The sequence below is a fragment of the Culex pipiens genome, chromosome 3 (assembly GCF_016801865.2).
Source record: "Culex pipiens pallens isolate TS chromosome 3, TS_CPP_V2, whole genome shotgun sequence".
NCBI lineage: Eukaryota > Metazoa > Arthropoda > Insecta > Diptera > Culicidae > Culex > Culex pipiens.
In genome coordinates this window covers 47,100,237-47,172,325 of record NC_068939.1, presented here as the reverse complement: position 1 = coordinate 47,172,325, position 72,089 = coordinate 47,100,237, and the positions used below count along the sequence as shown (strand labels likewise).

Sequence of the window (72,089 nt, the reverse complement as noted above, 5' to 3'; positions counted from 1 at the left end):
TCTATATATCAAAATTTTTGTAATTGTCTGCTCTACAACTTTGTAGAACATTGTTACACTCTAAAAAATAACCCTGCAAAGTTAGAAAAAACACGAAATTTTAAAATGAAAAATTTTGTTCTAAATGAAAAAATTACCCTTCTGGGTCAATGTAGATTCGAAAAGTACATTAAATTTCAAATAAAATGAAATGTTCCAAAAATTTTTACAGTCGAGTAACGGAAAATGGGAGAATTTTTAAAACTTTTTTAGTGTTTTTTTTCGATGAAAAATACGTTTTTTCGGAATTCTGAGTACGCCATCAAATCGGGCGTCTAATTTTACATAAAAGTCTCTTTGACACCAAATTTCTATGTCATCACCGTTTCAGGCTGCAAATTATTGAAAAACACCTCTTTTTTCGCATGTTCAAAAATGGAAGGGGTCGTACCGCCCCTCCGTCACGAGATATCAAAAAACGGACGTCGGATTCGTGATCAGGGACAAAAGTTACCCCTTAAGACAAAGTTTCACGCAAATCGAAGAGGGGTCGGGGCAACTGCTGTGTGAGTTGGTGGAGAATTACCCATCAACTAAATTTACTGAAAAAAAACCGTATCGTTATTTTGAGAAAAACATCATGAATTATTAAATTATAACCATGATTCATTTTCCCCTAATTGACCACCCCTTCCGTTCCCATCTGAAAAGCTTCGGTATGCAAAAAAGCAGTTGTTTTCAAATTACCCAATTTACGCTGAATGGTTGCTAGCCACGCGCACCCGTCATCCCCTCAAACGCGGCACGAAAATTTACTAGGACCTATTAACGTCCTGACCGGCACACACACATTATAGCCGATTCCCATCAGGAACAGCAGAGGTCATCACACAAAAGCGATTCGCGCGCACGCCGGCACACGATTCGTCTCATAATGTGGTGGAACCTGACTTGCTGGTAATAATCACCATTCTCTAGTGGTTGGCTGATTTGTGTGTAAGTGTGTGGAAACTCTCTCTGGCTATCGCACACTGACGAAAATTCGTTGACGTGATTTGTGCACGAAAAGAGTGATGCCCATTGAGTTTTTCAATTGTTCCTGTAGTTGCCGAAATTTCTGGTTAAATATTATTAAAAAAAAAAATTCTAAAACTTTTTGCTGTTTTGCTCGGTTTTCAAATCGGTTTGTTATTATTTTATTTGCTTTCAAGTTCTATTCAATGGCAGCGTTAAAGCATAGAAAGTTTCCTTATGAATCAGTTAACAAAAAAATATTTAAAATTAATTTTATCGGTGAAAATCGCATTTTTCAGATTTTTTATATTTTTGATTTTTAAGTACGGATTTTTAACTAACCTTTAGGTTTTAGAGGTGGATCGATAAAAATATTTTAAACGTTGTAAATCCGTTTAGATTGTCAATAGGTATTACACTTTAATGATAACCTTATTTAGGCTGATTTTTGAGTGTCAAACATGATCCCAGAGGTTCAAGGTCAAACGAAGTTTGTAAAAAAAGGATGTCTCAAAAATGGGCTATCTTTTGACAGTGAAAACAGATTTAAAAAGTTTTAAAGGGTTTTAAACATAAGAGATTACTCTATAAATCTGTTATAACAAATATTTTCAAAGATCGATTCACCTATAAAATCAGGTCAGTAAAAAATCCGTTAAGTTTTTAAAGATTCTATTTTCACCGATAGAATATTTTTATTTGTACAGATTCTGATTCAGGCCGATACAACCCAGATTAAACATTCTCGTTTTAAAATTAATTTCAACAAACTTAACCCCTTATTTAGTTTCATTGATATAAAAAAATCAACTTTCGTGATAAAAAGTATAATTTCAACTTATATTCGTTTGTGTTTTTGTCCAACCTCTTAACATTTCCTCAAAACACCTGCAGTCAATTGGGTCCTAAAATGAAGCTTAGATTGCTGATATTATTGTTTACGGCGATAAAGCTTATTTTTCTGAGTACAATGACCCTTTGTAGGACCACAAAGAGTTTAAAATGGATTTTTAAATCAATTTTGAAAAATTAACCTCGCGGTCCTTCTTGACAGAAAAGCTCTTACTTGACAGCTCGTTCCAAGGGGACTATAGTTGATTAATCGAAAAAATGTTGTCTTGTCAAAAAAAAATTGCATTAAAAGTAAAAAAAAGTGATCAGAAATGGTTTTTAATCGTGTTTTTTACCGTTGTAAATAAAAATTGACATAGGGCTTTAGTACCCAATTGTAATAAATAAATGGTCCTCAATAATTATTCATAAAATTTCAATAACTTGTGTGCTCTTTTTGGCTTAAGGAAACAAAGACCAGCTATCCATTACAGCCATTAGTATTTCCGAAAAAAGTATTTTTCATCGAAAAAAAAAAAAACACTAAACATGTTTTAAAAACTCTGCCATTTTTCGTTACTCAACTGCAGGGCTGAGCTGTAGGTTAGTCGAGGTTAGTCGTCGACTAACAAGTTCTTTAACAAAAATGTCGCCCTCCTTAAACCATTTGGCGCCCTTAGCAGGGCCCAAGAGAAACTTTGCGTTTTGCAAATTTGCTAAGTTGCCAAGTTGCGCCGCGAAACGCTGCCGCGTTTGTTTGGAATCAACTAGCAGTGCTCTTCAACTTGTTCCGTTTTGATGATTCTTTCCTTTTTCTAGATGCTGCTACGTTGCTTGGGTCGCTGTTCGTTTTATGCATCGCTAGCATACAATGACCGGTGTTATGGTATATCTGGGTCTGGCCTGTGTTTGAAATATACTTTTTTGTTCGCTGCGATGATTAAATTTATTGCGGCTGGAGTGGCTATTGATGCCAAATCATTCAAAATCTTACCTTTAGTAGGGGTGAAATTGGGTCAAAATGTTTTCTTTTTATGGAATTTGCAATTCCCCAGGAGACATCTTAAAGACGTTTGCTGAAATTCTTACATTCCAAGAACAAAACCTGTGTTTGTAGCAGCTATATATGTTTGAGGTACGTTTTTCACCAACAAAGATTTTTCAAAAATTCAAACTTTGTATACTCTTTGAAAAGGGTCGATTCCTTTGTAAGAGTAACACTGCTGAGTGACTTGTTTTGATCATTTCTTAGTATTTGAGCATTATTTCAGTTTCAATCAGCGTTGCCACATGTACAGATTTATCTGTCATGGTACAGATTTTCAGCAAAGATTTGAGTACAGAATCTGTACGTACAGATGACAGATATTTGGGTCACCGTACTGATTTGTACCGATTTTCAGATAAAACAGATTCATAATCAAAATGATATTATTGAATAGTTAAGTTATTGCAATTATCTCAACATTTAAAAACTTTTCATTGATTAAATCTAGTTTAACTTTTGAAACATTTAGAAATGGATCAAGCTTATATTTTTTAACGATCTTGGATCCATTTATGCTAGAATATTTTCTCTTAATACTAACCCCCAGTACGCCGCGGGTAATTGGCTCCCTCCCACTAACATTTACACACAAGATCCTCTGTAGTTTTAGGTTTTTCTTAGGTTTAAGAAAACTGCATTTACAAAAGCAGACTCATTGCTAACCAGGTTTCAGTACCGACAAGGACCTAACAAAAATAATGTATAGCATTTCGTTCTAATAAAGTTATAACATAATTTCCAGCATTTCCCATTCTTCTCAAAAATGATTTTAAAATGAAGGAGAACACAGGTAAAATAAAATCTAAAATACTTTAAAAATTTAATAAAAGTTGAACTGAATCATACAGAAAATAATGAGTCATAAAGTTTATTGTATTTTTTTAAATTAATTTGAGTATATTTTTAAATTACATGAAAACAACATGATTTTTTTATATTCATAATCTTGCTATTGCATTTAAAGCATTTTTTGCAAAAAAAAGTTTAATAATAAAAATTATCTTTTTAGCATTCCATACTTTACATGCACTAAATTTGAAACATATTTACAACCGCCTTGTAGTTGCCTGAATATTAAAAAAATTAATCCTCGTTTTTCAAAACATTATTATTTGTTTCTTGAAAGGTAACGCCATTATGTCACATTAAACTATTTAATAAATGGAATCTGGTCAAAGTAAATTTTATTGAAAGTTTTCGAAAAATCATGTTTTGCACCATCAACTGGGTCAATCGGGACTGCAGTCTGTATGAATATGGATTACAGTCTAACTTAGATTATTTAATTCTTAAATTCCTGAATTCTTAAATTCTGAAATTCTGAAATTCTTAAATTCTGAAATTCTGAAATTCTGAAATTCTGAAATTCTGAAATTCTAAAATTCGGAAATTCTGAAATTCTGAAATTCTAAAATTCTAAAATTCTAAAATTCTAAAATTCTAAAATTCTAAAATTCTAAAATTCTAAAATTCTAAAATTCTAAAATTCTAAAATTCTAAAATTCTAAAATTCTAAAATTCTAAAATTCTAAAATTCTAAAATTCTAAAATTCTAAAATTCTAAAATTCTTAAATTCTTAAATTCTTAAATTCTTAAATTCTTAAATTCTTAAATTCTTAAATTCTTAAATTCTTAAATTCTTAAATTCTTAAAGTCTTAAATTCTTAAATTCTTAAATTCTTAAATTCTTAAATTCTTAAATTCTTAAATTCTTAAATTCTTAAATTCTTAAATTCTTAAATTCTTAAATTCTTAAATTCTTAAATTCTTAAATTCTTAAATTCTTAAATTCTTAAATTCTTAAATTCTTAAATTCTTAAATTCTTAAATTCTTAAGTTCTTAAATTCTTAAATTCTTAAATTCTTAAATTCTTAAATTCTTAAATTCTTAAATTCTTAAATTCTTAAATTCTTAAATTCTTAAATTCTTAAATTCTTAAATTCTTAAATTCTTAAATTCTTAAATTCTTAAATTCTTAAATTCTTAAATTCTTAAATTCTTAAATTCTTAAATTCTTAAATTCTTAAATTCTTAAATTCTTAAATTCTTAAATTCTTAAATTCTTAAATTCTCAAATTCTTAAATTCTTAAATTCTTAAATTCTTAAATTCTTAAATTCTTAAATTCTTAAATTCTTAAATTCTTAAATTCTTAAATTCTTAAATTCTTAAATTCTTAAATTCTTAAATTCTTAAATTCTTAAATTCTTAAATTCCTAAATTCTTCAATTCTTGAATTCTTGAATTCTTAAATTTTTAAATTCCTAAATTCTTAAATTCTTAAATTCTCTTAAATTCTCTTAAATTTTTAAATTCATAAATGCTTTAATTCTTGAATTCTTAAATTCTTTGATATTTTTTAAATTTTAAATCTGGGTATGATTTGAAATTCTAGATTTTAATTTAGAATTTTAATTTTTTTGGATTATAATTTTGAATTTGAAGGATTTTGAATATATGAATTATTGAATTATATTATTTTAATTTTATTAATTTTTAACTATTAGAATTTTAAAGCTTTGAATTTGTTATTTTAAATTTTGTTTTGTATATATATTTCTTTTTATTTTTTTAATCTTAGATTTTTTTAGTTTTAATATTTGTATTTTTGAATCTGTGTGTTTATGGATTTTCTCTTTGGTTTACTTCTTTTCAAGCAAAATACAAAATCCTTCCTTTTAATTTCAAGATTTTGCTTTGTGAGATTCGGCATCAAAAGGCAATTCGGAATTTTCAATATTATAATATCGATTACAAAATTATTGATACATTTATGACTCTCAGTTGCAATAAAATAAACAAATTCTGAATATTTAAGTTTTTTCACTAGAACTTTTGCAAACAAACATCGCGCGAAGTAACGTCACGCGAAGAAACGTCTTTCCTTGGCCGTTTCTTGGGTGTTTTTTATATGGAGTTTTGCGTTCCTTCCGAGCTGCATATCAGCGTTTAGTGTTGTCATAAGATTGTTCAAAATGCATGTTAAAAAAAGTTTTTTACAAAAAATATACCGTACAGATAATGGTACAGATAATCGCCATGCTTGGTGCAGATAAGACAGATTTTTGGACCCTCTGATACAGACGAGCATGTGGTGACACTGGTTTCAATTTTAAAACGATAAATTTTTTTTTTCGTTTAAATAGTTTTTGTGCGGTAGAAGTATTTTTGTGTTATCCAAAAAGCGAATAACATAATCCAACCCCCCCCCCCCCGCTCATCACTTGGTGCCCCTTGTACAAATATAGGCGCCCTCGCCAGGAACATTGGCGCCCTGAACCCGCCAACAGCGACTAACTAATTCAAAATCGTACAGCTCAGCCCTGCTCAACTGTAAAAAATGTTTGAACATGACATTAAGGGAAATTTAGTGTAACCCAGAAGAGTCATCTTTTCATTTAGAACAAATTGTTTCACATTCACGAACGACGAAACAAAGAAAAACGCAAAAAGTTAGAAAAAAGCACGACAATTTAAAATATTTTTTTTTCTAAATGAAAAGATTACCCTTCTGGGTTAAGGGGTTAAATACATGTAGAAAATAAAAAAAATCTTATTACAGAAAATTCATTAAATTCACTATAAAGTCGATTTTCAATCGCACTTAAAAGTTTCATGAAGATATTTCATAATTAAACTGACTAAAAGACGATTTAAGTTTGAAATTTTGCCATTCCCAAAGCGGACTGTCAAAAGTTGTGGATGTTTTTCTCTAAATACAGAGTTGCTTTACGGGTGCCACGATAACTCGAGACGAGATAGATCAAATTAGCTGCAATTTGCTCAAGACATATCCCGTGTGCATGACGAAGTCCGATTTTTAAATTTAGCTTTTTTTAAAAATACAAAAATCTAAAAATTGCGATTTTTTTTAATATGAAAAACAAAAATATAAATATCTTTTTTTAAATAAAGTTTCTGAAAATTGGCCTTCGTCATGCACACGGAATCAGTTTAACGAGTCTTCATCCAAGTTTTGAGCCAGTTTTGCCGAAGCAGTGTTGAGATATCGTGGCACCCGTTTTTTAGAAACTGCTGACTTAAAATAGCTATATCTCGGTACAACCAAATGTCTTCAAATTTATTTTGTTTGTAGTTGAAAATGTGTATTTTAATGCCATGAAGGACTCAACTGTTTGCTCATACCAACATACCGTATACCGGGGTGACTTTGATAGGATTTCAATTTATTTTTGGAATATTTCCCAACTGGAAAGGTTTTTCTCAAGTATATTATTTTTAAAACATGTACTGGGGTAGGCCACACAAAGTTCATGCACTATTTCTGAAAAAAGTTATTTTTCTATAATGCTCAGAAAAATAGTTACGTTAAAAATTCTCATTTTAAATTCCGGGGTGACTTTGATAGTCATAGTTTTTCTTGTTAAAATCAGATTATAGGTGTTCAAACTTCATTTTTACGTTAAATGAACCATCACTAAGGTTGATGATATAGTTTTCAAGAAAAAAAAATCAATTTTTATATTAAGTTAACTAAGTTTTAAGGCTTTTTAACAAAATACATATAAATTTTAGGTAAAGTTGTTAAAAAGTCGGAATTTTGCCTGAAATTCGTTAAATCTAGTATTGTTCATAAAATTATCGATTTATATTACATTTTAAACTGAATTCGAAGCACGAATCACAAGTTTTCACATTTCATATGAAATTTGTTCAACTGAAATTGCCTATAAATTTGGAGATTTTTTTGAATTATGTTTCAAAAACACATATTATTTAATATTTACAAAATCAGTTTACCTTCTCCTAGTGGAAAATTGTCCAAAGAATCCGAAAATGTATTCCATTTTCCGATTCAAAATCATGTTCATTGAGAAAATCATGACACTTTGAAAGGTTTGAAATAATGCCTTTCATCAACATTTTCTTAATAAAAGTTAACTAACTTTTTAAACCTTTCAAAATGTCATGAAAAGTTCTTCTTGAGGTACTTTGAGTACTTCTCTCCCATGGTCAGTATGGTTCCAAACCATTCCGTACGTATTTAATTTGTTCTCTTCATTTTGCGGAAAAATCTCAAACCTATCAAAGTCACCCCGGCTATCAAAGTCACCCCGTTTTAAGGTACCAACTTTTATATTTTTGCTGATTTACATGTATGTTACCCCTTAATATAGATTCGAAACGTACATTAAATTTCCTTTAAAATGACATGCTCAAAAAATTTAAAGTTGAGAAACGGAAACTGGCAGAGTTTTTAAAACTTTGTAGTGTTTTTGTCGATGAAAATTATTCGGAATTTTGAGTACGCCATCAAATCGGGCGTCCAATTTTACATAAAAGTCCCTATGACACCAAATTTCAATCTCACTACCATTTCAGACTGCAAAATATTGAAAACATGACTTTTTTCGCATGTTTGAAAATGGAAGTTTAAATTTAATAATACATTTCAGTGACGATATTTTTTTATTTCTTGAAACTAAGTGCTTTGCAATATTCAATATTCCTATAATTGGTCGCAGTGGTATTAAGGCTCTACAAACAAAAAAAAAATTGCTTTGCAAAGGGAAAGAATATCTCGCTAATTCAACTTAAAATTTTAAACAGCTGAACAAAGTTCCACTTGCTCTCAAACCGTTGAAAAAAGCCACTTCAACTCTGTCAAGTGGTTCGCGCCCATTCTTTAAAAACTTTCCCCTAACTTTCCACAACACATTCACAGTACGCCACACATATGCGATTGTGCTCGACCTTCCTTAAACAAAATGTTGAGGAAAGAAAAAACTCGCCGAGAAGGAAACCGGTTATAAAATAATTGTTGAACATTTCGGCGAACAAAAGAAAATTCTTACCCGGGTGAGGGGGTGGGAAAACGGAAGGAAAGCATTCTTTTTTCGTTGACTTATTTTTAGGAGCCAGTTTTCCATCTTTTTTTCCCGCTTTGCAGCTCTTTGCCACTCGAGTTCAGTAGTATGTGTCTACAATTTGAACATAATATTTTCTCACGTTGTCGGTGGAATGTTTGCATACCTGGCTTGTTTTTTCGTATTGTATCATACGACATCATTTGGCTACCACCAGGTGTGGGCGGGGATGACTCAGGTGAATCTTGACACTTGAGATATGGAAATGAGAGCGCTAGAGATGGTTTTTGAAAGTCGTTTTTTTATGATATTAAACTATAAAAAAAAGATTTCATTTCTTTGGCAAAACTGTTGAAAAGTTTGATAAATTGTTTTTCTTTTATGATTTTGCCATTTATTTTTAATGTTCATGGAGCATCCCCAAAATCTACCAAAATATATTCCCTCCAAAAGAATGACTATTTTCTGTCTGGTCTCTAGACGCTCTGCTATGTTATGTTTATAAGCAGTTGACACTTTCGCTGAATGACAGTCAAAAGAAGTGTTGACAGACTTGCAATTGTGTTCATTTTTTTTGCTCGTTCTGGCGATCCGGCTAATCACTAACGAAGACGACGATAACGACCAAGTAGTATTTTTTGTTCGCTCCAAAGTCGCAACGAATAGTAAATTATGTGGTCGTTTATTTTGGGGCCCCCGGTTTGGCCACGCGTGCCGCCCCAGACGAAATATATGCTTTTCAGTGTTTGGCTTTCTTGCTTGAATTAGTTCTGACAAGAAGCGATGATGGGATGTCAATTTAGTGCGGCCAATTTGCGTATGATCGTGGTAGGGGAGGGAAATATGCGGCTGCCAGGTTTTTCAAGACTACTCGAAATGATATCGATTTTTTTTAAATCGCCAAAGGAGCTTTGTAAAATTATTTACACACGAACGGACAGTTCTTCTTTAGTTTATAATCAGTTTTGAAAATCTTATGGCGAAAAATAAAATATAATAAATCAGAACTTGCAGAACTAACCTTCAGTGTCTAACCTTGAAACAAAAAATCATCGAGATATTTTGTATTTAAAATTGCAGTTGAAAAAAAAAAGATGGGAAGTTTATGAATCATAATTTTAAATGGCGCCATCTACAAATGACGTAACATTTTTTTCAGAATGCTACGTCATTTGTAGATGACGCCTAAGCTAAGCTTTGAAATTTTTTAAATAATTATGACCTTTTGCATTCAAAATAAAAATAAATAATGTCTTATGTTTTTCTCAAATTTCTTGCAAGTTACTTTACTATACACAAATTACGTAGCTTTTTTTGTTTTAGTAATTTTTAGATGAAGGCATAGCTAAAGAAGAAATAAATAAGCATAAGCATAAGCATAGGTGCCCACCCGCAGTTGCTACTCCGTTATTGACCAGGACCTCCAGAAGTTACATCCACGAGCCGTGGAAGATGAGTGGGTGCTATCTTTCCTCGCTTCGCAACTTCTCAAAGGCCCCTATCATGCTGATCAATACCGGCGCCGGCCACGACCAGTGGTAGGGTCACGGGGAAGTGGATGGGAATGTTAGTCCGATACTTGAGTGATAGAGACCGCCCAATCGACTGCTTCTCCGACAAAGTATCACATGAGTTTTGAGGGGGTTAGTAGATGGGTATGAGGTCAGGATTCACGAGTGGCAGTGATGTGACCATGAGCATTTTGTTTATCGGTTGAAATTTTTTAAATCTTAGGCAGCCGGCTGCGGAAAGATAGATAATTGATTATTTAAAATGGTTTATTTTTATCGTACTCGTGCCAGCCGAGCAGTAATGCTATGGGCTGGACTTATCAGTATATTTTTACTGTTTTTACAATTTAGATAACGCGAGCAAATTTCAAAAATAGAAAATGAATGACGCTTTACTCTTCATAAAATCGATAGTTTGATGAGTTAATACTAAAACTGAAAGTTAGAATAACTTTTTACGATCATTTACGACGAAAATTATCGCGAAAAAACCGGACTGTGCGTCCCAAGAAGCACTGCACTTATCATGAAGGCATAGCTAAAGAAGAAATATGAAATAAACCCTGGCCAATAAATTTTGTTATGTAACGTCTATAAATCGATGACTCTGTGCTCTCTTGTACTAAGCTTGCTGGTTTTCCTATCTAATTAGGGCTAGTGATTTTTCACGGCAAAAAAATCGTAATCACGCGGCATGCCAATTACAAAACATTGAAATTTCACGGCAATTTCACGGTACTCTAAAAACTGCTAAAAAAATGTATTCTTTTAGCAAAATTATTAACAGAAAAGTGTCTTAAAAGTTAGCTGTAGTTCTAGATACAAAATAAAACCCTGTGACACAAATTATTTATTTGAAAAAAAGGAGTATTGGATTAATCTTGGGAAATTTTGAAGAATTTCCGTCAGTTGAATTCTAGTTTTGTTTTATTAGGTCTTACAAACAAATGTAAACATTGGGTGTATTCCGCTTACTACAATGAACATTGAATTTTTTTTTAGATGGAGGCGGTAAAATTAATAAAACGAAATAGATGTGGAAGGGATACACTCAATATTAACAATTGTTTATAGGATCTAATAAAAAAAAGTTAAAAATGTATGATTCAGCTGTTTTAATTTTGTTGAGGTTTTATAAAATTTATTTGCTTAAAAACCTCCAAAACGAAGCACGTCCTGAACTTCTAATTCATAAAAACTAGAGTCATTATAATAAGTGTAATAAAGTTTTTTTGCTTTCCTTAATTTCAGCCATAGGAAAATTTTAAGTAAATCTTTCCCAGTTCCTGAGGGGAACACCCTTGAAGAGTATCGGGGCCGGCATTTACAAAGCGGATTCAGTGGCAATTTCATTCTCAACTTAATGTTAACATGTTAAGGTTAATGTTAACATTCCATAGGTCGCCTCCCTAAGGTGTCGTGATAAGGTCCAGTTTGTGACGATACACTACCTTCCCTTTACTAAGCAATCGATTCCAGAAGAGAAACGATCACGGAAACGGAAAATTTTAGTATTTTAATAAAGTTTAGGCAAAACTTTCATTTACACAGTTTGTATATTTATTGATATAATTCAAGAAAAATATAACACATTGCAAAATGGTTAACAAATATGATTTCAATATGTATTATTTTACTAATCAATTGTATTAAAACACAAAATTTATATACAAAATATTTAAATGCAATTGATTCATCGTTGTTTAATATCGTTGACTGATTTAAATAAATTTTACAAAAAATTAAAAAAACAGAAAAGTTATTTTTTGCGTTTTCTTTCAAAGAAGTGTTCATTAAAGTTCTTTTAAAATCTTTTTGGAATTTTGTGGTATAAAGATACTATCTGCATTTTATTGAATATTCTAATGAACAATATCTTCAAAAAATAGTTGTAGATCTGATATGAAATACTTTTTTTATTTGTAAACTACTATAAAATGCTTGTTTAAATCTTTTAAAATGATTGAATTGAAAAATATAGCTTGAATGCACTGAGTAGCGATTTATAAATTGAATATTTCAAAATTCGTGGCATTTCACGGCCAGGGGCAAATTTCACGGATTACACGGCTTCCGTGAAATCGCGAAAAATCACTAGCCCTACTATTTAGCATAAGAGACCACAAAAGCATCGAGATAGGAAAAAGTTCAAAAACGATATTTATGAGAAAACTTTCATAACGAGTTTCAAGATTTAGTTAATTTAAATATTCATTTAAAATGCAGTCCATACTCGATTATCCGAAGCCTTGATTATCCAATGTTTCGATTATCCGACGGTTTGTGTGGGACTTCGGATAATCGAATCACGACTAAAAAAAAATTGTTTGTATATTATTTAATTTTCTAACTTTTAACGTTCAAATTTTAATATTAGATTGCCTTTAAATACAAAAATGCATTTTCAATGTTTAATCACCGCCATCTTGGAATTAAAATTTCTAAATCAGTTAATTTATGGGTCATACTCAAGCTCGACCATTAAAAATAAGACAAAGAAAAAAATAAAAAAAATATAAAAATTGAAATAACAAGCCATAGTTTCAACAATTGAATGGAAAAAGTGTTTCAAAATTTATTTCACACTAGTTCAGATTTTTTGCAATCATTAATTTACAAAATATGTTAAGTTTTTTTGAATAGGTCCTATAAACATATGAATCTTAATAGCTTAAAGGTTTAAAAAAAAATAGAATTGAAGAAAACAAAAATTTTAGCCCAAAAAATACAATTTGCGGTAGGGTAATTCTCTACCAACTCACACGAAATCGGGAAAAGTTGCCCCAACCCCTCTTCGATTTGCGTGAAACTTTGTCCTAAGGTGTAACTTTTGTCCCTGATCACGAATCCAAGGTCCGTTTTTTGATATCTCATGATAGAGGGGCGGTACGACCCCTTTCGTTTTTGAGCATGCGAAAAAAGAGGTGTTTTTCAATAATTTGCAGCCTGAAACGGTGATGAGATAGAAATTTGGTGTTAAAGGGACTATTATGTAAAATTAGACGCTCGATTTGATGGCTTATTCAGAATTCCGAAAAAACGTATTTTTCATCGAAAAAAACACTAAAAAAGTTTTAAAAATTCTCCCATTTTCTGTTACTCGACTGTAAAAAATGTTGGAACATGTCATTTTATGGGAAATTTAATGTAATTTTCGAATCTACATTGAACCAGAAGGGTCATTTTTTCATTTAGAACAAAATTTTTCATTTTAAAATTTCGTGTTTTTTCTAACTTTGCAGGGTTATTTTTTAGAGTGTAACAATGTTCTTCAAAGTTGTAGAGCAGAAAATTATAAAAATTTTGATAAATAGACATAAGGGGTTTGCTTATAAACATCACGAGTTATCGCGATTTTACGAAAAAAAGTTTTGAAAAAGTTGGTCTTCATCGATCATGGCCGTTCATGGTCACCCGCCACAGACACGGACGACGAAACAAAGAGAAACACAAAAAGTAACTTTTTCAAAACTTTTTTTTCGTAAAATCGCGATAACTCGTGATGTTTATAAAAGTTTTTTTTGATTAGGTCCTATAAACATATGAATCATAATAGCTTATAGGTTCATCGAAAATTAAAAAAAAATCATAATATTTTTGAACAAACCCAAACATGCTTAAAATGATTACAAATGCAGGTGAATTTCTATTGGTGAATCTATTGATTTCAGCTAATTGCCCTTAAATCTTCATTGACATTCTTGAACATTGAAGAAAAATTATTATAGACGGAAAGTATTATACTAAATTTCATCATTCAGGATTCTAAGCAAGACAAAATAAAAATAAACAGAAATCTGCTAAGATGTCAGGAAGATTATTTTGTTTCTTTTTATATTTTTTCATAAATCTTTGTTTTGCACGTTTTAGTAATCAAAGGTATTCTCTAATAAAGCATTTTATTTATAGTGAGTTCATTCAAATTTGATAACAAGCTGAAGTCAATTGTAAAATAAAACCTGCTTACTTTTGCACTTTTTTGTGAAGAACTATAGCAAATTTAAGCAAAATTAGAAATACTTCTTTAAACTCGAGATATCTCAATTTGAAAATGTCTAATTTTCAAGAGAAAAGTTAACCACTCTAACGAAATTTGATAATTACACAACTATGTTTTTCCATGTAATTTTGCCCGTTGAATTTGAATCAGCCCTCAGAATTGTTGTCAATTAATTCTTTTTGAAATGACTTGTAATAGAGATGTTTCACTACAATTTTAAATTTGGCTTCATTGTTCAAAGAATCATCAAGTAATTCAACTCATTCGCTGTCAGTGTCTTGCGAACCTTCGTGGTGAACGGACACTAGAGCTGCGGTATTTTTTACTACCTAAGCTCAGAGTTATTTCAAAACAAAATTCACAGTCTTTTTAAAGACTACCTGAGTTATTTTCCAAAATTCTAAACAGTCTTTTCAAGACTAACCCCGCCTGAAATTTTGTTGTATTTTACAAACGAAGCCATCTTTTTAAGAGAACTTTGCTTGCAAAATGCGTCAAAACAAAGGTAAACGCAAATCTTCTGAAGATTTGGTCGTTACGTCGGTGAAGCGTTTGAACGCTAAACCGGCTAACGGAAACAGAAAAAGAAAACAGCCTCTTCTGAGGTCTGATTCTGATTCTGAATGTGAGGTCAATCCTCCAATTCCATTGACAAACAGTTTCGGTGTTTTATCCGAAACTGATGACAAGGAACCTTCTCCTCGTACTGAGCCTTCTGCCGTCGAGAAACGAGTAAAGGCTCCGCCAATTGTTGTGACTTCCGTCTCCGATTTGGCCAGCTTTCGAACGCAACTGAAGAATTGCAAGGAAACTTGCAATTTAAAGGTTTCGTTCCAGCTTGGTCGAAGAGGAGAATGTCGCTTGTTGACGGAATCTTTACAAGATCACCAAACTTTTGTTGGTTATTTGAAAAACCACAAACACAATTTCTACACGTATGAGACCAAGAATGCTCGGCCATTCAAGGCGGTCTTGAAAGGTCTCTCCAACGACTTGTCGGTGGATGAGATCAAAAACGAACTTAAGGTGTTGCTTGGCTTTGCCCCATCCCAAGTAATACCAATGAAGAAAAAATCAAACGGGAATATTTCTCGCTTTGGTTTGACTTCACAATTTTATCTGATTCATTTCAACAGAAATGAAATCAACAATTTGAAACTTTTGGACAAAGTTCAGTTTTTGTTCCATGTACGGGTAAAGTGGGAGCATTTTAAGAAACATGGCGGTAATGGCCAGAATCTGACCCAGTGCCGGCGTTGCCAGGCATTCGGTCACGGTACTGATCATTGCGCCATGGTTCCAAAATGCATGGTTTGCGGGGATTCTTCTCACGACAAGGACAATTGTCCCGTGAAAGAAGTCACCCAATTTAAATGTGCAAATTGTGGTGGAAATCACAAATCAAATTTTTGGGATTGCCCCATCAGAAAAAAGGTTTTGGATTCTCGTGCTAAGCATCAGCCGAAATCCAAACCGAAATTTTCTCAAAGTCAGGTTGTACCTGCATCTTTAAATCAAACGTTCGTGCTGTCTCACTCGAACAATGCTAGAAATACCCCTACCGTGGGAAAGTTAGGTAACAACAATGGCATTTCTTATGCTAACGTCGTTTCGGGTTCATCCACGAATTTTAAATCCTCTACCAATCTTTCTGAAATTGGGCAGGTACCTCAAATCTCATTTGAAAATTTTTCTGCTGGCAACGCTTTGGGATCTTCTGATCTCGGCGATGTTACGTTTGAAAAAATGACTTTTTTGCAAAACTCACTGTTTGGTTTGATTCAAACAATGAGTAATGCTACATCCATGATGGAAGCAATCCAGATTGGATTAAAATTTGCGAATGATGTTGTTCTTACCCTGAAGTTTAATCATGGATCTAAGTAATTCCATCAATATTATGAATTTTAATGCTCGCTCTTTAAAAGCGAAAGAAAATGAATTTTTCAACTTTTTACGAGTTCATAACGTGCATGTTGCTGTTATAACCGAAACATTTTTAAAAACTGGCACTTATTTGAAAAGTGATCCAGATTATAAAGTTATAACTAATAACCGAATGAATCGAAATGGCGGTGGAGTTGCAATAGTTATCCACCGTAGTATGACTTGTAGCACGTTACGTGACTTTAAGTTAAAAGTTATTGAAAGTTTGGGCATTGAACTTGAAACTTCTTTTGGGAAAATTATGATTGCAGCTGCATATTTGCCATTCCAATGCACTGGGGAAAATAAAAATTATTTCAAAGGGGATTTGAATAAACTTACTCGGCATAGATCTCGATTTTTGATCATCGGTGATTTTAATGCCAAACACCAATCTTGGAATAATTCAAAAGTAAATTCCAATGGTAAAATTCTGTTCAGAGATTGCACTTCTGGTCTTTATTCGGTTTTATTTCCGAATGGGCCAACTTGCTTTTCTTCTGTTAGAAATCCATCAACAATTGATTTGGTGTTGACAAATCAAAGTCAGTATTGTGGTCCTTTAGTGACTCATGCTGATTTTGATTCTGATCATCTTCCAGTAACTTTTTCACTTTCTCATGAAGCAGTTACCAGACCCAATAGTTCTGTGTTTAATTACCACAAAGCTAATTGGGACAGGTATCAGCATCATATTGAGAATAATTTAAATCATGATTTTGTTTTAGAAACCAAAGCTGATATTGATTCAGCCTTGGAATCTTTAACTAATGCAATTTTGGATGCTAGGAATATTGCTATTCCAAAAGTCCAAGTCAAATTTGATTCTCCCATTATTGATGACGATCTTCAGCTTTTGATTCGTCTGAAAAATGTTCGCCGAAGACAGTATCAACGTTCTCGTGATCCTGCAATGAAGCGAATTCAAAAAGATTTGCAAAAGGTTATTGACCACAGATTCACTCTCCTGCGAAATGAAAAGTTCGCAAGAGATGTCGAACAAATTAAACCTTATTCCAAACCTTTTTGGAAACTTTCAAAGGTTCTTAAGAAACCTCAAAAACCCATCCCTTCTTTAAAAGATGGTGATAATATTCTATTAACTAATGGGGAAAAAGCTCAAAAACTTGCTCAGCAGTTTGAGAGTGCTCATAATTTCAACTTGAATGTTTTGAGTCCTATTGAAAATCAAATTTCAATAGAATTTCAGAATATTGTTGAACAAGAATTTTCATCAGATGAAGTTTTTAATACGGATCTGAATGAAATTAAATCTATTATCAAAAAATTTAAAAATATGAAAGCCCCTGGTGAGGATGGCATTTTTTACATTTTAATTAAAAAATTACCAGAAGCAACTTTAAGTTGCTTGGTCAAAATTTTCAACAAATGTTTTGATTTGGCATATTTTCCCAGTAGTTGGAAAAATGCCAAAGTAATTCCGATTTTGAAACCGGATAAAAATCCTGCTGAAGCCTCAAGCTATCGGCCCATTAGTTTGCTTTCATCTATTAGTAAATTATTCGAAAGAATAATTCTTAATAGAATGATGACGCACATTAATGAAAATTCAATTTTCGCTGATGAGCAGTTTGGATTTCGCCTTGGGCATTCAACTACTCATCAGTTGTTGAGAGTTTCAAATTTAATTCGAAGCAACAAATCTGAGGGCTATTCTACTGGCGCTGCTCTTCTAGACATAGAAAAAGCATTTGACAGTGTTTGGCATAAAGGTTTGATTGCGAAATTGAAAAGGTTTAATTTTCCGATTTATATCGTGAAAATTATTCAAAATTATTTGACGGATCGTACTCTGCAGGTATGTTATCAGAATAGCAAATCTGATCAACTACCTGTACGTGCTGGCGTCCCTCAAGGAAGCATTTTGGGTCCAATTTTATACAATATTTTTACTTCTGACTTGCCTGATTTGCCCCCAGGATGTCAGAAATCACTTTTTGCTGATGACACAAGCATCTCCGCCAAAGGTAGAAGCCTTCGTGTCATCACAAGAAGATTGCAAAAAAGCTTGGATATTTTCAATTCTTATTTGAAAGAATGGAAAATTACTCCAAATGCTGCAAAAACTCAACTTATTATTTTCCCTCACAAACCAAGGGCTGATTTTCTTAAACCAAAAAGTCATCACATTATAAAGATGAATGAGGTAAATTTAAAGTGGGAGGATCAAGTGAAATATCTTGGACTTGGTTTTGACAAAAACCTTACTTACAAGGATCACATTGAAAGTATCCAGGTTAAATGTAACAAATATATAAAATGTTTGTATCCACTTATAAACAGGAATTCTAGACTTTGTCTCAAGAATAAACTGTTAATTTATAAACAAATTTTCAGACCTGCCATGCTTTATGCTGTGCCGATCTGGACAAGCTGTTGCTTAACCAGGAAGAAAAAACTTCAGAGGATTCAGAACAAAATTCTGAAAATGATTCTGAAACTTCCTCCCTGGTTCAGCACCAGTGAACTTCATCAATTAGCCGAAGTTGACACTTTGGATGTTATGTCCAATAAGATAATTGATGCATTTCGACAAAAATCATTGCAGTCTTCAGCTGCATTGATCCGCTCTTTATATAGTTTATAAGTTAGTTTTAAGGTATCCCTTTTCCCTTTTGTACATGTAGGACCTCCTACATTTGAAATCACTGAATAGCGAAAGCTACAATATTTCATGAATAAATGAAAGTTGCTAGTATTTAAAATTGAGGTGAAAAGTCATCGTTTGTGATTGGACACTCAATAATATTTTAACTGAATGAATGTACATGGAAAAGAAATTTGAATAAATATAAATTAAAAAAAAAAAAAAAAAAAAAAAAAAAAAAAAAAAAAAAAAAAAAAAAAAAAACTCATTCGCTGTTATACGTACTCAAGAGTTCATTACCCACCATTAAACTGAAGCTCTCTTTGCAGTGCAAACTATCTGCAAATAATTAACGTAGGTACCTACAAGTGGCCGCAAATTATCTCCAACCAAACAAGGACCGAACCTGAGAAGCAGCCTCCCTTTTGGCGACACGGGGGCTCGTTGAAACAAAATATCCACCTCTATGCCTGGTTGTGTATGTCAAGTTGAGAGTGACAAGCGGTGTGACAATTATTCTTCAGGTTACCATCCGAGACCAACGGTAACTGGCTAATTTTGCAGGGTTATGCAATCTCAGTTGCTACCTCAGGAACGTGTCGAAGACCCGCGATGGACCAGAAAGTAAGGCGCTTAGTGTGTCAAGTGTAACTTGAAACCGTTATTGGTGTGGCGATTTGTGCGAACTTGCCGATTTGATTAGTTCTGCTACTTACGAAAGTTTGGAAAATAAAGCATTTCTATGTTGTCCAAAATTATTCGTTGAATTTCCTAAACCAGTTTTTATCGCAAATATTAAATAACATTGACCTGAATTTTGAAATAAACCAAAAAGGCCACCCAGTTATTGTGTGCCAATCCAAACCTACCCCAACCTCTGCTGGTCAGAGAACAAAAAAATGTCTCTGTTTATCAACAGGCGGGCCAAAAATCGCCAACAATCCATCACTCCAAACCGGGTGGACAATATTTTGCTTCAGCTCTCACCTGTTGTTGGACCTGTCGGTCACCTTTCAACTGTGTTTTGTTGGTTTTGCGTATAACTTTCACGTCAAAATAATCTGCAAATAATACTCACGTATCAAACGATGAATGAATAGGAATTGCGGTTTTTGCTGAATCATGGAAAAAGTTAGCTGTGGAAAAAATGATCCTTTCAAGTCAAACATGTTGCTTTAGTTGGATGGTACAATTATGATAAGCGATATTGTATTAAATATCTCAAAACAATGACAATCTAACACAGACGTTGATGACAATCTCAAAATCCATGTTACTCGTATGAACCTCTGTTGTGGTGCGGTAAATGCGGTTATGCCTCTGGCATCATTCGTTGTAAGCAATTATAATGTCTGCTTGAAAAGAAGAATCTGTTGTGGTACGTACCAAAATGACGCCAGAGCGTCGGTTCCCAAGGAACATGAAAATTTCGCCAAAAAGGTAAGCCAATGTCAATGCTATTTTTAAAGGTTAAAACCAATGTTCGCAAAAAGAAAGACCAACTCATCCTCGGGGGTACATCAGGCAGATCTCATTGCGGTATGGCTGGTTAATCTTCAACTTGAGAGGAAACATACGCCCGCCAAAGCTGACGGCGAAATCAGCAGGAAAAATCAGTTCGCTTTCTATAGCTGGTTTTGGCCCCGAGAGAGTGTAATGCGAATGGTCCCGCAGGGAGTGGCCGGTCGGAATTCTGAAGTCGTGCGATATGTGCGTGGATCTTTTTTTGCTTTTGCAACAGACGTTACGTTTACACACATATAAACTCATACACAAAGCAAATAACAAAAGAAAAGCCGGGAAAACTCCGGCTGGCCCTTGGCCTCGTCTCAACGCGTTGATGATGCTCGAAAGAGTCGAGACGCGGGACTACTCATGAGTTCGATGATGTGGAACGGTTTGTTGGAAGGACAATTTGAATGGAATATTTTTAATTTAGAAATCTAGTCTTCTGCAAACTTTTAATGCATGAGATTTCACTTTAGTACTCTTAAATTGAAAAGACAAAACTAACTTAATCCACCTATGTGGTTGATGCCTTCCTCACTTTTTACCAACAATGAGTAATATGAGTGGTTTGGACACATATTTCAGCTATTTTTTTTAGATCCAGAAAAATAAGTACACAGATATAGCTTAAGTGGTCATAACTCTTGACAGGGTTGCCAGATTTTCAATGATGCGGACTCGTTGGAAAGGTCTTTTAATAACCTAACCAACGATGGGTCGGATGATGAATCCGGACATCGTTTACATGCATTTAAGTGAGATCCGGCTTCAAAAAAGTACATAAATATCACTTAAGTGGTCATAACTCGAGACAGGGTTGCCAGATCTTCAATGTTGTGGACTCGTTGGAAAGGTTTTTCGAATACCTAACCAACGATGGGTTGGATGATGGATCCGAACATCGTTTACATGCATATAAATGAGATCCGGATATATGTGAAAACACATTTTTATACATAACTTTTGAACTATTTATCGAAACTTCAAACAATACAATAGCGATGTATGGGACCATAAACCAAGTCGAATGCAACTGGTTCGATCAAAATCGGTTCAGCCAGTGCTGAGAAAACTCAGTGAGAATTTTGGTCACATACATACATACACACACACATACATACACACATACACACACAGACATTTGTTCAGTTTTCGATTCTGAGTCGATATGTATACATGAAGGTGGGTCTTTGAGCTTTTAATAAAAAGTTCATTTTTCGAGCAGGATTATAGCCTTACCTCAGTGAGGAAGGCAAAACAAATATTTGGCCCAAAATAATGAAAAAAATCGATAACTTTTTTTATATTTTTTTCCCATATTTTTGATAAGCCCGTCTTAAGTTCGGCGTGTATTTTTATTTCAGTGTATTTTTTTCAGAAAGCCTGTTCAATTTCCTACAAGTATGTCATTGACCACTTTTTGATAGGATGCAACGGCTTTGAGATACAGGAATTTTTAAATAAAAAAAATCTAAAATATTTAAATAACTTACGCCTTTATCAAATGTTATTTCCTAGTACAATTGGCAACATAGACACATAAATGGCTTATATAGGCCTAGGATGAAATGTACCCGAAAAATTCCCGATTTGAGCTGAAATTGCTCAGAGGGATTTGGTCTGAGTAGGGTTACACTTGTTTTACATCAGGGGCACCCAACCTCTGATGTGATGAAGTTAGAAAAAATAATAATTCAAAAGATTTTTAAAAGTCCTATAAGCTACGGGTCCTATAAGCTATCGGGATTCGGGAACCTTTTAAAATAAAACAAATTTTTAAAGTAGTGTTGCCAATATGATTCATATAATTGTTATTTTAAGAAAGAATGATAGAGATAGAGATTTTATAAAATTGCTTTGGTCAGTTCCAATAAAAAAATCCTGATATAATAACTTAACTTAACTTAACTTCTTATTAATTTAACCTTCTTTGGTCTTTTGACATAATTTTGCTCCCTGATTTTAATTTTTTTTTTTGAAGTTTGAAAACAAAATATTGCAGCGATATTTATTTTTCAAAATGAAGAAATTTGTTATATTTTCGACACTTTTTAAAAGCTAAATTGTATTTTGTAAAGTTAGTCATTCTTTCCTTATTTCGTTAAAAAAAATCACCTGTTTACATCAATTTCAGGCATTTTTGAATAATTATGACCAAACATTAATGTTGATACATTGATTTTAATACTAGGTGAAAACTGGTTCCAGGGGTTGTCGAAAATTTAATTCAGAGGAGCCACTTCAAAGCATATTCTCAAAACACAACATTTAATTCAAAATCATTTTATTTGGGCCAATGCTAACTTTAAGCCAGTTTTTTTTTCTCCTTTCATAAATTTTAAATCGGGGTACAAAAAAGTTATTAATGAATAAAGCTGGGACAAATATTTTTAAAAGTTGTCGTTACCCCCCCGCAAAAAAAAAATTAATGGAATTGCAAGTGCAATAAGCTGAAATCAATTTAAAATTTATTCCACTGCGTTTAGTTTCATTATTAGCATGTTTGGGTTTATTCAAAAATCTTTTAAATTTTCAGAAAATTTTCGATATACAGTACCGCAAAAAGTTTGTTTCTTTTGCTAAAATTTTTGTATTCGTTAAATTTTCCATTTTTGAAAACTTTTGATTGCAAAACATTTTTTTGATTTTGATTTTTGATTGCAAAACAACTGAACTAGTGTAATAGTAGTTTATGCAACAAGTTTGCAAAAAGAGGATTTTTTCAGCACGAGTCGTACATTTATCCAACGAGGTTCACCGAGTTGGATAAATACGAAAAGTGCTGAAAAAATCAAGTTTTGCAACGAGTTCCATACAACATTTTTTGCATTTCCGAAAAACACCCACTGAGTGAAATTTTAAGTCAAATTTTCATGTATTATGTCAATAAATCGTTTAAATCAGAAAATGTGGAAAAGTGTTACTTTTCGAAACAAGTGCTGAAAAGTTCAACTTTTCAGCACCCATTTCAGTGCTGAAAAGTAGAACTTTTCAGCATTTATTTTAAAAAGTGTTGCTATTCGATTCTGTTATTTTTGGTACAGAAAAGTAGGCTATTTCGTCGTTCAAGTAGTTTCACGACGGAATTGCAAAAATTAAATTATAAAACTCTTTTTCCATTAAAATTTAGACTATGGCTTGTTATTTCTTTTTTTTTGCCCTCTACTCTTGACCTCGGCCAGGACCGAGTGACAAAAACTTTTTTGAATATTTTCATCGGCCTAATAAAAAATAAAAATAAGTCTTGATAAAAAATGTAATTTTCATAGAAAAAGTTGTTCAATCCATTAATTATATATTGCAGAAATATTGGTTTTATATACAATACCCCTACAATATGTTATTTATAGATTGGACATATGACATATAAATGTATTTTTAAACAAATAAAGATCAGAATAAAGATGTAAAAGTACAGAAATATTTCAATATTTTCACATTTCCATGTATTCATTGATATTTAATTAATTCATGACAGCATCATAAACGTTATGCTGTATAGAGTATATTTAGGAATAAAAATCTTAAATGAAATTTGTTCCAGAATTTTGGTTAAAACCTTTAAGAAACTGATGATCAAATAGTTTAACGACGTTCTATGAAAATTTTAACCAAATATCCTAAAATTTTCATTGAGTCTTCTTAAAAATTCCTTTATACTTGATCAATTTTTGGGCCCTTTTCCCCATCTGTCCGATTTCAATTGTCAAAATTTTAAATGTTCCTGTTTCTTTCAAATAAAAATATATATATTTTTTTTAAATAATTCATCTATTACAATACAACTTTTAGGCCAGCCTCTCAAAAGGCCTTATTGAGTTAATCAAAAAATATTTTAAATACAACATTTCTTCAGATTATTTCTAATCTAGACAAATAAGAAAAAATTCACCTCACTTATGGAACCATTCTTAAACAATTAATATTTAGCAAAACAATTATTCAAATTCAAATTCAAAATGTTTCTCATGTATTCCTGAATTATTATTTATATTTTTTTTTATTTATGCATCCTCTTTACACTCCGCTTCCCAACGGCATTTTCTTTTGTTTTCCACACTTCTGCCAGCGTTTTTCCCGCTAGAAGTTTTCTTTTCTCTCTCCATCTCTCTCTTTCCTTTTTTTCCACTCACTCGTAATTGGTCCGGCTGGTTTACTTTGACGGGGTCAAGCCAGAGGGCCCATCCATTTTCCATCTTCCTCTCATAATATGAACGACGTGTGTCTACGCGTGTGAGTGTGTGTGTTCTGGTGCGTTCGTTTGAAACGTGACTGGGTTTATGTGTGCGTGAGCTCATTTGTGTGCGCGGGGGGAAAAGTTTAAAATAAATTTTCATTAAACTCTGTATAAATTACCGAATAATTTCACTCAAACGACCTGCGACGACGACGACGACGTTGTTGCTGCTGATGTGTGGGGGAGTGATGATATGTTCTTCAAGTTGAGTTTTTTTTTTGGGCGGGAAAAAGGGGAGTTGGGGGAAGAACAATTTTCCGAGGGTTTTCTCAAACGGTTCGAGAGTTTGGGAAGGGGGGAAAAAGGTGGGTGTAGGTGGGCAGCGTCTTGAAACAAAAGCGAATCTCCTGCGCGGGGTGGAAAATTTTGAGTTGGATTTGGTGGGTTGGAGGTGGGTCGGAAAAGCCCGGCTTATATATAACTATACTCGATCGGCAGCGAAGCGCACCATTCCGTGTAAGTGTTGACCGCGTGATCCACGTCTGTTCCGGAAAATCCGTCGTTGCTCCGTTCGCGCCGCGCGTGATCTTTGCCTAATTCGCGTACTTTAGAACCTGCTTCAGAATGACCACCATTGTAAGTACCTGGCCGCCGTACCGGGGATTAACCTAGTGACTAGTTTTTGTGAATTTTCGCGCGTGATTGTTCGATGGCTGGTGGTGGCGTCTTTTTCGAAAACATTCCCAACCTCCCCCTTCTCTTTCTGTGTGCACCTGAGCAGCGGATGTTCCGACGTAGTAAAATGGCCAATTCTTGGCAAACGAAGTGATTTTCGAAACACCTGCCGCCTTCAATGAGCGCAGCGAATTTGGCGCCAGGTTTTTTTGGGGATAGCACCTAGGTGGGGGAAAGGTGCACTTGGGGGGAGGAAAAAGAGCATTTGCACATAAATTTGTGAGGCGCTGTCTGGTGACGAAAACACGTTGGACGGGGGGCCGTACGGCCAAACCGATGGGGCTGTGTCGTGACGTCGGTGATTGTGGATATGGGGACATTTTTGTGAGCAAAAGTGGTTAAAATAAGTGGAATTTGATTGACTCAAAAGTTGTGATTCAAGGTATTGGATTAGATAGGAAATTATGATAAATAAATTGTTATAATTTCAATGCTAGGAATGTTTTTTGTTAAATAAAAGTGATAAAAAAATAAATTGCGCTGGTCACAACTGCAGAATTTTCGATTTATTGCAATAGAAATTTTATTAAATTCTATGTATAAGCGTAAGGGTGCCTAGAAAAAATGACCCCCTGCTCCACAAGCGGAAAACGGTTTTTTGTGTTAATTTTGAGCGAAATTGGTTGAGATTAACCCATTGATACCCGAGCATAAAGTTGGTGAAAAAAAGCTTTTCATACAAAAATGACATTTTTAAATCGCTAATAACTTTTCAGGATCAAGTTTTACAGCTTTGGTCTGTTGTACAAAGTTGTAGAGCATTAAATTTTCAATAATAATATCACTTTTAAGAATATTTGGAAGGAAGTAGCGCACCGTGCAGACCAAACCATAAGAAAGTCAAGTTTTTCATAAATTTTTTTTTTTATTTTTTCCCATACAAACTTCACCTTTGAGTATCAATGGGTAAATGTTGACCGATTTTGCTCATATTTAGCCCAGAGTTCTAAAATAGCTCAAAGAACAATATTCAGCTTGTGGAGTGAGGTTTTGAGAAAAAGTCCCATATTCTGGGCACCCTAATGAGCGTTCATCTTATGAAAATATCATCATTTCCGTTAGATGTTGAATTATGATGTGACTGCTTTATTTTTTCTGGACTTCATTTTTTTTAATTGTAAAGAAAAAATACTTTTTTTTGTAGCCTGGCATTAGCACCAGAACTTATATTTCTTCAGGTTTTTTTTTGTCATTTTCAAGATGTGTCAAAATACCAAGCTGTCTCCTTGTTTCCCTCTCTTTTGAGCCCATAAGTAACAATGAAACACATAAATTTTTGATCGTCAAACTATTTAAATTCTAAGAAAATCGCTGGAATCTGCACATATTTTGAACCTTGTTGGAGATTAATCTTGATATTCTTCTGATGCAAATGCAATAAGAATCATCCAATACGGTAAGAAATTAGCCGAAGTACAGATGGCATGGTCCCCCTGAAAGCTGCAAGTGTTAACAACATCAAAATGCAGTTTTAGATCCAATATTTTAAAATTGATTCATAGAATATATTTATCACCTGACATATTGCGGCGTTGCAACGTCGCAATTTTTTTTCGGAATTTGCCTCGTGTGCTATCCAAGCCATTCAAAAACTTCATCATCCCGGTACGAGAATCAAACTCACGACCTCTGGATTGGTAATCCAGCACGCCGCTAGTCGAAACCCATCCCCTACCGGTCAGTATTCCCAGTGAGTAGAATAACTCTTTGAAGGGATCTGACTTTGCCGAGCCAGACAGGAATCGAACCTACCACCTTCCGCTTACGAGGCGAAACCTGTAACCTCACGGCCACGGTATATTATTACAGATTTGGATGAGTAATTGATTTTTTTACAAGAAATGACTATGGAAAACTAATTTTAATTCAAACTTTTCATTTGCCACATCGATTTCTCCTTGACGTTGCAATGGAGTGAGAAGTTTATAACTCATGTTATAGTTATGATAAATACTTGTCATTGTCAACCTATGAGTCATGGGTTTCCTATGCAGATACGAGTATTTGAAAATACAATATAGAATTCAGCTGCGATTGATGATTGGACCAATAAAAAACGAATAAGTATTTTAAATGTTTAACTTATAATTTCATGATATAAAAATCATTGATTAAAAGAAAACTTTTTAATTTTTTGTTCAAAATAAAATAAAAGAATAATTTTAGAACTTATTTGATAACAATTAAGTTAAGGTCGTTGCAAATATTTTTCAAAGTTTATGTCTTCCCCCTTTCATAATAAGTATGAAAAATCAGATAGCATAGATAGATTCAAAATATTAATGAAAATAGAAGTATAATCATTTGAAAACAATCTGAAGCCTTGATTATCCAAAGTTCGATTATTCGAAGGTTTGTATGGGACTTCGGATAATAAAATATCAAAAAATAACTTTTTGCAATTCCGTCGTGAAACTACTTACTTTTCCTGTCATTCTTGAACGACGAAATAGCCTACTTTTCTGTACCAAAAATAACAGAATCGAATAGCAACACTTTTCAAAATAAATGCTGAAAAGTTCTACTTTTCAGCACTGAAATGGGTGCTGAAAAGTTGAACTTTTCAGCACTTGTTTCGAAAAGTAACACTTTTCAACATTTTTTTGATTTAAACGATTTATTGACAAAATACATGAAAATTCGACTTAAAATTTAACTCAATGGGTGTTTTTCGAAATTGCAAAAAATTTTGTATGGATAAATGTACGACTCGTGAACCTCGTTGGATAAATGTACGACTCGTGCTGAAAAAATCCTCTTTTGCAACTTGTTGCATAAACTACTATTTAAATATTTTTTTCATCTTAATGTTTTTAACATAAAATTCGTTATCTGCGACCCCATTTTAGTCGGATTTGAACAGTTGATTGCTGATTAAATAACAAAATGCAATTTTTAAATATTTTTTCTCCACCATTTTGGCAGCCATTTTGGATTTTAAAATTCTAAATAACTTCAGCATAGTTTAGGGGTCATACTTAAGCTCGACAATCATAAATAAGTCCTCGAAAATTTTTATTTTTGGTCATTCGATTATCCGAAGTGAATTTTTTCCGAGCCTTTGGATAATCAAATCTGGACTGTATTAGTAAACAAAATTTATAAGATCAACATTTTTGCCCAGGCTTATTTTTATCTGAGCATATTTTGTAATAGATATGGAATTATAAATGGAATGAAAACAAAGAAATATTTTTTTTTGTATTAATTTTTTTTCAGTGCAGCATTGACATAATTTATGATTTTGGTATTTTTAAAAAATATTTTTTATTTATTGCAATCATTATTGAAACTGATATATTGAATTATCAAAAATAATAAGCTTTGCTAATGTATCAAGTTTGAAAAAGTCCTTTAACATAGTTGCTCCACAACATATTGTATGACTAAAAAAATATTTTTAGAAATAGCGATAGGGAATACATAATAATGTCACAAAAAGTTGAAATTATTTTTCATATAATATTGGTTACGCAATAACTTCGGGCAATATGATTTTCAACATGAGCTATTGTAGATTTTGTTGTTATATTATTTGATTAATTATCTGATCTCTTTCAAGTATCCTTGAATCCGCAATATGCTGATCATGTGTAATTTTTCTGATTAGGTTTTGCCTTCAGTCTGAGTTTTTGAATTGGTTGAGAAACGAATATTTTCCTTGGCATTTATTTTTCTTAGTCAGGTCAACATAAAATTGATTTTAATTTCTAAGCCTCTCCCTCTTTTTATTTTTTTCCAAAGATAGGAAATGAAAAAAAGTTTTTTCAGAAAATATACATTTCTCGTGAGAATCATGTACAATCGATAATATTCTTTAGCACCTAAACTCCCAAGCTCGAGAAAAAGGGGGAATTTGTTTGGTATTAAGAATACATTTTAAAACGTTTCTTTTTTGCATTTCTTAACAATTTCTATTTTTTTAGGCTATTATTATTAGAAAATTGTAACCGCAGATAACTTGAGGCTTCAAAACATAGAAAAATATTCTTGATCTTTTTTTGCATCTTTTTTCACATTTTTTTTTATTTTCAAAATGCCTAACTACAAATTATCCGAAAAACATTTAAGGGGAAGGTGCTGATAACTCAGTTACCCAACGGTGTTTAAAATTTGAATAATGTTTTTGAAATGTATTGCGTAATATTTGAATGAACCTTAATTGTACATTTTAACAGCCTTGTTTCTTATTGATTTAAATCGCAATTTCCATAGGAAATAAAATAACATTGCTTAATAAACTTTAACACATAAGCAGAAATATTTTCTTTTTTAAAAGTGAGTAGTATTGCAAAATGATTTCATAATTCATGAATCTTTAAAAACCTGGTTGAATTTAAGAAACCATAAGGGCCTCGGAAAAAAAGAGTTACAGTTTTGACGTCGGTATTCCTCAGATTTAATTTCTGAAGGTTTTAAAAGATCTCCAAAATATAAATTTTTGCCAATTTTCAACATCAAATTAGCGACCTAGTGACCTCATATTAGTCGACTATTGAAGCAGCTTTCCAAAATTTCATCACTCATATAGGCCACCACCTTGGATTACAAACTCTTAAATTGTAATTTTTCTAAAGGAAATATTACTAGGATTATTGAGTTCAGACTCTATCAATTTTGCAAAATCTAAATTTTTATAATAATGCATTTTATCCATTTTTTGTAAACATGTAGTGTATTGTTCTGTTCTATTGGTGGGGCAATCTTTAAAGAAAGAGCAACTTCTAAAAACATAATTTTCAAATTTACCTTTTAGTTTCTGTAATGATATTGAGGATACAATTTGAATTATCAACTTACAAATGAACTCAAACAAGAGATAGAATAAGAGGTAATAAAAGGTGAATAAATATCTACTAATAACATGAACTGCTTTTGTGTACAACACAATGATATAATCACAAATTTGCTCAAATACTAGTATTTTTCCGTTTCCACAGTCCCAACTGTGCGGTCCATCGCCCATATTTGAAACAACTATAAAATGTAGTTGCGCTGGGGGACTTGCAGTAAGAGATCCGACACACACACCCATACTCACACTTAAAATCAACTTTACACACTTCTCTCCCTCTCGGGGTGGCACCTTAAAGTGCAACCAGCGAAAAGTGCAGCGTTCTAAACATTTTCCTTCAAACATTTATATTCTGCCCCCCGCATGTGTGTGTGTGTGAGTAGTGGACACGTCGCACGTGTGCCCTCTCGCGTGTGTGTTTGTGGCGCGCGCAAATAATTTGGCGAAATTTTATAGTACTTTCTACACCTTGGCTTGAACCTGGTGGTCGCGCCGCCACTCTTAGCTGGTCGGAACGTGCACCTTAAGAATTATCACAAGTTAACAAACTACCGCAGGCCACACAACGGCCCCACAGGTCAATCCGAGTTCAGCTGTAGTCTGGGAACGTGCCGTGATCTCTAGTGTTCTTCTGTTTAGTTCACTCTAGTGTGTAGAACCTTCTTCTTGTTGCTCTTCGGAACTTGACCGCCACCACCGCCATCAGCAATGGTTAGTTAGTGTGACCTACTACTGTCTAGCTAGAACTAGTGACTAAGGCTTATCGAAGGGTAAAGGACCACGGTTTTTTTGTGGGTCCAAGTGTTTTTATTTAGTGTGCATTGAGTGTGCTTTGATATTAAGACACCTTTTTCTCTATTCTTACTGCTACTACTACTACTCCTCTTGAAGACGAATCGCATGGAAGTGCTGACCAGAGTGCTTGTAGCGTTCCTTCTACTGATTGATACTAGTGGATTGGTTGCCGGCCGAGCTCCGGTGCGTTTTGCCTTTAAACAAACCTATTTTGAGTGGTTAAACGATTGCTTCCCATTTGCCTAAATTCGCTTCAAAAGTTCAAAAGAAACCCTCGAAAAAACAGCAATCTTCCAAAAACGGGAACATGATGGAATAGTGAACGAGTGTGTTTGTGTGTGCGAGTGTGAGTCACCTAAAAAGAACTCAATCTGTACTGGGCTAGATCAAATTTTGGAACCGGGCCAACCAGCCAACGGTCTGATTCAGTTGCAGTTGCAGTTGTTTGTGGAGTGCCCGCATGCCCGGTGAAACTCTCTGGAAGATTGACTTGCAGAGGCTGACGTCACCAAAGGGTCTGGCCAAAATCAACTGTTTAAAGCAGATGAGTTGCAAAATGTCAGTGGCACTATTTTGGTCTAACCCCTTAGAGCAGGCCGCGCAAAAATGTTCATTTTCGGAAGCTAATAACTATTTAGCAAAAAAAAAAACGAAAAATATGGTGTATATTGGAAAGTTTTTCCAAATTTAATGAAGGTTCTAAAACTGAGGAATGGTAAGAATCTGATAACTATGGCACCCTCCCCACAATTGCTTTTCTCCATACATTTTGACGATTTTTCCCATACAAACTTCAAGCGATTAGAGGGAGGGGTTCCCGTGGTCAGGATGAGCTCAAATTTATGGTGTTATTATTCAATTGATTCATTGTTTACATATTTTTTTGGTTTGTTGTTTGATTATCAAACTAAATCAATTAACAATAGTTCAGACTTTTTGAAGAGTTCTACACTGCCCAGGATCGCATAAATGTCCCATATGCAAAAACAGCAAGCTGTGAAAAACGCATTTAAAGTTTGTCCCACACATAAGGCTACGTGTTAAGTTTTAACAAAAAAACTGAATTTCCTCCAGATTTCTAGAACAAAGTGCTGGATGTTGTAGGCTTTTCTGAAAGATCACACGATGTTTAACCCAACTGCGTCAATAGCTCAAAAACGATGAAAATGCATATGGGACATTTATGCGATCAGGGGCAGTACAGCAAATTTAATCGCTGAAATTGTGGTGAATTAACACCTTCTTCATGCATAAAAGATGTTCCAGTTCCCAGATGTAATATTACCAGTTTTTTTTTCTACTTTTTACCATGCTTTAATTATGTGTTTACAATCTCAAGTGAAACTGGTGTGTGAATAATGTTCAAAAACTGTAAAAGTTTCAGTGTTGAACAAGTTGGGCCAGCACAAATTTTATTAAACAGTTTTCGACCTTCTGGTTCTGGTCATGTCGAGGGATGATCAAAAAGAAACTGAATTTCTGAACTATTATAAAGTTTTTTGCTTTTTTATATAAAAATATCATTGAATTAATGAAAATATTTTTTGTCCTATGATTTTAAAACCTTTTCAATCTTTGATCCTAAATTTGAAATCATGGAATATTTACCTATAAAAATGGGTAAATTTACATATTTTTGTGTGTAATTTCACACGCTTCACGGAAATTTAGATAAAATTACATCGAAAACTATTCAACCATCTCATTTTTCAACCTTAGAAAATTAAACTATTTTTCACTGTGGTGAAAATATAAATGGGTCATTCTCCGCCAACTCACACAGCAGTTGCCCCGACCCCTCTTCGATTTGCGTGAAACTTTGTCCTAAGGGGTAACTTTTGTCCCTGATCACGAATCCGAGGTCCGTTTTTTGATATCTCGTGACGGAGGGGCGGTACGACCCCTTCCATTTTTGAACATGCGAAAAAAGAGGTGTTTTTCAATAATTTGCAGCCTGAAACGGTGATGAGATAGAAATTTGGTGTCAAAGAGACTTTTATGTAAAATTAGACGCCCGATTTGATGGCGTACTCAAAATTCCGAAAAAACGTATTTTTCATCGAAAAAAACACTAAATTTTTTTTAAAAATTCTCCCATTTTCCGTTACTCGACTGTAAAAATTTTTGGAACATGTCATTTTATGGGAAATTTAATATACTTTTCGAATCTACATTGACCCAGAAGGGTCATTTTTTATTTAGAACAAAATTTTTCATTTTAAAATTTCGTGTTTTTTCTAACTTTGCAGGGTTATTTTTTAGAGTGTAACAATGTTCTACAAAGTTGTAGAGCAGACAATTACAAAAATTTTGATATATAGGCATAAGGGGTTTGCTTATAAACATCACGAGTTATCGCGATCATACGAAAAAAAGTTTTGAAAAAGTTGGTCGTCATCGATCATGGCCGTTCATGGTCAACCGCGACAGACACGGACGACGAAACAAAGAGAAACGCAAAAAGTAACTTTTTCAAAACTATTTTTCGTAAAATCGCAATAACTCGTGATGTTTATAAGCAAACCCCTTATGTCTATATATCAAAATTTTTGTAATTGTCTGCTCTACAACTTTGTAGAACATTGTTACACTCTAAAAAATAACCCTGCAAAGTTAGAAAAAACACGAAATTTTAAAATGAAAAATTTTGTTCTAAATAAAAAATTACCCTTCTGGGTCAATGTAGATTCGAAAGGTATATTAAATTTCCCATAAAATGACATGTTCCAAAAATTTTTACAGTCGAGTAACGGAAAATGGGAGAATTTTTAAAAAAATTTTAGTGTTTTTTTCGATGAAAAATACGTTTTTTTTCGGAATTCTGAGTACGCCATCAAATCGGGCGTCTAATTTTACATAAAAGTCCCTTTGACACCAAATTTCTATCTCATCACCGTTTCAGGCTGCAAATTATTAAAAAACACCTTTTTTTTCGCATGTTCAAAAATGGAAGGGGTCGTACCGCCCCTCCGTCACAAGATAACAAAAAAACGGACCTCGGATTCGTGATCAGGGACAAAAGTTACCCCTTAGGACAAAGTTTCACGCAAATCGAAGAGGGGTCGGGGCAACTTTTCCCGATTTCGTGTGAGTTGGTGGAGAATTACCCAAATATAAACGATAATGTTTATAATTGATTGAAAAAACGTAAATTCACTCAATTTTCAAGGCAATATTACTCGTTTTGCATTATTTTTATAAGGAAATCTAGAGTAATTTTTGAATAGATACTATAAACATATGAAAACATAAGTTTATAAAACCCTTAAAAAAAACTATAAAAATATTTTCTGATGACATATGTTTGCTTTTGTGTTATTTTAATAATAATACTTTTGATTTAAACTGCTCGCTGACCAAAAATTTTAAACAAATGAATTATGAAATATTGTATACTAGGAATTGGTTTATAAATTTATTGTGTTTGATTGTGGATTAATTTTGAATGACTTCAGGTTAATTGAATTTTGTTATATTCATTATATTATAATATAACAATATTTTCAAAATTTTTAAATCAAGACTGACATTTCAAAGGGCGTAATATTGAATGTTTAACCCTTTTGAAATGTTAGTGAAAAACTGCTGCTATTTTCAAAAAAGTCACTTAAAAATGGCTTTAACTTGAAAACGGTGAAGTTTATCAAAATTTTACTTAAGTACTTTTTGATTGCAAAATTGATTTTACATCGAAAAATGAAATTGAAAAACTTTTGAGACTAATATTTCGATTTTTTGACAAAATCAGTATTGTTTCAAAAAATCATAACTCGGTCAAAGATTTTTTGCACAACCTTGAAGTTTCTGTAAAGTTGGCATTTTATGTCCCCTAAAACATATATAAAAAAAATAGTGTTTTTTGCAAATCAAGTTTTAGTGACAAATAGTTAAATTTAAAATCACCTTATTTTTTACCGTGTATCATATTTTTTTCAGTGTAGTCCATATCCATACCTACAACTTTGCCGAAGACACCAAATCGATCAAAAAATTTCTTTAAAAAATGCAGATTTTTAAATTTTCTATATCATTTTTGTATGAACAGCTGCCAAATTTGTATGTTAAATTATATGGACAAACTAATGATGCAAAATGGCTTCTTTGGGCATACCGATGGCACCAAAAAAGTTTTTGCCGGCTTAAAAAATACAAAAAAATCGAATGACCGAAATCTGAGAGCATTGCTCATATGATTTGTTTTTTTTTTTGCAGTTTTGATTATTGGTAAAATTCTGTAATGTTTTAGGTCTTTTTTCTTCCAAAGATGGACACAAGTTGGATCTTCGACTTTTCAAACAATTGAATCCTTATTAATGTTTGAGAATTTGTCAATTGCTTAAATATTTTGAAAAATATCATTTTCTAATAAGATATTATATATGTATACTTCTTGAACAAAAGTGTATAAAATTTTGTAAAGTTACAAAAGTTAGTAAACTATATTTTAATAATCACAAGGTGTCATGATTTTCTCAATGAAAATTATTTCAAATCGGAAAACGGAATGCACTATCGGATTCTTTGGATAATTTAACCATTGAAAAAACTTTTTTTTTTAAACAGTGCATGGACTTGAAGTAGACTACCCCAGTACATATTTTGAAAATAATAATCTTGAGAAAAACCTTACTAGTTGTAAAATATTCAAAAAATAAATTGAAATCCTGTCAATGTAACTAGATCATAAATCATTATTTTAGTTTCTTAATAAATGCTTGATTATTTTGATTTAGTTGGAACAGAATGTGAAGGCATATTATGGGTTGTAAACCATTCACAATTGCCCTACAATCAGTTTTTTTTTTTGCAAAATTGTACATCTAAATTTCTTATATGTTCATCATATTTAGAAAGTTAAACATGCTTAAAATTATTATATTATAGGAAAATGGAATTTTAATTGTTTTTAGGTGATTCCATTTCTAACTGATTTTTTTTGCCCTGTGATAAACTTCGTAAAAAATAATTAAATCGACTTTAGTTTCAAAATTCTAGCCGCTAAGATATATAAACGACTTTGGACTGTGAATTTTCTCGCTAGATAACCGAGAATTGTGGCAGAGTTCCTCATTAAGATTAAACCTTGAGCTGCAACTAAGCAGCTTATTACAATTGAATCAACAGTTGCGATAATACAACAATTAGGCATCCTGCTCCACCCATAAAATCTCCCGTCATCATCCAACAGCTAGAAATGCCTCTAAAGAATTCGCATTTCCCGTTTGGCTGACCTCACCCACCAGTGCCAGTGGCCAACAATTTGCGCGGAATTCCGCCAGCTGACCCGACTGCCCGCAAATCACGTCCCTCCTAAAAACCTATTTTAAAATTTACTCTATTTTCAAACATCCTCCCTCCCGCTAGCGCGAGTAATTGACCTCAACAAATAAATGCTTTTATTTTCGGTCAACTGTTCCTTCCCCCCCAAAAAAAAAAACAAACATTCTGTGAATATAGTTGCTTTTTGACGAGCCGCCCCGAAAATTGTCTCAATGTCAGAATGGTACACGTTTCTAGGAAAATTTCAACCGAGCGTTGCAAAACCGCTTGCTAAATTATTGTTCTTTTCTTGCCGCGGCCAGAGCAGACCTGCTGTTTGGGATTGGCTTTTTAGCAAACGGCTGTATAATCGCGCTCAATTATTGTGAAATATTTTGTTTGATCGCCACTCTTCACACTCACAATGGCTGGGGAGCTGCGCCACTAGGTGGGTTGGGTGGGAGGAAAAGCTGAGGCGGGGCGGTAATTTGGATGGTTTCACACAACTCAAGCGGGAAAACAAATGACCACGAGGAGGGGTTTCTTCTTTAATTCTTCGCTGTTCTCTTCTTCCGATGTTGTCGAGTGGTTTTCATCTCGTGAAAATTTCATCTGCTTGACGTCACATTAACCCTCACTGATCCACTATATTTCTTTCAATATTATGATTTTTGAATGAATTAGTCATTATTAAAAATAAATATTATTAAATTCATCAATAAAGTTTTGAAAAGTTCTAATGGCACCTCAAGGGTTAACCAAGAATACCTGAGGAAATTCTATCGCCTCCCAAAAAAACAAAAAAGCAAGCAAATAAGATAGAGTAGATCAGAGCTGGTAGCCGGACCGTGAGTGGGCGGGAAGATTAATCTTTTTTAACCGTGACATGGCTCAGTTTCTGTGACAGTGTGTGTGTTTGTGTGTGGGTTCGAGGGAGCACGTGCAATCACGTGTGTATGTGTAGATGGGCGGTGCAACACTGGTTGTTCATTGCTCTTAAATGTCACTTTAAGTGGCGTGACGAAAAAGATTAAGGGACCTCCTCAACCCCTCTTCCAACTCCAACTTGGTGATTATGGGAGACTTTTTCTGTTGTTGCTTCTTGATTTCGAGGGTTTAACGTTGACCTCATTAATATTTAAGGTGTAAAAAACAAGATTTGTTCATGTTTTACAGACTTTTGAACAAATTTGTCAATTATCTAAACTGGCTCAATCAAATTAGAGCAATATTTTTCCTTGAAAGTTTAATTGGAAATAAGTAGAATTAAAAATAATCCAAAAACCCTTTTTCTGACATTTTTTTATTCCAAGAAGGCCATTTCAAATTTTGTTTGAAGAATTTGTCCCCCATTTTACAAAATTTTCCCAAAAAATCTGGAGACAAAAAAAATGACTAAGATTGAAATTTTCATAAACAATATCTTGAAAAGGATTTTAAACTAATCATAATACATTTTATAACACTTATTTATGTACTTTTAAGCGAAGAAAGGCTTTTTCATCTCTTCAAAAAAAGTTTATGATAATTTATGATTTTTGTTGGTGGTTGTGTAAAGGAAAGTTTTACTCAAATCGTAACATTTTAGAATATTCTCATATTGACCAAAAATAATAAAAAATGCAGATTATGATTTTTTGAATGGTTTTCACTTTATTGTAATTCTAATTTCTTAAAATTTTTGTTTGAAATACTGCGTGACATTAACTTTGGAAAGGTTTTGGAACGGTCTCAGTATTTATATTTTATAAATTGATATTTTACCTTCTTCTTTTTTCTTAACTTTTTTTGTTTCTATAGTAGTTAGGAAAATTAGCACTGAAAAGTTGAATTTATTATTTTCAAAAATTTAATTTTTTTAAATAATACTTTGACCATTTTTTTAACCCAAGCCATGGCCGGGGATTTAATTTATTTTAACAAAATCAAGGAGTAGTTTGGCGTAATCTTATTTTGGAATTATTACTTTTAATATTACTTAGAAGTGAATTTTTTTATGATTTATTTATCGTTATGTAATTTATATTTAACTGTCAAATCTTTCAAGAGAGCTAAGCCATTTGTTTTTTTAAACAGATTCTGCGAAGCAATGTTCAAATAAGAAATCATACCAGAAAAATGTAATGTGAAAGATACATGTCAAGATTAGATATTTTGTTTAAAACTAGAATAAAAAAAACCGAATAGATTCTTTAGATGGCATATCTTTTGAACTTTGGTACAGAGTTAACATTTTTTTTTTTCTCTCTGGTTATGATTTTTTTATTACATTAAAAATTGTTGACTTTATATTTTGATGTAAAATCGAATTTGATATCGAAAAGCACTTAAGTAATGAAAATGTGAAAAGTTTTAAAGTTTAAATCACTTCTAGAAAAAAAAATCCTCGAAAAAAAGTAACTTTTAGAGTTTTTTCGAGGGTCGGCATTTCTCACCATTCTAGATTTTTTTTTTCGTGAAGATCAAAAAATTTCCTGCGTTTGGCATGATTTAAATTGGAATTATTGTTTGGAATATTTGGCCTCTGAAAGAAAAATGTTTGATGAAGTTCCAGATGATTGCACTGGCCCAGAAATTAATTACAAAATAAAGATTTTCATGAAATTCTTAACAGCTTAACAAAATTAAATGATAAATAAAACCTGTTAAATAACATCAAAACTAAACAATAAAATGTTAATGAAATTCAGCCATTTTTTTTAAATTGCCCTCATAGTATATGACAAAGAAAATCATAACATAAAATCTCCAGGAAGATTATAAATTTTATATTAAAATTATTTCTTTAAAATTAAATTTCTTTAAGCTAATTTGTTAATACCTCATGAGTTTTTATGTTGAAAATTCAGGAAAGAAATAGTTCTTGAAATAGTAATTATCATTGAAAAATGTATACACTATTTAGTATCAATTATTTAATGCTTTTTTTAATTTTAAATCAAATTTCACCTCCGCTGACGGTAGCAAAACCGTATTTATGTATAATATTTTATTTATGCATTGCTGCATATGTGTTTTTAAATTATGAAATTTTAAATTTAAATGTAGTTGTTAATGTTAAATAAGTTTTAAAAATCAGTATCATCAGTGCAATAAACGGATTCTTATTTCAACTCAAAATTTTCGGAAAAATCGAACTTCAATGAATCTAAGTTTATTTTGAATGGCAAACTCTAGCACGTATATCTCCTCATTCATTCCAAACTTGTACCTTCAAATCAAACACCATGAATTCGTTCCTAAACACTATTAATCCATCTTCGTTAAGGGGATATTCGAACTCCCCCCCCCTCCTCTTTTAATGCCCAAAACAAGGACTTCCCCGAAAATCGAATTGTCTGGAGAGAATAAAGCATGCGGCCAAAAAAGTTGGGGATCTCACGTGGTGTGGAATATAAATGAGGTCTCAGCGCTATTTTTTTTTGTTGACCAAATGTGTTCCAAAGTACGTTCCTTTTTCCGACAGGAAAATGGGGATTTGCTGGTTCTTCTGGAGAGTGACTTTTTCGACAGTTTTTCCTACGAGCAAAGGTGTGTGCATACAGGGATAGTGTCGAAGGGCAAATCCGTTTTTGATTAGAGAGAGATCACCGAATGATTGGGAGCTTGTGTCTGGTTTGGTTCCTTAACGAAATTGTACTGTTCTGTTGGTGTTTTTTGTTTCGTTTTTGCTAGAGTAGAGGTCTTTGGAATTCAAATTTATGCTAACTCTTTCTTTTCCTTATCTTTATGCTTACAGGATGATCTTGACAAGCAGCAGCTGGAACGTAAGTGTTGTGGGATTTGATGAGTGGGTCAAAAGGACTTTCAAGACTTAGGACATTGACGTAGGAGAATCGACTAGACTAAAAAATATTTAATTTATCCACTTAAGTAGACACCCTGCTCAAACAACTCAACCTAAAACAACGTTGACGATTCTGAATGAACTCAAGTTTACGCAAAAAGTTACGCGTCCATTGTTGTGGCTTACGCACCTCCGAAATATCAATTACACCCGAAACCGTCAATCACCTCTCTGGTGACCCACTAAACGACCATTAAATCGACTGCAAATCGTTTCGTTTTTTTCAATTCCCAGCAAAAAAATCGCAAACGCAGAGACTGCAACACACAGGATGTCCCACAATGATGGGGGTCCAATAAGTTTCGCCAAAACAAGCAATAAAACATCGTCGGAGGGGCAAAATTGTCTAGCTGGCGACGATTATAATCGCATTGGCGAATTTTTGAGGTGGAGTTGTTGTTTTTGCAGAGTTTCATCGGCGATTGTGGGCTGTGGAATGTTAGGCAGGTTCTAAAAAGTTTTTTTTTCAATTTGAATTACGGATTTGACTCAGGAAATTAAAACAAGGTTCAAGGAATAAGAAACAAGTTTTTTACTTAGCAAAAATAAAATGTTTCATACAAAATAAACAAAATGTCTCTACATTGAACCTTTCTTAAAAGCATTGAATATGTCATGATTTATTAAATCATGAGCAATCAGAACTGCACAAATTAACAAAAATGCAATTGAAATGTTCACGAGTGATCTGAAAGAAGATATTCTTTGAGTCGTAACTGTTAACCAAGTTTATTTAATTTTTTTGATTGTCTGTTAAGCAAAGCTTTCAAACGTTGAGCATAATTTTCTTAATTTTAACTACACCAGTACACATACACGTTAGTTGAAGTAAAAAAATCATCTTTAATTGTTTTAACTAAAATAAGCTGAAACATTTAATGAGAGAAAATTTTTGTTTAAATAATTATCAAATAGACCAATCAAATACATTTTTGTCGTCTTCCCCCTGATGTGGCATAAAATTAAATAAAGGGTTTTAAATTGATTTTCTTAAAATACTGAATGAAAATTGACAAAATGAATAGAAAAACAGAAGTTTGTTTCTGGAATTCGGTTGTGAAACTATTTTTTTCCTGTTTTTCTCAAATGAAGAAACGGGCAACTTTTAATCTAAAAAAACAACAGTACTGTAATATACTTTTTGCAATTCCGTCGTGAAACTACTTACTTTTCCTGTCATTCTTGAACGACGAAATAGCCTACTTTTCTGTACCAAAAATAACAGAATCGAATAGCAACACTTTTCAAAATAAATGCTGAAAAGTTCTACTTTTCAGCACTGAAATCGGTGCTGAAAAGTTGAACTTTTCAGCACTTGTTTCGAAAAGTAACACTTTTCAACATTTTTTTGATTTAAACGATTTATCGACAAAATACATGAAAATTCGACTTAAAATTTCACTCAATGGTTGTTTTTCGAAATTGCAAAAAATGTTGTATGGAACTCGTTGCAAAACTTGATTTTTTCAGCACTCGTCGTATTTATCCAACTCGGTGAACCTCGTTGGATAAATGTACGACTCGTGCTGAAAAAATCCTCTTTTTGCAACTTGTTGCATAAACTACTATTTTAGCATCCATCAGAGTACTTAAAAGTTCAAATTTTCAGAATTTGTATTGAAAGGTATTTTTTTCGATATCTTTCAAGCGGAAACACAAAAGTTTTACTGAAAAAAATCAAATTTATTTGGAGTTTTGCACGAAATTAAAAAAAAATATTCAACTTGTTGCATAACTTGTTTTTTTCAGCACTCGTTGTATTTATCATACTCGGATAAAAGTACGCCTCGTACTATTTTTATTCTTTTGCAACTTGTTTGATGAATTTCATGTTTTTTTTATTATAGATTATTGACCGGAAAATTACATGAAAAAAATCTGATTTTCAAATACACGATATCTCGTAAAATGTTGATGCTTGATTTTTTTTTCTTCGCTTTTCTCAATAGTTTTTGAAAATGCCAAATCATTTTTTTTCTCAAAATCAAATCAACTGTTTTTAAACCTTTGCATGGCAATATCTCAGCAAATAAGGGTCGTATCAACAAAGATTTTTTGCACAAGCTGGAAATTTCTGAAAAGTTGGCATTTAATGTCCTCTAAAACATATCAAAAAATAAAAAAAAAATAAAAATAGTGTTTTTTTGCAAATTAAGTTTTAGTGACAAAAAGTTAAATAAAAAATCACCAAAATTTTTTTTACCGTGTATCATTTTTTTTCCAGTGTAGTCCGTATCCATACCTACAACTTTGCCCAAGACACCAAATCGACCAAAAAAATCCTTCAAAAGATACAGATTTTTGAATTTACATACATCATTTTTGTATGGCCAGCTGCCAAATTTGTATGAAAAATTATATGGACAAACTAATGATGCAAACTGGCTTCTTTGGACATACCGAAGGCAACAAAAAAGTTTCAGTCGGATTAAAAAATACAAAAATTAAAATTTAAGAAAAAAGACCGATTTCGTAGAGAATTGCTCTAGGGCATATTGGGTGGAAAAAGGCAGAAAATTTTATTTTTTCTATTCAAATTTCAATTTGATAACAATGTATTTTTTAGTCATTTAAGATTCCTTACTTGATTTTGAATCTCAAAAAAGAAGTTTAAAATTGATTATGAACATAACCTATTTGATAATTCCAAAAATCGTCGTTTTTAAAAAAAAAAAAAATATTGCATATATCTCTGGTATCAGATTTTTCACAGTTCTTATTTCCTGCGAAAAAGATGGCCTAAAACAAAAAACAAAAATGACAAAATATTTATCAGGAACAATTACTTGTAGTCATAACAAGTAAAATAAAAAAATCTTTTTTTTTCTCTGGACCTATTTTTTTCTTAACACCTACATGTTTGCTGAAGATAAGTTTGGAAAAATTATTGACGCAAAATGGCTTCTTTTAACACTAGGAATGAAAAATTTAGTGCAATATTCTAGAGAATTAGTTTCTGCCTTTTCATTTTTTTTTTGTTTTTTTTTCTTAATAAAAAAATAGAACTCAATTTTTTATATTTTCATAACTAGTTTTGTACAAAATACATAATCACTAAATCGGGAATTTTTGAAAACAAAATATTGTAAACTTCTTATTTTGAGTGTCAAACGAAGCATAACTTATTAAAAAAATTCAAAACGATGAAAAAATTAAAAAAAAAACATTCCAAACTTTAGTAATTTGTACTCAAGCCACCCTAATTCAAGCTACGTTTGACACAATCAAATTTGACTAGCGGCGAACTTTGGTGGTGTTTTGCTTGCGTGGGACAAAGCCAAACACAATCCATAAAATAAAGCCCAAAACATGGGTTAGAGTTGCGAATTTTTCGAGTGGTTTCGTGCCAAATTTGTATGATTTTGCACACTGGCACGATGTTTGCGGTGAGCAGGAAGTTTATGCGATTCGATGGCAGTAAATTTGAATTGATTTTTTGTTTGTGCTTCGGAAATTTTGCTAACCCCATAGTTGGGTCAGATTTTAAATTTATTTATGCTTTTTTCTGGTTTATCGTTAAATGATTTGCCAATTTGCCAAAACCTAATATATTTGCCTCAGAATAGTTTATCATCAACCAGTCCTTGAGCTCGTTTCGGATGAGATTAAATATCACTAGCTTCAGCAGCACCCTCACCAAAAATGGCGAATAATTATCAGAACAGCACCCAACGCCAGCGTTGAATACAAGCAGCTTAGCGCTAGTTTATCACACCTGCAGCGGTAAAAAAGTGGACCATTAAAAGCAGCTTAAATATTTGCAATCCCCTCCGGGGAACTGTGGTGCAGGTTTTACGAGCTATTAAGAGCTTACAGAATGTTGGTCGTAAATGGTTAAAAATCTATTTAAATTCTAATTACTCTTCAGAATTTTTCTTAGCCATATTGAAATTCAGAAATTGAAAATCTTTTTCTAGCATGAACAACTTATTATGTTTTTCTTCAAAACTTCGAACTTAATAACATGTATCAAAATAAACTTCAGCTAGACCAAATGTATGATTCTGCTCCACCTGATTAGGTCATTTGCGCTGCAGTCCCCATTTCGAACAAACCCCGAGGGAATCCGACCCAAATTCAGCGTGCAAACACCTTCACGCCTGCCACAAATTGGCGGGCTCCTAAAGAGGCAGCGAATTCGCGACCTGCACAGCGAAAGCTCATTTTAATTGAGGCTTCGCGTGTGGTCCCCCCAAAACCTTCGCGGGGAATTAGGTGCACAATAAAAAATATTTTCTTGAAATTTTAGCAATTTTAAACAAATAAAACTTGTGTGAAATTCAGACAATTTTTTTTATTATCAAACAAGTGAAAAAAGGTCAAAATATTAAAAATTCAACAATTTTTCAAAGTTTAAATGTTGTAACTGTGCACTCCTAAACTTGGCTTGGGGGAAGGTTTCTCCAGCCAACAGCTGAATAAAAAAATGCGTGTAGTTTCAGCTGACGACTCTCATGGAGTGTCAATTATAATTGACTTCTTTCTTTTCTTCTGTACATTTTTTGGACCCTTGGTCCTAAGGCGGTTCGCCGACCACGAGCTTCCCTACAAGCAAAAAAAAAATGAACTTACTCGTGAAAGAGAGAGATTACATAAACGATCATTTGAACTACATTTTGCGGTCTAGACACCAATGTTGGTTTTTGCTGCTTTGCTTTTTGGACATGACAAAGTGTATCTCTTTCAAGGGGATGCCAAATCCCCTCCTCCCCCTTTCGGTTACTGGGTCACACTACCTCGCCGTTTGATGAGACGTGAAATGGTCGTGAGAGTGCTAGTTTTTGGAGTTTTTTGGGGCACGCAAAGCTTTCATTGATGATTTTTTTTGGTTGAATATGATCGATTTAAAGTGAAATCTGGAAATTTTAATTTATGGAATTTGAGTTATGTAATGAAAACTGTTGTAATTGGCAAAATTATCGTTAACCTTAAATAATTTAAACAATTTTAAAATATCTAACACGGCTTGCCGTAAGCCAAATCCTTCAAAAGTAGCTCAAATCTTTTTGAAAAAATCATCTTATCTCAAACCAAAGCCATTTGAACCTTTTTTTTTTGCTGTTCCTTAGGACCAGAGCTTCCATCCATAAAATAATATATTGAATTATGGATGATATGAAGCAAATTTTTTGTAGGACAAAAATTTGTTTATTTAATCCGGAATTAATAGGTTTTTATTACAAAAGAAAGGCTTTACAAATTTTACTAGAGCAACCACATTGAATAAAAGTTTTCTCAAATTTCCCCAAAGTACGTCATCTAATTACAAGTAGCCACTAAACCCCGTAACGTAAACAATTTCCCACGAAAACACAATTCTCGTGAAAAGAAATTAACGATCCTCGCCAGCAAACAGTCCAAATTTTGTCCAAACAAACACCAACTACCTACTTCTACCCACTACCGGAACCTCGGATCTCGGAACCCCAAACAGTGCCAAGATCTGGTAAACACATCGTTCGCCACTTGTGAAACATGTGTTTTGATTCTCACCGATTTCGACTCGTAACTCGCCCACTTTCGCGCAATTTCTCTCTCCTCTCTCTCTCTTTCGTGGAAAATGCGTGCGATGCTACAAGGTTTTCTTGCGATGTCGCGCAACATTTAGTTGAGACACGAACCATTGATCGTTGCAAGGTGGAGATCTTCTTCGAAGATCGCGGAAAAGAGTGATGATCGCGAGGGTGGTTTGAAACGGTCGTAATTTTGATATTTCTAAACAATTTTTTTAGAAATTGAGAGTTGTGATTCCTAATGATTGGTGACAAAATGAGACTCACGACATTCCGCAAAGTGAGGTTTCTCTCACGATGCAACATAAATCCCGAGTCCGGTTGAAATCAGCTATAATCGTGCTCAGCGTTCCGTCTCTTTCCCCCGCACACATAACGATTTTAAAAGTGGATCAAATTTAGGAGGATTGCGATCTCTCAGTCCTGTCCAAGAGGAGTGCACTAAAAATAACATTTTCAGGTCTTTTTCCACACGAGATAGGTGGCATGCGGGATGGACGGGGGGAAAATCTCGTTTTTCAATGGGACTTTATGTTTGCGGAGCACGTGTGAAATTTCCATGATGGTGGTGAGGTTGGGAAAAGCCGAGAAGAGAGATGTTTCGGTATAAATTTAAACCTCCCGGACAAGATTTGCTACAAAGAGCGCATTTTTGAGCAAAAAAAAAAAACGTTGCTGGTGTGGTGGATCCCGTGCAACGGATAGGAAATACCAACACACCGTTATGAATGGGCAGCCCGTCTGACTGGCGATGTGTGCGATGAATAACAATCGACCGACGCGGCACAAGTGTGTTCGTTTCAATCGGTTGTATTACTGCCAGTTGCAGGATTTGGGGAGGAACATTTGGTGGGGGACTAATTTTGATATTTTTATTACGAAGGAACCAAGTTGTTCTATACTTGTTACAAAGTGGTTTAAAGGTTTAAAGATATAACGAGATTAAAATATTTTAAAATTTAATCGACTTATTCAAAATAGGCCGTAATCTTAGATTTAAACAAGCTGTCCATCCAACTGACGTGATCTGTCTATTTACTTCATTTACATTTCCATACGCTACGCCCTTTTCAAAAGTTGTATTTGAATTTAGAGAGCAGAGAAAAGGCCAACTAAACCAAATCGGGAAAAGTGTAGCTGTCATATTGTTGACGTTATGCTTTATTGGCACATTTTTGACATTTTGGAAACTATTTTTGTTTTCATATTTATTCATTAAATTTGTCAACAAACAAGTTGAATGAAACTGTGTGATTTTTTTTTATAAATTGATATCTTCGTCACGAGAGCACACAAAAATAGCTCCTCGGCTAACAGCTGGGTCTGGGTTGCGGTTTTATTTTGATGCACCGAGTGCAACAAGTGCAACAACAGTGACAACAATTGACAAACAACCATTTTACGGTGGATCGTGCCTGCTGCCTCTGCTGCACTATGATATAAGAGTTCACACGAGAGGGGAAATCTCTGCGGTAACATTTGAAAGGGGATTATAATTTTCTTGAATTTTATTTTAGAATTTTTTGAAAGGAATTTTCAAACACGATTTGTTGATGATCGTCAACTCTTTTCAAATGTTAGTCCAGCGTTGCATTTGCCAAATGCGGTAAGAGAATCAAGTGTTGTTGGATGACTGTTGAGTTTTGTTCTTAAAAATCAGCCGATCTTGTTGATCTACATTGTTTGCAGGGAAGACATTAGTAGCATTACAGGCCAAGGTTGACCAAGGTTGATGCACAATAAGCCAAAATGGGATTTGAAAAACTTAATTTTGACCTAGCAATCTCTCTATGTTTATTTTTGTCAAATTGGTCGAATTCAAATTTAAGTCTAGTTTAAGTAAGTCTTTGCCAAAAAAATACTATTTTAAACTGATTTCAAATAAAATTTAAGTAAACTTTGGTCTATCTCAAATCAAGCTCAAGTCAACATTAAGAAAATTTAAAGTCAAGTCCAAGTCAACAATTCAATTAAGAGCCAAGTTTAAGTTTAAGTCAACTTCAAATTAACCCGAAGTCCAACTTCAAGTCAAGTTCAAGTCAAGTTCAAGTCAAGTTCAAGTCAAGTTCAAGTCAAGTTCAAGTCAAGTTCAAGTCAAGTTCAAGTCAAGTTCAAGTCAAGTTCCTGTCTAGTTCCTGTCAAGTTCAAGTCAAGTTCAAGTCAAGTTCAAGTCAAGTTCAAGTCAAGTTCAAGTCAAGTTCAAGTCAAGTTCAAGTCAAGTTCAAGTCAAGTTCAAGTCAAGTTCAAGTCAAGTTCAAGTCAAGTTCAAGTCAAGTTCAAGTCAAGCTCAAGTCAACAACTCAATTTCTAGTCAAATTTGAGTCAAATTCAAGTCTAAGTCAAGCCAAAGTCACGACAAGAATTATGAAGAAAACGTTCCTTAAGCTTCTAAACAGAAAGCCAGACTTTCCGACTTTAACTAAAGCACAAACTAGAAATCCCCCAAGCCAAACCCTCCCAAAGCCAAATCCTAGGGCATTCCTCCGGGGTATAATCACTTGTTTTTATCCCATTACGGTGCGCGCTAAAAGCTTTAACTTAACGAGCGATAAAAGGACCTCGTAAACAACGAACGTCCTGTTCCCTAGGACCAGGACCACAACTCGCCGGCGTGGTCTTTGTTCAAAGAATAGAAAAAAGTACGACCAAGCCACCAAAACCGAAACCAGCGAGCGAGCAAAAGTATCCGCTTGCATGCAACAGTGTTTTTAAATAATAAATTACATTCATAAACGTTGATCAAATTTCCGAGCGTGAAGAAGCGTAGCGGGGGGAAAAAAGGGAACAACCTCCGGACCGGACGCCCGGGTTGACGGTGGTCCCCTTTGAGGGGGAGGAAAAAGCAGGTTGAAAAATGAACTCCTCGACGCAGAACCAACAAAGTTGTTGGACCGGTACGGTTCAGTTACCTCACCGGCAGCGAGGACCCTCTGGACAGTGTGCTGATGAAGTCAACTAAAAGGCTTTTTGAGTTGCGCCACTTAACCAAAGATCAACCTTAAGTCAGCTTGAAGTCAACATTGAGTCAACTTCAAGTCAAATTCAAGTCAAATTCAAGTCAACTTCAAGTCAACTTCAAGTCAACTTCAAGTCAACTTCAAGTCAACTTCAAGTCAACTTCAAGTCAACTTTAAGTCAACTTTAAGTCAACTTCAAGTCAACTTCAAATCAACTTCAAGTCAACTTCAAGTCAACTTCAAGTCAACTTCAAGTCAACTTGAAGTCAACTTCAAGTCAAAGTCAAGTTAACTTCAAGTCAACTGCAAGTCAACTTAAAGTAAAGTTAAAGTCATCTTCAGGTAATCTTCAAGTCGACATTAAATCTGACAGACTTTTTCCCACGATTCCTCAACTTTTCTGCTTTCTTTCGCAAGAACAGTTTCGAAAAACCGAGATAAAGTTCACTTTCCGGACCAATATACAAAGTAACCTCTCTCGTTCCCTGGAAATGTACCCGAGTACAAAACCATCCAGGAAAATTGTGAATGGAAAAATCAACTCGTTTCAGCTTTCCAATGTCTCCGGAAGGACACCTGTGACAATTCTTGTGCTTTCGGTCCAGGTTTTGGAACAAGTTTCTTTGTGCAAACATTACCCTCCCCCTCCCTCCTCTTCCCTTCTTCTTTGACAGGTGAAGAGGTGAGAAAAATCGATTGTGTCGGCACAGTTTCCAACCCCGGGTTCCGTTTTTTTTCTTTCTCGTGTGACCGTAGATGCCGGAGAATAATGATGGCCTTTTGGGTCGGATTTTCCGGACTATTCCGGTGGGAGGGAGTTTTTTTTTTCATGGAAGCCAAATCAAAAAGGTTGCGTAAAACAGGTCAGCTTTGATAACCGAAATGAACGGAAAATGGCCGGATGTGTTCCGAGGCAGCTAATGGATCGGACCAACTTGGAAAGCCTCACGGGTCACTTTTGGGGAAACTTTCATGGTGAGAGCATTTTTTTTCCGGGGATAAAAGTTAAATGGGTTTTGTTGAACTAACCTTTCAGGACTTTTTGTCTTAGTTGACTTAAAATATGATATTTGCTTTAAAAGCCAAGCTTAGTTTACATTCTGAACAAGTTTTCATCTAGTTGTAACCTATTTGCAACTTGTTGTAACTTATTTGCAACTTGTTTTAACATACTTGGAACTTGTTGTAATTTATTTGCAACTTGTTTTAACCTATTTGCATCTTGTTTTAACCTATTTGCAACTTGTTGTAACTTATTTGCAACTTGTTGTAACTTATTTGTAACTTGTTTGACTTATTTGCAACTTGATGAACTTATTTTCAATATTTTGTAACTTATTTCCAACTTGTTGTAACTTATTGCAACTTGTTTAAACTATTTGAAACTTGATGTAACTTAGTTGCAACTTGTTGTACCTTATTTGGAACAAGTTGTTAGTCTTTGGAACTTGTTGTAATTTATTGTAACTTATTTGTAACTTGTTGTATTTTTTGCAAAACATGTGTTACTTATTTGCAACTATTTGTTACTTTTTTGCAACTTGTTGCAACTTATTTGATACTTGTAATTATTCAATTGAATGATGTTGTTATAAATGGAAACTTGTTGTTTCTTAAAACCAATTTTTACATATATTAATATCTTTGTTCTAGTGTAATCTTATTAATATATCAGATGTTTTTTTAAACAACTGCAACGTTACAAACACGTTTGTTCAATTGAATAATTGTTGTAACTCATTTGAAATTAGGTCGATTTTAATTTGAAACAAGTTTTAACCAGTTTGTAACTAATTTTTACTTGATGACATAAAAATTAGAATAATGTTATTGAAAATTGTAATTAATTAATTAATCAACAAGTGACCGTCCTTCACTTTTCCTAATGTTTCATCCATTACCACAGTCACGTACAAATTACAAAATCCAAAAATGTACTTGCAAACCTCCCACGTGTCGGAAATAAATCAATAGGAAAAAAAGAAAACAATTTCTTTCCCCAACTCGAAAGCTCATTCAAAATTGAATCACAACAGCCCCACAGACAAATCGACGCAATCCACTCTCGACAGGGGCAAACAATCCCTTTTGGCCACAGCACCAGACCAAGGTCCGTGGCGGTAAGCTAGGCACGTCCTTCCCGAAAGGGCGTCCGTCGACCAGGCAGCGGTAGGGGTTTGCCAGTAACCAAAAGCATCGATGCACCGACCGGACCAGTGAAAATGGCAATAAATTTTCGATCCCGTCCTCGACAAGCTGTTGTTGTTGAGCGAAAAAGGGGAGGAAACATTTTGAAAGGGTTAAAACGGAATAACTAGCAAAAATCAAGCCTAGCTTGTTAAGTCCAAGTCAAGTCCAAGTCAAGTCCAAGTCAAGTTCAAGTCAAGTTCAAGTCAAGTTCAAGTCAAGTTCAAGTCAAGTTCAAGTCAAGTTCAAGTCAAGTTCAAGTCAAGTTCAAGTCAAGTTCAAGTCAAGTTCAAGTCAAGTCCAAGTCAAGTCCAAGTCAAGTCCAAGTCAAGTCCAAGTCAAGTCCAAGTCAAGTCCAAGTCAAGTCCAAGTCAAGTCCAAGTCAAGTCCAAGTCAAGTCCAAGTCAAGTCCAAGTCAAGTCCAAGTCAAGTCGATGTCAAGTCGAAGTCAAGTCTAAGTCAAATTTGGGTAGATTCATTTGAAGAAGTAAGTCGACTACACCCTTTCATATTATGACCTCTCAGGAGTTTGTTTTGCCTTTTTGCGCTCCGGTATAAGGGGAAACAACATTGAAGCAGCTATGCCGCCAGCCAAGGCTATCAATGGCCACTTCTGGGCCGGCTAACAGGTCTCTGCTGACCAGAGCTGGAAAAGCAACCTCACTCACTTGCCTTCCAATAGTTACAGATTCTCTCACCGTCCTGACCGTCTCAAACCGTCGATTTGAGCTGTTAGATTTTCCCTGAACCACATTCCGGCTGCCATCTCACGTTTTTTGGGACGATGACCATGTCTTGCGGGGTGGGTGTTATTAATAGATCAGCGCACACGGTTTAATTGGTGCGGAGAAATGGTCAACGGCACCGGAGTTGGACAAAGTTTGGAATGGCGATGAATGGGATTTCAGAGTTGCACCATTATTTGCTAGTTTGAAATTGAAGGCAATTGAGACAGTTATTCAGCACTTTTGCGCAGTTCAAACGATTGACATTCGACAGTTGGACACGATTGAATTGCTTGAGACGGTCATCAACAACAGCTACAGATTGAGACGGTAGCCAGCTAGAGACACCTTCTAAAGACGGTCCATAGATTGAGTCAACTAGTAGGGTGGTCTTCAGCTTGAGACGGTCGTCCGCTTACGACTGTCTACTGCTGTAGTAGGTTTTCAGATTGAGACGGTTAATTATTAGAGTCAGTCAACAGCTTGAGACGGTCACTTTTTAAAAACGTTCCTCAGATTGAGATGGTTAAAGCATGAGACGGTTAACTATTTGAGACATACATCATTTTAAGATTATCGATAGTTTGAGACAGATGACGGATTGAATTGGTCATCAGCTTGAGACGGTCAACAACTTGAGACGGTTGACAGGTTGTGACTGCCAACTGCATGAAACAGTCGACGATAAACGGCTTGAGACGGTCACCTTCTAAAGTCTCTAGCTGTTGAGACGGTCACTTTTTTAAGGATGTTCCTTAGATTGAGATGGTCAATAACTTGAGACGGTCAACTGTTTTTGACAGACTCCTTCTAGAGATGATCGACAGTTTGAGACGGTCATTTCTAAAGACGGATGACAGATTGAATTGTTCATCAGCTTGAGACGGTCAACAGCTTGAGATGGTTTATAGGTTGTGCCTGTCAACTGTTTGAGAAAGTCGATAGATTGAGACGGTAAACTTTAATATACGATACACAGCTTGAGAAGGTTACCATTTAAAGAATTTCAAGCTTGTTATTGTCTTTGGCTTGAGACGGCCACCTTCTAAAGTGGATCAACAGCTTGAGACAGTCACTTTTTAGGGACGTTTAGATGGTCAAAAACTTGAGATGGTCAACTGTTTGAGACATACCACTTATAAAGTTGATCGACAGTTTGACACGGTAATTTCTGAAGGTGGTTGACAGTTTGAGGTGGTCATAACCGATGGTTGACAGGTTGTGAACTACAAGAGGCAATTGACAGCTTGAGATGGTCACCTCATGAAGATTTTTCAACTCGAGATGATTTTCGCCTTAAGAAGGTCACCTTCTAATGTCGATTAACATTCCATAGATTGAGATTTTCATAAGCTAGAGACGGTCAGCTGTTTGAGATAGAACCCTTCTAAGTTGATCGCCAGTTTGGGACAATCCTTGCTAAAGATGGTTGAAAGATTGAGGTTGTCATCAGACTGAGACGGTCAACAGCCTAAAACAGTCGACAGCTTGAGATGGTACAATTCAGACCTTTTGAAGACTTTCTAACTCGAGATGGTATTGTGCTAGTGACGGTCACCTTATAAAGTCGATCAACAGCTTGAGACGATCACTTTTTTAAAGCGTCTCACAGATTTAGATGGTCAGAAACATGAGACGTTCAACTATTTGAGACAGACCTCTTCAAAAGTTAATCGACTGCTTGAGACGGTCGCTACTGAAGACTATTGACATAATGAGAAGGTCATCAGCTTGAGACGTTCATCATATTGAGACGATCAACTGTTTGAGATAGTTTTGATTTTGAGACGGTCAACTTTTTTTTTAAAGCTCGATAGCTTGAGACGGTCATTTTTAAAGACGTTTGACAGACTGAGACGACTATCAGCTTGAGACGGTCAAATGTTGTAGACAGTAAACTCATCAGAATCTTAAGACGGTTAGCATCTAGAGACGATCAAATACGTTGAGACGGTTAAATAAGACGCTTAAAGTAGTTCAAAGAGTAGCTAGACGATCAGCTAAGACAACCCTGCTAACAACCCTCTCTTTTTTTTTCTCCCCCACAAACAGTGCTCCGCAACGCCTTCAACGCGTTCGATCAGGAGAAGAAGGGATGCATCGGCACCCAGATGGTCGGCACCATCCTGAGCATGCTGGGCCACCAGCTGGACGACCAGCTGCTCAAGGAGATCATCGACGAGGTTGACGCCGACGGCTCCGGTGAGCTGGAGTTCGAGGAGTTCGTCACGCTGGCCGCCCGGTTCCTCGTTGAGGAGGACGCCGAAGCGATGCAGCAGGAGCTGAAGGAGGCGTTCCGTCTGTACGACAAGGAGGGCAACGGTTACATCACCACCGCCGTGCTGCGCGAAATCCTGCGCGAGCTGGACGATAACATCACCGCCGAGGATCTGGACATGATGATCGAGGAAATCGATTCTGACGGTTCCGGAACCGTTGACTTCGATGGTGAGTTGCCAACCTCATTTGCTACGGCTTGTTCAAAACTCTAACCTCACTTTCTTTACAATTTGCAGAATTCATGGAGGTCATGACCGGTGGAGACGATTAAGCGTCTAGAACCCCCACCAACTCTGCTAGCTTAATATTCGTTTAATGTTTAATTATACCTTCTACAACCAGAGAGAAAAACAAAACTCTACTCTACTGTCGTGTTAATGTTAGCCTAAAAAGTTTCCACCAAAAAGTTTACTCTAAGATTGTTCACACCAGTATCAGGTAGTATCAGCACACACACAACCACAACACTGAACGTAGAGTAGTAGATAGTGTAGAACAACAGACTCAGTGACTAGGAATGGTCCAAGATCGGAGAGAGGCAAAGTTTTTATGTATTTGCTAGCCACCCAGAACAACACCCAGAAGCTTGTCGGGCCCCGCGGCAGGACGAGCGTCGAGTTTCCACCAACTTTTGTTATTTTGGAAACCCTGAGTGTGCAGCAATTGTGTTTGTACAAAAATAAAATCGATTTGTACCCTGAAGTCGGGAGTAGTTTTTATTTGGTTGCAGTTCTGCAGCGAAATTCGAAATTCCATTGAAACAGTTGATGGTTTGATGGCGCAGTAGGGGAAGTTTAAAATAGTGGAACAATGAAATTTGCAAAATAGTTCCAGCAGTCAAAATGCTTACCAGCTCATTTCAAATTTTGCTCTGGATTATTCTAAACAAGACTATTAGCCAATTTTTATTTTAAACATTGTTTTTGTGCTGTACTGGCTTACAAGTGAATAAAACATGTACTCAATAAGATGAAATACACTGATAAATACTCACACTTTTCACTTTGCATTTCAACGATATCAAAACATTTATTGATAAAATTCAACAAAAGTAATTGCTTGCTAACAAAGATTTAAGTTTATTATTACTTTGATCCAGTCAAAACACATTTTTTTAAAGCTGGAATTCAAGAGTAAAGTGCTGATAGGCCAAAAAATATTAGAATAGAAATATTATAAAATTATCAGCAGTTTAAAGACGTTTGGTATAGATATGCATTTTTGTGATTTTAAGATAAATTTATATAAATGTGGCATTTGATCAAACCCTAGCAAATTTTCAAACTTATGTTATAAAGAAAAAAATATTGTTTTACATGCGTTTTGCAAGTACAGATTTTTTAACATATTCAAAATCAAATTTAAATCTCAACAGGCTCCTAGACTTAGTGGTTGCGGCATCTGTCTAATAAGCAAAAGGTTCATGGACTATATCCCGGAAGTAAATGAAAATATTTATCATTAACTGAGACACATACAAATAATAAACGTAAACATTTGATCAATTCTCCACAATGTTTTTAAATTTAATATTTTTTGATAAGGATGAAACTTTGTTCATTTTTTTTAAATTACCTTTTCCTTACCAAAAAATCCATTTTGACAAACTTTCGATTGCAAATCTCGAATTTTATATTTTTTTGATAAATTTAGTGGACATAAAGTGCCAATTTTTGAGCTATACGGTATGACTAAGGTTACCAAATGTATGTTTTTTTTCTTTACCGTTTGGATTTTTGTAACATTTTTTTAATTTACGTGCTTTTTTGCTCTGGACAAGGCTTTCCTAATAAGACTTTTTCATTTAACTATCATTTTAATTATAAAAGGATAATATGGGTAGATCTTCGGTTTGCCTCCGTTCAAACTTGATTATGAATTGTTCTTTTTGAATGTCTTACAAATTTCTACAAATGTATCTAATAAAATATACAATTAAATGCTTTTGTATATTTTATTAGATAAGCTTGTGAAAATGAAAAAAAAATCAAGCAAAACAATTTAAATGGGCCAAAACTTAAACTTTAACGTCCAACAATTGGAAAAACAGAAAGTCCAAAGTTCAAATTTATCTTAACCCTCTACAACCTAACCCCGCCTTTAGACGGGCTTCGATCTAAAAAAAACGCTAGAAATCAATTTTCCAACCGATTTTTGATCTTTAAAAAGCATTGGAAAGAAGAACTCTTAAAATTTTAGAAAATTTCATGGTTGGAAGTTTAATTTGTTTTATGTGACTTTGCCAACTTTGGCTGTATTTTTTACTAACATTTCCTATATTTTCAGTGAAAAGAAGTATGCAGTAATTTTTGTAGTGTCCCAGAGTATGCCTCTACGCATTTTTTGCAATTTAAATGATGATGGTGCCATTCTATAGCAAAAAATGTGAAAAATATGCAAAAAATTAAAAAGTGACTGTAAAAACGTGAAAAAATTAGATAGGCAAAATATAATTATTTAAGCTTGTAGAATAGGCCAAATACTACCAAAAACAAACATAAACTAAACAAGATAAATGCAAATTAAAATAATAAAAATAAAACAAGAAAAACATAAAACAAGAAAAGTAAAGTTTTACGTAGAATAAAAGTTGCTCAAAATGACCTCCTCAACAAGGGAAAAATAAATATTTTCTAAAAAAAAATTTGGGCATTACAGGGTTAATCGTTCTTGTCATACAAATGGGTCATATCGGCTAAGTGTTCGGATTTTTGCTCAGCAAGAGCTGGAAGTCTTAGGTTTGACGTTTAGTTCTTCGCCAAAATATGAATCTAGAAAAAATGTAAAATTTCAAAAGTTCACCAAAAAATGTTAAAAAACATTTTTTTAAATGAAATTTAATTTTGTATCAAAAAGTATTTTTTAAATAGTGTCTTTTGGTCTATCTTCGTTCATCTCTGAAAAAATCTTAAAAAACTGAGAAAAAAAATCTATTTTGGTCATTGTTTTTCCGATCTTTGGTTGCTGAGGAAAGCCTTGCAAAACTTAAAAATTTAGAAATCAGTTTTTTTTATGTCGATTATATCTTGCAAGCTATTGATATGATTTTAAATGTTAAAAAGTGATTCTAGTGTGAAATTTTCTCATCCTTTTGAAAAGCATATTTTTTGATTTTTGAAATCATGACTTAAAGCCTTTTTTACCTTCTACCTTCTACAGATTTTAGAATATTTGCATCGCACTTTTCTATGGACAGTAAAGTGGTTCAAATCCGGGTTTACTCGGGGCTACCCCCTGAAATCAAAGATTGACCCATCACTAGGCTAAATTCCGAACTTTTTAGCGAAAATCCTTAAAATAACCAATCTTCGTATCTGCGGGAAAGTTTTTTCCAAATCGAATGAAGATATTAATCTGAGAACTCGATGCCTCTGTGCTCTCTAGTTCTTAGCTTGCAGGTTTTCCTATCTAGTTAGCATAAGAGAGCACAGAGGCATAGAACTGCTAAGAATTTGATAGTTATTGCGCCTTCCTCATGTAAAAAACTGAAACATTATCTTTTCTCCATACATTTTGACGATTTTGCGCATACAGACTTTAAGGGCTCAGAAAGAGGGGTGCCCGTGGTCAGAATGAGCTCAAATATGGAATTAAGCCTGGTGATAGGTCAATTTTCGATTTTAAGGGCCCCGATGAGGCTAAGCTTTGGACCACCCTAACGGACAGTCATCAAACTTTGTATGGGAACTTGTATAAAAAATTTATTTGCGAATATGAAGAGAATTGCTCTTTTGGGTAAAAATCTTAAAACATGTTGATGTTTACTACGATCAATTATGACACAAACAGATTCATTAACTATAGGAAAAATCATTCAGTAGATTAAGAATCGCAAAAAAAAACCTACAGGCTCTAGGAATGAACTTACATGTACAGATTTGGAAAGCCTTTCAACAAGTATAAAGAATACAGTCCAAACTTTTTTTGTTGTCTTTTTTTTATCGTCGAGCTTAAGTATGACCCCTTAACTACGCTAAAGTGATTAACAAAATTTAAATCCAAGATGGAAGCCAATATGGCGGTGACGAAATATTGCAAAAATGCATTTAATAATTTAATAGGCAATCAAATACTCATTTTTTTGTTCGTCATTTGTTTATCAGAAGTCCCATACAAACCTTCGGATAATCGAACTTCGGATGATCGAACCTTTTGATAATGGAGGCTTCGGATAATCGAGTCTAGACTGTACCACAAGATGACGAAGATTTTGATTGGTTACACCAATTAATACATTGAACAACTTGTGATTGATTTCATTTAATTGTTGTACATGAACTACATATTTTTACAAATAATTGACAACATTTTAATAATATTGCATAAGACCCAACTCTCTATTGATTAGAAATCAGTATAAAGCTCGATAACCTCAACATTATGTGAATTTTGTTACAATAAACATAATTGAGTTAGGTGTCTAAACGTGTCAGAAACAAAAAATGAAAAAATATAAAACCTGAGAAAGTGTATCTCCCTTCTTGGCGCTCAACTTGCTAGCACGAACAATGAGCAGACAATTTGGTACACAAAGCTAAAAAGTTTCAAATAGTTTTCCGAATTTTTTTCACCCTGTCAAATTTAAAGAAAAAGTTCGCGAAACGAATCCCTAGCGATTCGTTCAAAATAGCAGAGCAAGGAGCAAAAGCATTCGCTTGGAGATGAAGAAAAAAAATCCCGCTAAGTCAGTCGCTTTAGCGAGCCATCATCAATCATGATTGCTAGGTATAATTTCAGCATATTGCCTTATTTTTTCGCAGAGAGGAGAAAAAAGAAGAATTTTCACGGTTGACGTGCTGCCTTTACCGATGCGTTGAGTTCGTTTGAGACTGATATCGCGCACCGCCAAAATGATCGATGAGTGCACATTCCTGAAGTGGAATGGACGTTTTAGTTTTTTTTTTTCTGGAGAGGGCAGGCACATTTTTTCAGTGAGTCATGTAGTTATACAAAAGGAGTGTGAAATGAGGCAGGTGGAAATTTTGGTGATGACATAATGGGGATTCATTCATAAATGTTTGTAACTGGTGAATTCTTCAACTTTTGGATCGATATGGTTTCTGGTAAGTTGTAAATTTTGATTACGTTTCAAAACGAAATAAGTTTTGATAATTCAAAAAAGTGCTCTTTAAACAAAAAAAAAAGAAAAGAGAAATGAATGGATTATTTTGGACTTTCGTTATTTAATTTTCGACGAAGCATCATAAACGTAATACCAATCATAATCAATTTGCCTAGCATTCAAGCTATTGAATCCAGCATTATTTCCTTTTCTCCGGAAAAGAGGCCACCAATAAACGACCACGCTGCGTGAGCAAGTCAGAAAAAAACATCCTCAAAGAGACCTTCTGGGAGGTGTCCAATTCAATTTTTCACCTCCAAACGTGCAACCATCAAAATAGCACACGTTTCAGGAGGACTGCAAATGTGGAGGAAAGATAGGAAGGCAAAAAAAAGTAAAATAAAATATAGAAACATATAAAATGTATCACTTAATCAAACGAATTTTGCGCTGAACCGTGCCAGTCGTCGCCACTAGCAAAAAAAAAACCCAAGCAGAAGTGCCGCCGACGTCGTTCCGCCACATTTGAGTGAGGAAAAACAGTTTTTCCTCGCGAGAAGTTTCGGTTTTTTTTCCTTCTTTCAATTTGCTCCCACCCCGAAAGATATTATTGCCTATCCCAATAGCGCATAGAGGTGTGATCATGGCCACTGTCACTGTCGTCGTCGCGTGGAAAAGCGCCAGGAAAATGACAGTCACCAAAAGTGCCAGAAGGAAGGAGCTGTTTGTGTGTGTGCTTGTGTGTGTGAGAGAGATAGAATGGTAACATGTGTATTCTGCCAGCTCTGACTGTTTCTGGAAGGAAGGAAGGACGGAAGTGTTGCCAGAAATGGTGATTGGATTAATGGATTTCTTTTGAATCGATTTTGTTACAATCAGACTTCAATTTTACCATATCAGTTATTATGTTTATAAATCAAAATCAATAACTATCAAAATTCAGTCAACATTTAAAAAAACTTAAATTTATTTTGTGTAAAAAATATCATAGACTGATTGCAGATTCAATACTTAGCACATTTAGCAAACAAAAACAAAAACAAAAACAAAAACAAAAACAAAAACAAAAACAAAAACAAAAACAAAAACAAAAACAAAAACAAAAACAAAAACAAAAACAAAAACAAAAACAAAAACAAAAACAAAAACAAAAACAAAAACAAAAACAAAAACAAAAACAAAAACAAAAACAAAAACAAAAACAAAAACAAAAACAAAAACAAAAACAAAAACAAAAACAAAAACAAAAACAAAAACAAAAACAAAAACCAAAAACCAAAAACCAAAAACCAAAAACCAAAAACCAAAAACCAAAAACCAAAAACCAAAAACCAAAACCAAAAACCAAAAACCAAAAACCAAAAACCAAAAACCAAAAACCAAAAACCAAAAACCAAAAACCAAAAACCAAAAACCAAAAACCAAAAACCAAAAACCAAAAACCAAAAACCAAAAACCAAAAACCAAAAACCAAAAACCAAAAACCAAAAACCAAAAACCAAAAACCAAAAACCAAAAACCAAAAACCAAAAACCAAAAACCAAAAACCAAAAACCAAAAACCAAAAACCAAAAACCAAAAACCAAAAACCAAAAACCAAAAACCAAAAACCAAAAACCAAAAACCAAAAACCAAAAACCAAAAACCAAAAACCAAAAACCAAAAACCAAAAACCAAAAACCAAAAACCAAAAACCAAAAACCAAAAACCAAAAACCAAAAACCAAAAACCAAAAACCAAAAACCAAAAACCAAAAACCAAAAACCAAAAACCAAAAACCAAAAACCAAAAACCAAAAACCAAAAACCAAAAACCAAAAACCAAAAACCAAAAACCAAAAACCAAAAACCAAAAACCAAAAACCAAAAACCAAAAACCAAAAACCAAAAACCAAAAACCAAAAACCAAAAACCAAAAACCAAAAACCAAAAACCAAAAACCAAAAACCAAAAACCAAAACCAAAAACCAAAAACCAAAAACCAAAACCAAAAACCAAAAACCAAAAACCAAAAACCAAAAACCAAAAACCAAAAACCAAAAACCAAAAACCAAAAACCAAAAACCAAAAACCAAAAACCAAAAACCAAAAACCAAAAACCAAAAACCAAAAACCAAAAACCAAAAACCAAAAACCAAAAACCAAAAACCAAAAACCAAAAACCAAAAACCAAAAACCAAAAACCAAAAACCAAAAACCAAAAACCAAAAACCAAAAACCAAAAACCAAAAACCAAAAACCAATCTAATCTAATCTAATCTAATCTAACACAAACGCAGCCAGTCCGATGAAAGCATGCTGGAAAGTCTTGTGATTAGATAACGCCCCAAGCACTTTTCTTGTCATTATTAATAATTGCAGTACATTCGAGAACACCCGAAAATGTATTACAAAAATTAAAGCGGCCAGCCCTACTGCGTTGTGTTTACCGCAGAGAGGATTCTGAGAACGGATCACATTTCACAGAATCTACAGGGGTGGAAGGATGCGTGGACATACCGTACCAAACGCTCCGATTTATAATCGCATTGGTGTTGTGGAGGGTGTGTGAAGTGTAATTATATAATATCATTTACAATTTTTATAATTTATCACTTGTTATATAATAATTTACCTTCATACCTTGCTGAAATATTCAAAACTTATATTAATGAAATTAGAATGGACGGATAGTTATCGAACAGTAGCAGGATGGTATAGATAATGTTAAAGTAAAAATCAGAAAAACGATTAGAATTTTTGATGGGAAAAAGGGGAAGGAGGGGTTTTTAAGAGGTTTTCGATAAATAGATAAGAACTAAATAAAAAGAAAAGGAACAATTTTGATAGAAATATTGAAACCAATCTTTGAAAAGGATACATTGCGTTGCTAATGTTAACTTCCATCAGTGACGCTTTCGGGATATAATCACAACCTTGCTCCTTGAGCTCTTCCTTCGCACGACCAACACTACCGATTTAGTTCGTATCGTAAAGAAAATACAGACTTCGATTGCTGTTCACAAAAAAACTTTTTTTTCCTTTCTCTGCCACAATGTAAAAAACGTCTGCAGCTTTTTTAAAAGTCTGTAAATACCAATTACCACCTTATGAAAAAATACCCTCTTTGCTGTCAAACACCAACAGCAGAATCCATCTCTTTGGCAGGCAAAATCTGCTTTGACGGCGGCAGCACGATCCACAGCGGCGAGCACACCATGCCAACGACACACACACAAGCAGAAAGCCCGTGCCCCGTCCATCGCCGCTGCCCTTTCCAACCTCGCCTCCACCGCACCCAGTCTAGGTTCGGGGATCCCGAGCCCCTCTTCCCGGACAAATGAGCACCAAACCGAAAACACTCTGGCACAGTGGCCCTGCTCATTCCTTCCGGCCAACCACATTCCACCAACACACTCGCAAAACACTTCACAAACACGAGGCCGACTCCGATAAGAAAAACCTCGACGAAAAATCGGATCGTATCTGGCCGAAAACCGGTGATACCCCGTACGCAACAAAACTCCGGGAAACCTCCGAGTCGACCAGGCAAAACTTCCGGGAAATCCGACAAAAAAACACTTCTCAAAACACGCGCACGAGAAAATCGAACCGCACTCGACCATCGACGCACTCGAACTCCCCAACTTTTCCTGACTCTTTGACAAAAAATCACAAATTCCCGATCTTTTTGAATATTTTGGTAAATTTTCGACTCTTCCGATTTCCCGACTTCTAAAGCTTTTGACGCTTGGCATTGAAATTAATTAAAATATTTCCCCCAAAATTTTCAATTAAAAAAAATATTAACGAATATTAACAATTTTCGCTTGCAAGTGTCAACGGTCAATCGATCCAAAACCAAAAACCAAAAACCAAAAACCAAAAACCAAAAACCAAAAACCAAAAACCAAAAACCAAAAACCAAAAACCAAAAACCAAAAACCAAAAACCAAAAACCAAAAACCAAAAACCAAAAACCAAAAACCAAAAACCAAAAACCAAAAACCAAAAACCAAAAACCAAAAACCAAAAACCAAAAACCAAAAACCAAAAACCAAAAACCAAAAACCAAAAACCAAAAACCAAAAACCAAAAACCAAAAACCAAAAACCAAAAACCAAAAACCAAAAACCAAAAACCAAAAACCAAAAACCAAAAACCAAAAACCAAAAACCAAAAACCAAAAACCAAAAACCAAAAACCAAAAACCAAAAACCAAAAACCAAAAACCAAAAACCAAAAACCAAAAACCAAAAACCAAAAACCAAAAACCTATCTCATCACCGTTTCAGGTTGCAAATTATTGAAAACACCTCTTTTTTCGCATGTTCAAAAATGGAAGGGGTCGTACCGCCCCTCCGTCACGAGATATCAAAAAACGGACCTTGGATTCGTGATCAGGGACAAAAGTTACCCCATAGGACAAAGTTTCACGCAGATCGAAGAGGGGTCGGGGCAACTTTTTCCGATTTCGTGTGAGTTGGTAGAGAATTACCCACATACATTAATTTCATGAAAATTTTGAATTTGCTCAATATCCACATCAGTTGAAGAAGTAGAACCACAAACATTTGTCACAATTAATCTATGAAAATTCAATGACTCGATTGAACTCTCGATGTTCCAATAAATAAGGGGCACAATTCTCACATAACGAAATGCAACTGAAAACCTTCAAGTGTCATTTCAAAATCTACTTGTGAAAAATAATATCGAAAATCTCTTTTACATCACGGCCAAAATCTTCTGAAAAAAATATAAAAAAAGATCCAGCTCCCGATCACAACCTCACACACTCACACTCATATCCCTAACATGTGTTTGCGAAACTGCCTTCGCCGGATGGTGTGCCGCCACTCACGTTACGGAAAGGAATGCAAATTTTTAACGATGTTATCATCCGTCACGGACGGATGGTGTCAATAAAATTCCATGCTCTCTGGTCTCTTGGCACCAGTTTCAGCTCGGAAGAAAAACTGCTTTCTCTGGTTTTCCATCAGAATGGTTCTGCCATTAGCTAGTTTTACGTTCATGCATCATTTGGAATCAGTGAATATCTTCGGTGGGATCATTTCCACTTTTTATCATTTTTCAAATTTAATAAAATATCTTCAAAATGGTTATTTAACATCCTGAAGCGCATTTCAAAACAAAACAGGCCAACATTTTTATAAATCTCCGAGAAATATGTGCATACCACCAAGCTGAATTTTATCTTGTATCTTGGGTGTCATTTTTGACGTTCGTTAACCTCCTCCAATCCAAGTATTCTCATCCATTCCAGTTTCAAACTCCTACACCTCAAACATTTCTCACGAAGAACTTCTGCACGCATGAGTACATTTTTCGCTATCTTATTATTTTTTTTTCAATTTCCTTCTTCCTCAAATTTTCATCCACCGAAGCGAATCCGTTGAAAAAAAAAATCAAAGAATTTTGGCCCCAGCCAGTCATAAATAAGTTTTTCCGCCGTGACCAGCACACACTCATACACACATGAACGAAGAAAAAACATCAAAAAATGCTGGATTTAGTTGCTGCTTCGGCGGTGGTCTCCAGGATGTGTCTGAGAGTCTGGTTTTTCCGAATGTCTCTGGGAAATGTGTGCGAATTTGAAGCGCTAGCAAAAAGAGAGGATGGAACTGTAGTGAAACAGATTAAAAATTTGAACATTTTAATTGATCTGTGTGAATCAAAGAAGAAGTTATCATTAAAAATTCAGAAATATAAACTTTGAAAACATTTGCAATGGCCCTACCTATAACAATAACTTATTCAAACCAAATTCTACACTTTCAATGCTGTTAATATAAACATATTTTTTGATTTTGTTGTAAAATTCAAAGTACTCATGCATTTTCACAAGTTTGTTGTATGTAAAATACTAAAATTTTCCCAAATGCCAATTTCTTTAGAAAATACTCAAATTTCTCAATATTGATTTCATACAACGTGCAATACAGTCCAGACTCAATTATCCGAAGTTCGATTTTTTATTCGGGCCAACCATTCAATGTTATAGTCATTTTAAAAGTTAATGCGGATTCCATTAAAAAAAAAAAATCAAGAAGTTCAGTAAATTTCACAAATTTTCCATTTTTTAACATTGAAAATTGGACCGTTAGTTGCTCAAATCAAGAAGTTCAGTAAATTTCACAAATTTTCCATTTTTTAACATTGAAAATTGGACCGTTAGTTGCTGAGATTGAGATTGAGAACTTAAATTTTATTGTTTCTTTTTCTTCTATTCGATGTATTTCAGCAACCAGGGGTTCAATCTTCAATGTCTCTTAGGCAATTTTACTGAAAATTTTCTAAACATCTAAAAAAAAAAAAAAAAAAAAAAAAATTGGAATGGATATCAAGGCCAATATTAAAACAAAATTAAAAGCGGTATTTTTTTGGAGATTAAATATAACTTTAAGTGGCTATATCTTGAAAACGATGCAGTTCATAAAAAATCTGTAATGTTCTTTCGATTGCAAATTTGATTATACATTAAAAACTTAGGTCCAAAATTGTTTGAAAAAAAATTCTATTTTTTGTCCATACTCTCCATACGCTCAAAAGTTGCAATTTTTGTCCCCTTAAACAAAGCAAAAAAAAAATGTTGGAAAATTGAATTTTTGTTTAAAAAAAATTGAAAATCGGCAAAAAATCCGTGTACTGAATTGTTCTAAATACTAATCATCAATACCTATAACTTTGCGATAGACACCCCAAGCAGCATTTATTGTCGCCAAGCCTTATTTGCAACTAATTCAAAACAATCCCAAATCGCTGTGGCAACATGTACGCAACACTCCTGGTGACAAAAAAAGCGCACGACAACAACGCGATTGGCAACAATAGCCAGATAGTTGTGAACGTGTTGCGGCAATGTTTCCTATGCGATGCTAATTTTTGTAGGAGAAATTGATGGTGTTGCAACAATGTAACAAATATGTTGCAAATGTGTCACCATTATGGTGAAATTTGTGGTTGCTTGAAATCAAACGTGCACCCGAAATGATTTCAAGCGCAACAAACTTCTAATTAATTTCTCAATAAATATGTTTCCACTTTGGTTTCGCAACAAAACAAAAATGGATAAGTCTGGAAAAATATACCTATCGCATTTTTCGTCGACAACAAACAAAATTGTTTTTCTTTAATGTAAGAAGGTGTATTTCTCTGGCCATTTCAAGTTTACCGAGTAAAATTGCATTCTACTCATGATTTTTTCATGCGCTCTCAATCTTTTTAAAATTTGCTATCTTTTCTGAAGCCATTTTAGTATCAAAATTAAAAAAGTTGGCTATTATATATAAAAATTATCTAAGCCTTAATCCTAGCTACACAGAATGACAATTTTGTAGCAAAAAGTCATACAAAATGGGTTGAAAAAGCTAAACATTTATTGTTGAAGTATTTTTTTCCAATCCACCATCATGGCGCTTTGTACGCACAGGGGTGTACTCAGGATCCTGATAATAATTAGCTGTGTGAAAATTATTCTTTTAATGCAAATCCAAAATTTTATGATTTTGAGTGTGTTATTTTCATGTTCCACAATATATTACTTGATTTTAGGCTATAGCAAAAAAACCCTTTTTTCTTTGATACTTAAATTTTATGTTTTTCGATTCCCCTCTTCGTTCCCACCTTTAATCATTATTATGAATGATAGAAAAAACCTATTTTAAAAAATAATAAATTGAATAAATGTGATAAGATTTCTTAATCATTCACCCTTAGAACGTCCCTGCTCATTTCTCTTTGAGCAAATTGCCACACTTCACTTCTGTTGCAGCAACGTTTCAATTATGTAGCAAAAAAGTTGAACATACATATCGAACACCCCAATTTGTGTAACGTTGTGGTTACATAATGGAAACATAAAATTTGCAAACATTTTATTTGTCTTGAGAACTGTCAAACGAAAAAAAATCTCGTAATTGATGATTATTTTGGCGAGTGTTAACAATATTTCACGAGTCCTTGGAAAAAACTGTGTTTGGAAGGTGTGTTTTAAGCAACGTAGAATAAAATTTCTGGATGGCGGATGGTCCTTGGTAAGTGGTTCCCCTCCCCATTGTAAAAAAGCAAGTGGGGCGAAGAACCGGGCGCGGGTACCATCAGCCCTAGGCTGATTTCGGCTCTCCCGCACCCCACTGAAGATGTTGTGTTGGGTGGTGGACCACGTACTGGGGCCTCGGTCGGAACCGGGAAAAAGTCTTGCCCGAAAAACTGATGGTCAAGGCTGCCCACCGGCGGGAAGCTCAGTGGCTACGGGAAGGCAACTCGAGACACCCAAGCAAGCTTCCCGTGTGTGTGCAGAGTGCTGACTTTGTGTCCAACTGCCGAGTTTTGGGATCATCCAAAAAATCACACGAATTAGTTTTTGATTGATCCGGAAAATCTTCCTCAGCATAATTAGCGGAATGCTTTTATGAATAGTGGAAATGTTATTTATAGTTTTTTTGCCGGTCGATAGTCGAAGTTTTGTTCTTGTCATGGCAAACGATATTTACAGTTAGCTTATCAAGGAAATATTGCAGCAACTTATTTGCAACATTCGCCGCTCAACATGCAGAAAGTTTTTTTTGTTTAAACATTGGTACAATAATGTCACCGAAACGTTGCGTAAACAAACAAAATCAAATTGTTGCCCCAGAAAATAATGGTAACTATTTCATGAAGAAATTTGTTTCGATGTCACATTTTCGCGAATTGCAACATTGTTGCTCCCTTGTTGTAACATTACTGGACTTAGACGTTTTTAGCTTGTTGCGCGATGCTGCTTGGGACCAAATCGATCAGATAATTCCTGGTGGAGAATTTCTCAGGTGTAAAATACACATTTTGTTACAATGTGCAATTTTCCTTAATCTTGAAATTAGTTAAAATTTTCACAAAAATTCCCGTCGTTTTATATTGCGCATTTTGCACTTTACTAGAGTCTTGCGCAATTATTTTCATCACAGTATTTTTTCGTCACAGTGATTTTTCTTCACAGTGATGACGAAGATATCCGTTGCTATGGCAGGCTGTTTATTTATTTATTTTTGGAAGTTCAGAAAGCTCGTCCAGCCCAGAGAAAGTGTTTCGGACCGTCAACGAATTGTTCCGACTGTGAAATCGTGGTCGTCGGTTTCGGGATGCAGCGATGTTGCGCATCTTGGCCTATGGTGGATCTTTGCAGTCAAAAAACGGCTGATGGCAGTTGTTGCTGCTCCGGGCAGGATTCCGCTGCCGGATGTCGATCGGGCGTAGCTGGACTTCCGCGCGGCTAAGCGTCTTCCCTCAGTGACGGTATCGGCCAACCCAGCACCTGGCTGATCCGGTTGAACCGGTTGAAAGTTCGTTCGATGCAGGCAATGACCACTGCGCACTCACAGGCCTGGACCGACCAAAAACCGTGGGTTGCGGAGGTCCTGCGTATTATTTACTTCCGCCGGGACACTTTCTCTTCCGGAATGCAGAGCGTGACCAGTACGAAAACGCGACTGACACTGGGACACTCGACTAACCACACGGACGCCTGAATGGCAAAAGACGCCAATCTTTGGAATCGGTGATAAAATTCTACATCTCTCTCCTAATCTTTTCCAGAGGAAAACTCCACCATTTTCCAATCCCACCCATTTTTGATGCAATCTCGACGCAGCGCTGTCGAGCCTGTCTTAATTGCTGCTAGTGTAGGGTGTAATGTTGTATGATGAGGAATTAAGTTAAAAAGTAAAGGTTCGAACAAGAACTGTGACCAACGGTTACAAGATGGCCGATGTAATTATGCCCTCGAGCTCATTAGAAAAAAATAACCCGTAAAAACCCAAAGGTGTCAACTACAAGAATCGATCCAAGTACCTTTAACAGACCATCTCAATGACTTATCTGCCTCGGCCACTACAGCTTGATGACTAGATTGTGGTCAGAAGTCGATGTATTGCACTTGTTTTGTTTTGATGGTGTGATGAAAATTCGGTTTGCCAACTGTGATGAAAATTATCCCGCAGCACTCTAGCGCGGTGCAAAGTGCGCAAAGTTGACAGTTCTCAGTCCTGCAAAGCAGTGTGATGAAAAAATCTAAGCCTAGCACGATTGACACAAAACTCTAGAAAATGCTGCAAGGCGCAATACTTATAATGCAAATTCTGGAAATTTTAGTAAATAAAAAAAAATGAAATTTGAACCTTTTGCATAAATTTCAATGTTCAACTTGATACATTTTCAAAAAAAAATTCTAGCGGTCTTTCGTCTTGCCTTATTAAAACATTAGTAAAAAATTATATATATTTTTTAATAGTGGAATTTTCATATAAATGTGTAGAATAATGTACCATATATTAGAAAAGTTTAGGATTTGGCTGTTATCATTATAAATTTGCCAATGAAGATGCCAGTTGGACATTTTTTTGTTTCGTTTTTATTAAAGTAATTTTTAAAATTTGTATGATAACTTTTGCTTAACATTACGGTTCATTTACTTAATAAAATAAATGCACTATTTGAACATATCATATTATTTTTACCATCTGGACGAAGATTCTTTATTTTTGATTATTTTTTTCAGTTGCTTGATAAAACCTCTACATCACTTCCCAAGCTGAATTTTCTGCTAGTAAGTTGAACTCGTTCAAACCTGCACTGGCCACAATATTGCAGGACATGCACTTTTCGTTGTCGCATATCGGGCTAAGAAAACTATCTTCAAGAATCACCCAGTCATTACCGTTCGGAATATAACATCGCCCACTCGTATGACGATGTAGTACTTCTTCCTTGAACGTGGCGAATAAAAGAGAATAAAAAATACATGATTATTTGATTAATTCATTATTGTGCACTCTTTTCAACTTATCGATACGATACATCAATTAAATTTCTGTCAAATAACGTTTTGAATAATACTTCTAAGAAAAAAATAGTTAAAAGTAAAGATAAGTCACTTCGAAGCAACGTTATCGTCATCTGGGGTAAAATGGGACTACAATCTGAAAGGAGACAGCATTTTCTAAAAAAAATAAAATGCATCCCATTGGGAAATCCATATTCTAAATTTGTTGTTCTGTTCCTGTTGTAGCCGAAACAAATCAAGGCATTGTTTGAAAACTCTCTGTATCTAGCAACTGCAAATACTCACAGTTTTATTTTTTGATAAAAACAGAAACAGACAAAAATATTATCAGAAAACTCAGTTTTTTAAAACTCATTCAGCGTTTAGAAAAACCAAAACTTTCAGAAATTTTCGCACAGTATTTACAAAAAAAAACTTGAATTAATGCAAGACCTCACCAAAATATATATTTTAAAAGCTGCTCAGTTATTTTTCAAATCAGTGTTTATGTTTTAATAAAATATCAAAAGTAATAAAAATCTTAAAAAAAAACAAATGACAAATAAAGAAAATTTATGACTGCAACAATCCAAAAACATCCAGAATTTATAAAAGACAAAAAATACTTTAAATAAAAACTAATGACTGCTCATTTTTAAAGACTAGAACAAAACTATTCCAGAACTGCTCATGTTTCAAACTATGTGAAAATTCACAGAAAGATTAGATCAAAACTCCCATTTTTTTTGTTAACTTTTCATGTTTGAGCAAATGCAAAAACTCACAAGAAATAAAATCTTTGAAAAAAAATGTTTAAAAAATGTAAAACCAAGCAAAAATAAAATCCATGTTTGAAATAATGTAGAAATTTGTATTCCTCTGAATTCGCTTTCTGCACAATTCGACGGAATTTCTTCGATAAACATTTTGAATTTAAATTTTTGTCAGCTTTATTTTTAGCCACTCTATAAGATGAAATCCAAGTAAATAGAAAATTCTGTTGTTACATATCAAAGAAAGTCAAATATGTTAAAAAATTAATGATAGCAATAAAGTCTCATTGAAAGTACCAGATAAGAATTCAAGATTTAGCAAAACCGATTAAAAACTTTGGATTTCTCTCGCATCTTCATTCCCCCCCCCCTCCCCCCTAAGAATGGCCGAATTCCTCACCGGTTGAAAAACACTGGGCTAAAGTCTCAACATTTGATTGAAAAAAGTGTTGTAAAATGTATTTTACACCAGTTCAGTTGTTTTGCCACCTTAACCCTCTACAACCTAACCCCGCCTTTAGACGGGCTTCGATCTAAAAAATCGCCAAAAATCAATTTTCCAACCGATTTTTGATCTTTAAAAAGCATTGGAAAGAAGAACTCTTAAAATTTTAGAAAATTTCAGGGTTGGAAGTTTTACTTGTTTTATGTGACTTTGCCAATGTTTTTAAAAATGTCATTTTTTCAGGGGTCAACTTTGGCAGTGTTTTTTACTAACATTTCCTATATTTTCAGTAAAAAGAAGTAGGCAGTAATTTTTGTAGTTTCCCAGACTATGCCTCTACGCATTTTTTTACAATTTAAATGATGATGGTACGATTCTATAGCAGAAAATGTGAAAAGCATGCAAAAAATTGGTAAAGTGACTGTAAAATCATTAAAAAATTAGATAGGCGAAATGTAATTATATTGGGTGGGGACCATCCATAAACCACGTGGACACTTTAGGGGGGGGGGGGTATGGCGATTGTCCACGCTCCATACAAACAAGTTTTTTTTGTATGGACAATTGTCCACGAGGGGGGGGGGGGGGTTGAGATTTCCAAAAAAGTGTCCACGTGGTTTGTGGATGGTCCCGTGGTAGAGTATGCCAAATACTACCAAAAACAAACATAAACTAAACAAGATAAATGCATATTAAAATACTAAAAATGAAACAAGAAAAACATAAAACAAGAAAAGTAAAGTTTTTCGTAGAACAAAAGTTGCTCAAAATGACCTCCTGAACACGGGAAAAATAAATATTTTCGAAAAAAAAATTTGGGCAGTAGAGGGTTAAATTTTCAAAAATCCAGAGTTTTTTTTTGAAAAGGACCAATAAACTATTGTCATTAATATGTTTATAGGACCTAATAAAAAAAAAATCTAGAAATGTAAGATTTGACGAAATTAAAAATTTGGGCAAAAAAAAACTTTTTGCTGTAATGTACATCGAAATTTTTCTAAAAATCAAAAGATTTTTGAATAAACCCAAACATGCAAAAAATGATTCTAAATGCTAAATATGTTTTTTGCCCCCTGATTTTCAAACCGACTTTGAGGGACAAAAACTTTAAAAAAAAATTGTATCAGCCCTACTGCATTCATCAAATTTTATTGTGTATATCAAGCGTAAGCAAGTTGCAACTTAATGTTTTACAAACTCTCAAAAATTGAGGAAAAATATCCTGGATGATGAACTAATGTCATGATCATTTTTTTAAATAAAAAAAAACGCAAAAAAATATCTATTTAAAAATGCACTTCCTGACCAATTTAAGCCATCCTAAAATTTGGATTTAAATTACCATATGGAATTGCTGTTTACGTTGTTTTTCTTAAACGACTTAATTTTTTTTAAAGCGAAATATTATCATACTCAACCATTTTCCCCCTAGAACCTTTCGCGTTCCCCACTACATCGACATTGAAGTCTCTTTTTCTCTCTCC

The 72,089-nt window shown here is 34.1% G+C and overlaps 1 protein-coding gene across 3 annotated transcripts; it reads left to right on the top strand.

Moving 5' to 3' along the window:
• The first annotated feature begins 24,937 nt into the window (after nt 1-24,937).
• LOC120412591 (troponin C, isoallergen Bla g 6.0101) lies at nt 24,938-54,227 on the top strand. 3 transcript variants are annotated; one of them, XM_039573120.1, is made up of 4 exons: nt 24,938-25,068; nt 39,756-39,783; nt 53,298-53,693; nt 53,762-54,227. In XM_039573120.1, exons 1-4 carry the CDS (start codon nt 25,057-25,059, stop codon nt 53,794-53,796), a joined length of 471 nt encoding a protein of 156 aa, XP_039429054.1. In that variant the 5' UTR covers nt 24,938-25,056; the 3' UTR covers nt 53,797-54,227. The 3 variants fall into 3 exon arrangements, with proteins under 3 accessions (XP_039429054.1, XP_039429055.1, XP_039429053.1); XM_039573121.2 differs by lacking the exon at nt 24,938-25,068 and adding an exon at nt 30,440-30,673; XM_039573119.2 differs by lacking the exon at nt 24,938-25,068 and adding an exon at nt 30,823-30,940.
• The last annotated feature ends 17,862 nt before the right edge of the window (nt 54,228-72,089 follow it).

Excerpts from the sequence above, each read along its gene's own strand:
- LOC120412591 (XM_039573119.2), top strand. The coding sequence starts at position 30,863 with ATGGAAGTGCTGACCAGAGTGCTTGTAGCGTTCCTTCTACTGATTGAT. Across the intron at positions 39,784-53,297 it reads TGACAAGCAGCAGCTGGAAC|TGCTCCGCAACGCCTTCAAC; the intron begins GTAAGTGTTGTG and ends CCCCACAAACAG. Across the intron at positions 53,694-53,761 it reads CGGAACCGTTGACTTCGATG|AATTCATGGAGGTCATGACC; the intron begins GTGAGTTGCCAA and ends TACAATTTGCAG.